At 41.2% G+C, this 72,089-nt stretch overlaps 1 long non-coding RNA gene across 4 annotated transcripts; it reads right to left on the bottom strand.

Annotated features, from left to right (window-relative positions):
- Window positions 1-26,690: 26,690 nt before the first annotated feature.
- Window positions 26,691-51,576, bottom strand: LOC147640344 (uncharacterized). Of its 4 annotated transcripts, none has more exons than XR_015269707.1 (3): window positions 51,405-51,576; window positions 27,262-27,412; window positions 26,691-27,156 (listed from the first exon to the last, which is right to left on the bottom strand). It is a non-coding gene; the product is annotated as an uncharacterized LOC147640344 (long non-coding RNA). The 4 variants fall into 4 exon arrangements; XR_015269710.1 differs by having other exon boundaries at window positions 27,262-27,391; XR_015269703.1 differs by lacking the exon at window positions 51,405-51,576 and adding an exon at window positions 27,535-27,661 and having other exon boundaries at window positions 27,262-27,391.
- Window positions 51,577-72,089: the final 20,513 nt, after the last annotated feature.

Raw genomic sequence — 72,089 nt, 5'->3', positions numbered from 1 at the left:
TTGAGGTCGTCGTGGTAGAAATGTTAACCCCCAACTAGATGAGGAAGAGCTCGATCCAGATGTTCGCAACGCTCTTCATAGATCTCAACCTAGACCTTTCAAAGGTGAAGGGGAGCACTTAGGAGAAACAGTAGAGAAGTGGATCGAAGCTATCGAGGAGCACTTCGATGTCACATGTTATAACAAAAAGAGTAAGGTGGCTTTTGCCAGGCGCTGAAGATCATAGAAACAGCCAGAGTAGCATGGAGGAACCACTGTGAGACAAACCGCTTGGATCGGAACACCCAGACGTGGGATGATCTCAAAGCATACCTCAGAAAGAGATGCTGTCCTCCAGGCTTCTTGGAGACAAAGATGAACGAGTTCCTGGAGCTAACCCAGGGGAGCCGAACTATGGAGGAATATCACCACGCATTCGCTCTCCTCCTCAAATACTTGCCACCGCTAGATGAAGAACAACTGATGGCCAGGTTCATTCAAGGAATGAACGAACCCTTGGATACCTTTATGAAAAATGCTAAGCCAATTTTTATGGCTAAAGCAATGCAAAGGATTTCGCCAAGGAAAGAGATTATCCTCCATCTCTGCGAGATGAGGATATCTCGCGTTTTTTAAGTGGGGTAGGATGTAAGATTCCTCCCTCCAGCTTTTGAGATGTAAAGATATAAGAATCTCCCCTTCAGTCTCTTGTAATCATTCCTCCCCTTTAGAATAGATGTAAGGTTCCTCCTTAGTCCCAAAAAAATGTATAAGTTCTCCTCTCTCAGTCCCCTGTAATCATTCCCTAATTCAGAATGCAAGAAAACACTGTTTTCCTTTGTTTTTGGCCTAGAGAGAGAAAATATTCTAAAGAGAGGTAATACAGTTTTGAGATATTTTTTGATATAAAGTTATCCCTTTTATTTAAGATGATTCCCCTGAAATAGAAGTTAAAAAAGAGTTTTCTAATTTGCATTAGAAATTAATTGAATATGTGCATTAGACACCTTAGCCTAAGGGTCCACATTTTCAGAAAATTATGGATTAAGGTCCAAAGAGTGTTCTAAAGAGCCAGTGGGGTTAATTCAAGTGTTGGAATAAGAAAAATGCAAGAATAAAAGAAAATCCCCCAAAAAGGAGTAAATACTCACTTAAGATGAAGAGTTGACTAGTACAGGACTTAATAGTAAAAAAAATCAAATTTTATTAGTAAAAAAATGGCATTTTCACACCTCAGAAGGGTGAGTGGAGCTCATGAAGGAGGCGCCTAGAACCCTAATGATTACTCTAATTTTTTAATTAAAAAATGAGATTTTTTATCTCTCCTCTCACCTCTTTCAAACTAGATAAAAAAAAGTGGGCCTAACTAGTCTAAAACTTGTCCAAATTGGATCAAAATGAAGCTGGAAACCTCTAGATAATAGTTGGACTTGGTTGGTGGCCTCCCTCACCTATAAATAGACCCCTATTCCTTTGTATTTTCATCTTAGAGTAATTCTATGCTAGTGTAATTTTCAATTTAGTGTGTTTTTCTCTTCCCTCTTCATTGGCCCTCCATTGTGAAGCTTTGGGGCTTCAATTAACCTCTTCTTCTCTTGAAGATTCCTTTCCCCTTGGTGGCCCAGCCTTTTCTTTGAGGGCTACACAAATTTTTCAAGGTAAAGAATCAAGCAAACCAAGGGTAAACCTAAACAATGATGTTTATGCTCTCTTTTTAATGTTAATCTTCTTCCTAACCTCCCTCATGCTTGGGAAGCATTTTTATTTTTTGGTTTTCCTCTTAAAACCATGCTTTTCTTGATTTATGATAAATTAATGTTTATTTTTAAGCCTAGGTTTATACATAAACTAATTTTTATATTGAAAGTGTAATTTTGAGCATTTTCAATTCATAGAAAATGCACAAAAAATATGGTAAAATTTTCATCATTACAAAATGAGTTTATGCATAGAATCAATTTTATTCTAAAAGTGTAATTTTAAGCATTTTCATTTCATAGAAAATGGAAACTATGGCAAAATTTTTATCATTAAAAAATTTGATTTTTACATAATTAATTTTTATGCTAAAAGTGTAATTTTAAGCATTCTCATTTCATAGAAAATGCAGGGAAACTATGGAAAAAATTTATCATTAAAAAAGTGAATTTTATGCATAATTAATTTTTATGCTAAAAGTGGAATTATAAGCATTCTCATTTCATAGAAAATATGGAAAAGTTATGGTAAAATTGTTATCATTAGAAAATGAAATTTATGCATAAATAATTTTTATATTAAAAGTGGAATTTTAACTATTATCATTCATAGAAAATGTGGGGAAGCTATGGAAAAATTTATATCATTAAAGAATGAATTTATGCATAATAGATTTTATGCTAAAAGTAGAGTTTTGGGCATTATCCATTTGTTAGAAAAATAAAGAAGTTTTGCACAAATTTTCTAGATTCATTCAAACTATGAGAATTATGGAAATGATTAGGAATATAATTGATTTAGATAAAAATGGATTAGTAGGTGTGCATAAATATTTTATGCTAAAAGAGGGATTTCCATGATATTTTAAATTGGGAAAATAGAGTAAAGAAGGTGAAAATATTCATAGGGGTGCATCGAGAAAACATACATAAATTTTTAATCAAAAAGAGGAACTATGGGTATAATTGATTTTGTAAATCCCATGAGATCGTATGCATAAATCTTTTATTCAAAAAGAAGAATATTGAGCATGTTTTATTTTGAAAAAATTGAGATAAGAATGAGAATATATTCATAAGAATGCATCGAGAAATCATGGATAAAATTTTAATCAGAAAGAGGAATCACAAACATATTTAACTTTTAGAAATGGAAGTATACATCTAGATTCTCAACTAATGGAATCTTGGGTACATTCTAAATGGGAAAAGGGATTTTCCCAGAAAAAAGACCTGAAACACGCTTAGTTGGATGAATGTAAATACTTATGACTGACTTATTCCTAGATTCCATGGGAAAGGAATCTAGAATTCTTGAAAAGACCGAGGGTCCAAAAGAGAACGAAATTTAACTGAATTGAGTCGGGAAAAAAGTTATCTTTAACTGAGCCAAGTAATGGCCGAGACGACTTAGAAAGTTCTGTCAATTTAAAAAGTAGAGTAACTGTACTTTTAACCACGGTGATGTGTGGAAGGATGTGGAATGTGTGAATTGATGTGGAATGTGTGAATTGATGTGGAATGTATAGATTGATGTGGAGTGATGTGGGACTGATGTGGGACGATGTGAATAAATGTGGGAATGATGTGGGGTGATGTGTAGCAATGTGAGGAATGATGTGGAGTGATATGTGGAAGGATGTGGAATGTGTGGATTGATGTGGGTTGATGTGGATTGATGTGAGGAATGATGTGAAGTGATGTGAATTGATGGGAAATGATGTGGGACGATGTGAATGAATGTGGGAATGATGTGATAGAATGTGGAAATGATGTATGATGATGTGAACGAATGTGAAAATGATGTGGGATGATGTGAATGAATGTGGGGATGATGTGGGATAATGTGAATGGATGTGAATTGATGTGGGATGATGTGAATGGATGTAAAATGATGTGGGATGATGTGAATGGATGTGAATTGATGTGGAATGATCTGGAATGATGAGAAATGATGTAGAATGATAAGAAACGATGAGGAATGATGTGAATGATGAGTAATGATATCGAATGATGTGGAAAGATGGGAATTTTGCTTGGAAACTATATTTATATGTGAAACCTATTTTTTAAGGATTGTTTTACGTCAAGAATGCTAGGGGAAGCATTTTGACTATCTTATAGAATAAGGTCGTGGAGGGACCTAAGTGAAAATATTGCAACAGCTAACAGAGAGTGAAAGAAGGACGTCTCGCACGGCAAGGTCGGCCGAGGTCTTGACTAGCCTCGGTTCGATTAAAATGGTGAGCTTCCGGTATGGTGGAGGAAGCGGTCTATGAGCGAAGCGCTAGGTCACCTGCGAAGGAACCTAGAGGGTGCTGACCATACGGTGTTCGAGCTCTGGGTCGCCCCCATGTGTGGTGACGGAGGAAAAAAATGAGTTAGAGTCATTTTTTCTGAAAACGGGCATGGATATGGTTGATTGACCTTACTGGACTGCATGGATAAGTTCATGGCTCTTGTACATGGATCTTGTTAGTTGATCTAGCTGATCTTCAATGGAGAGTCAATATGGATTTTATGAGATTATACTCTTAGTAGGTACTATGAGCTAGTAACTATTGAAAAGACCCTTGAGTGAGCAGGTGGTGAGTGTTCTGGTTACCGATGATGCCATAGGTATGCTGAGAAAGGAATGATTGGAATTTTGATTTTATGGTTGGAAGTGTTAAAACTCATACAAATTGATATTCAGAATGAAGATTCATAAATTGGAAATTGGGTTTTCAGATAGAAGTATCGCATTTGTGTGGAATCCGTGACTTACTTGAGGCCTAGATATGATGGCATTTACCTTATGGCACCAAGGACCGTGACTACCCGTATATACCATGGGTATATCTGTAGCTCTATACTGACAATATATACGAGTGAATCTAGGACCTTGAAGTTATGAGAGAAAATGCTATCCTAGATGATTATTTCGAATGCTGGTTGATATGATTTTAGAATTCTAGTTAAGAATTGATGAATTGAATTGGATGCTGATTGAAGGATGATGATTTTTGAATTTTGGTTAAAAGTAGATGAGTTGAATAAGTCATGATGATGATGAATGGAGAGAAATTCCAATAATGATGTTAGTAATGTGGAAGACAATCTAGACTTTCAGCAAATCACCGTGGGATTAGTGGATCGTGCTGACAGATTGTTCGCAATTTGACCTTTGGCCCACTGGACCCAATTGTGGAATGACAAATTGAGAACCTGTATAATTAAAATTCCCATAGGGGAATGTTCAGATGTTAATTGGGAATCACTGGCCTGATGGACCATTATTGTGTTAAGGATATGAATGATCTATTTTCTGATAATGAGTTATGTATGTTTCTTCTTATAAAAGGGATCCTTATCCCAGGATTCTGAGAGGGCTAACCAAACTTTAAGGAACCCCAGAATCAGTTAGATCTAAAGTTTAACTCCTTTTGGATTTGAATTATAAATAAAGTGGTATTTTCACCTGAGATTCTTGAGTGTCTTGGTTAAGTTGCAAAAAGGGACTTGACAAAGAATTTTGGTATTGATAGGATCATGGATTGAGGTCGTCGTGGTAGAAATGTTAACCCCCAACTAGATGAGGAAGAGCTCGATCCAGATGTTCGCAACGCTCTTCATAGATCTCAACCTAGACCTTTCAAAGGTGAAGGGGAGCACTTAGGAGAAACAGTAGAGAAGTGGATCGAAGCTATGGAGAAGCACTTCGATGTCACATGTTATAACAAAAAGAGTAAGGTGGCTTTTGCCAGGCTGAAGATCATAGAAACAGCCAGAGTAGCATGGAGGAACCACTGTGAGACAAACCGCTTGGATCGGAACACCCAGACGTGGGATGATCTCAAAGCATACCTCAGAAAGAGATGCTGTCCTCCAGGCTTCTTGGAGACAAAGATGAACGAGTTCCTGGAGCTAACCCAGGGGAGCCGAACTATGGAGGAATATCACCACGCATTCGCTCTCCTCCTCAAATACTTGCCACCGCTAGATGAAGAACAATTGATGGCCAGGTTCATTCAAGGAATGAACGAACCCTTGGATACCTTTATGAAAAATGCTAAGCCAATTTTTATGGCTAAAGTAGTGCAAAGGATTTCGCCAAGGAAAGAGATTATCCTCCATCTCTGCGAGATGAGGATATCTCGCGTTTTTTAAGTGGGGTAGGATGTAAGATTCCTCCCTCCAGCTTTTGAGATGTAAAGATATAAGAATCTCCCCTTCAGTCTCTTGTAATCATTCCTCCCCTTTAGAATAGATGTAAGGTTCCTCCTTAGTCCCAAAAAAATGTATAAGTTCTCCTCTCTCAGTCCCCTGTAATCATTCCCTAATTCAGAATGCAAGAAAACACTGTTTTCCTTTGTTTTTGGCCTAGAGAGAGAAAATATTCTAAAGAGAGGTAATACAGTTTTGAGATATTTTTGGATATAAAGTTATCCCTTTTACTTAAGATGATTCCCCTGAAATAGAAGTTAAAAAAGAGTTTTCTAATTTGCATTAGAAATTAATTAAATATGTGCATTAGACACCTTAGCCTAAGGGTCCACATTTTCAGAAAATTATGGATTAAGGTCCAAAGAGTGTTCTAAAGAGCCAGTGGGGTTAATTCAAGTGTTGGAATAAGAAAAATGCAAGAATAAAAGAAAATCCCCCCAAAAAGGAGTAAATTCTCACATAAGATGAAGAGTTGACTAGTACAGGACTTAATAGTAAAAAAAATCAAATTTTATTAGTAAAAAAATGGCATTTTCACACCTCAGAAGGGTGAGTGGAGCTCATGAAGGAGGCGCCTAGAACCCTAATGATTACTCTAATTTTTTAATTAAAAAATGAGATTTTTTATCTCTCCTCTCACCTCTTTCAAACTAGATAAAAAAAAGTGGGCCTAACTAGTCTAAAACTTGTCCAAATTGGATCAAACTGAAGCTGGAAACCTCTAGATAATAGTTGGACTTGGTTGGTGGCCTCCCTCACCTATAAATAGACCCCTATTCCTTTGTATTTTCATCTTAGAGTAATTCTATGCTAGTGTAATTTTCAATTTAGTGTGTTTTTCTCTTCCCTCTTCATTGGCCCTCCATTGTGAAGCTTTGGGGCTTCAATTAACCTCTTCTTCTCTTGAAGATTCCTTTCCCCTTGGTGGCCAAGCCTTTTCTTTGAGGGCTACACAAATTTTTCAAGGTAAAGAATCAAGCAAACCAAGGGTAAACCTAAACAATGATGTTTATGCTCTCTTTTTAATGTTAATCTTCTTCCTAACCTCCCTCATGCTTGGGAAGCATTTTTATTTTTTAGTTTTCCTCTTAAAACCATGCTTTTCTTGATTTATGATGAATTAATGTTTATTTTTAAGCCTAGGTTTATACATAAACTAATTTTTATATTAAAAGTGTAATTTTGAGCATTTTCAATTCATAGAAAATGCGCGAAAACTATGGAAAAAATTTCATCATTAGAGAATGAGTTTATGCATAAAATAAATTTTATTCTAAAAGTGTAATTTTAAGCATTCTAATTTCATAGAAAATGCAAAAAAAAACTATGGTAGAGTTTTTATCATTAAAAAATGAATTTTATGCATAATTAATTTTTATGCTAAAAGTGTAATTTTAAGCATTCTCATTTGATAGAAATACAAGGAAACTATGGCAAAATTTTTATCATTAAAAATTTAATTTTATGCATAATTAATTTTTATGCTAAAAGTGGAATTCTAAGCATTCTCATTTCATAGAAAATATGGGGAAGTTATGGTAATATCCTTATCATTAGAAAATGAAATTTATGCATAAATAATTTTTATATTAAAAGTAGAATTTTAACTATTATCATTCATAGAGAATGTGGGGAAGCTGTGGAAAAATTTATATCATTAGAGAATGAATTTATGTATAATAGATTTTATGCTAAAAGTAGAGTTTTGAGCATTATCCATTTGTCAGAAAAAAAAAGAAGGTTATGCATAATTTTCTAGATTCATTCAAATTATGAGAATTATGGAAATGATTAGGAATATAATTCATTTAGATAAAAATGGATTAGTAGGTGTGCATAAATATTTTATGCTAAAAGAGGGATTTCCATGATATTTTAAATTGGGAAAATAGAGTAAAGAAGGTGAAAATATTCATAGGGGTGCATCGAGAAAACATACATAAATTTTTAATCAGAAAGAGGAACTATGGGTATAATTGATTTTTTAAATCCCATGAGATCGTATGCATAAATCTTTTATTCAAAAAGAAGAATATTGAGCATATTTTATTTTGGAAAAATTGAGATAAGAATGAGAAAATATTCATAGGAATGCATCGAGAAATCATGAATAAAATTTTAATCAGAAAGAGGAATCACAAACATTTTTAACTTCTGGAAATTGAAGTATATGTCTAGATTCTCAAGAAATGGAATCTTGGGTACATTCTGAATGGGAAAAGGGATTTTCCCAGAAAAAAGACCTGAAACACGCTTAGTTGAATGAATGTAAATACTTATGAGACTGACTTATTCCTAGATTCCCCGGGAAAGGAATCTGGAATTCTTGAAAAGACCGAGGGTTTAAAAGAGAACAAAATTTAACTGAATTGAGTCGGGAAAAAAGTTACCTTTAACTGAGCCAAGTAATGGCCAAGACTTAGAAAGTTATGTCAATATAAAAAATGTGTGGATTGATATAGAGTGATGTGGGAATGATGTGGGACGATGTGAATGAATGTGGGAATAATGTGAGGTCATGTGTAGCGATGTGATCAATGATGTGGAGTGATGTGTGAAAGGATATGGAATGTGTGGGTTGATGTGGATTGATGTGAAGTGATGGATTGATAGAAAATGATGTGGATTGATGTGAAGTGATGTGGATTGATGGAAAATGATGTGGGACGATGTGAATAAATGTGGATTGATGGGAAATGATGTGGGACGATGTGAAAATGATGTGGGATGATGTGATTGAATGTGAAAATAAAGTACGATGATGTGAATGAATGTGAAAATGATGTATGATGATGTGAACGAATGTGAAAATGATGTGGGATGATGTGAATGAATGTGGAAATGATGTGTGATGATGTGAATGGATGTGAAATGATGTGGGATGATGTGAATGGATGTGAATTGATGGGGAATGACATGGAATGATGAGAAATGATGTAGAATGATAAGAAACGATGATGAATGATGTGAATGATGAGTAATGATGTCGAATAATGTGGAAAGATGGAAATTTCGCTTGGAAACTGTATTTGTATGTGAAACCTATTTTTTAAGGATTGTTTTACGTCAAAAATGTTGGGAGAAGCATTTTGACTATCTTATGGAATGAGATCGTGGGGACCTAAGTGAAAATGTTGCAAAACAACAGACGGAGAGTCAAAGAGAAGGACGTCTCATGTGGCAAGGTCGGCCGAGGTCTTGACAGCCTCGGCTCGATTAAAATGGTGAGCTTCCGGTATGGTGGATGAGGGACCAAGGAAGTGGCCTATGAGTGAAGCGCTACGTCACCTGCGAAGGAACCTAGAGGGTGCTGACCATATGGTGCTCAGGCTCTGGGTCGCCTACGATACCCATGCGTGCGATGAGGAAGAAAATGAGTTGGAGTTGTTTTCTGAAAACGGGCATGGATCTGGTTGATTGACCCTGCTAGTCTTCAACGGATGAGCTCATGGCTCTTTTACATGGATCTTGTTGGTTTATCTAGTCCATATGGATTTTATGAGCTATACTCTTAGGTACTATGGGCTAGGAACTATTGAAAAGGCCCCTGTGTGAGCAGGTGGTGAGCATTCTGGTTGCCGATGATGCCATAGGTATGCTAAGGAAGGAATGATTGGAATTTTGATTTTATGTGGTTGGAAAGTGGAAAAGTTGGAAATGGGACCCTGGAAATGGAATACTGAGGATTATGGGTGGTGAAGACACTGGTTTTATTGCAATTCTGTTTTGGAGATAGTTGAGTCTAAGAAAAGGTAATTTCATATCGGGTGTGTAAGTGGTGTGTCTATTTAATTTTGCATGAGAGCTGGCTAGGGGGCCTGGGAACTCTTTTCCCTAGTACCCAGGACAAAACATAACCAAATTTTTATAATGGATGATATCAATACAGTGGTTTGGGAGGTTGGCTAACCCATGGGATTGGATGGGGTTAGGTTGGATCGATGGATCCCTATAATAAAATTCAATTATGTTCAAGTTATGATAGTTGAAGTAAGTCACATGATAATCCTTGTTCTATGGAAAAGAATCAATGGGCAGCTATGCCTCTTTTGATGGGAAAAAAAGTGTTGGTCTCTATGAACCAAGTGTTTCCTAGAGGAATCGCCTATGCTTTCTGGGCGAAGGAAGTTTTTCCGGGTTCGGTTTTGGATGAACCGCTAGATTAGTCTCTTGTCCAAACATTCGTGGGTGAGGCCCCGAGTGGGAAGCTCTGCCCTGCACGCAAGGTTGCTACTTCCGCTGCCATCACTCCAAAGTTCCGATGCGCAGAGGGGGCAGGGATCTCACAAGTCTAATCAATTGTTTCTCTAACAATTTTTCAACTTGTCATTGAATCTCTTTTTGCTTAAGTATGTTAACTCAAGAAGGAGCTTTACATGATGGAGAGCTTTGAGGGATTATTTTAATTTTATGGTATTTTGGATGAGATTTGGGTAAGCCAAGAGGTAAGTTATCCATAAAGCAGTTAGAGAACTTAGAAATGAAAGGATCATGAAACACGTTTGGTTTAGAGTTAGGCCGAGCAGTAAGTTGGTGAGGGTGATAAGAATAACAAATGTCTTCTCCTTTTTCCTTATAGCTCTTTCTGCTTGGGTATGAGTTAAAAGTGGACCTAAGTCACCCTTGGTTTGACATTGGAGACAAATTTCTTTGTCACCTTCCATTAACCACATTTCTTTTTCACCTTCCATTTCATTCGTATGACCTAATCAATATGGGGATTATTTTCATATCTCCATGGCATCCTAGATAACATCATCACCTTGCAAAGGAGCAACTAGAAATGTTTTCTTTTCTTTCAGTGAATCCATTTCCAAATCTAGATTCTTAACCTCTTTAGTGCAATTGTACTTAGTTCCTTGAAATGTAGCTTTCACTTTATAACTAGAGTACGATGCGTATAGGTTAAGTGCTTTCAATGCCTTTCTAGAGATGGTCATGTGAGCTACCATCATCGTGCAATATAGAAATTGGTTTATTTTTATTTTCCCTTGAATTCTCAATAAAGCATGAATTGAAATCCTATCTTCATCCGAATAGTCATGATCGAAATTACCCTCTTACTTGAAAGAATCATCGGCATCCTCTTTGATAACGTTGAGCCGAGCCATAGGTGTGGATTTCTTTTTCTTCTTTGGACATTGTGGTGCAAGGTGTCATTCCTTATGACATCTAAAACACTTGATAAAACGATTATCAAGTTGACCATTTGAGGGTTTGTTATTATTGTCTTTCCGAGCAACTCCTTTGACTATATCTTTACCCTTGTGCATCCTGGATTTATCAAAATTACTTGAAGGAAAAGACGATTTAGAAGGCTTTGTAAAAAACTTTTCTTGCATTTTGGAATCTCTAGAAATAGATATTTTGCGTTCAAAATTTAGAGCAATCTCTAGAAATAGATGTTTTGTGTTCAAATTTAAGAGCGAGACTATGAGAATGAAACATTTCGGCTTGAGATTGGCAACAATGAATTCTCTTCTTTTCTCTCTTTCTTTGACTTTCTCAATCACTTGAGTGTGTAATAGAATGTCCTAAAATTTTTTGATGTAGGCGACATTCTCTTTCTTGACCTGGTGTAAAGTATCACATCAGTGATGAGCTTTAGCCTTGCATTGAGAAGGTAGAAAGTGTTTCTTTAAAAGTTTCTGGAACTCCTTCCATGTCATAGGTTGACGTTTACCTTGCTTGATTACATTCTACCATAAAGCAGCACTTTGAATCAAGTGATTGTAAGAACACTTAATCTTGTCCTTTTTTGAGAACTCTTTGCCTAAAAAATAGTCATCCAATTGATTGAGCCATGCAATAAGTACTCGTGCATATGGCTTACTATCATAGTTCTAGAAATTGAACGCCTTTTGGCTAATCTGTGAGTATTTCCTTGAACTTTGATAGTGCGCCTAACATGATTACATTCCTCATGGTCAGAGTCGAAGAGTCACACTTGCACTTAGAATGCTTCACATGACGCTTTAACTTGCGTCGAAGTTCACTCTCACTTGCAATTTGTCTTGAAGTGTAAAAATGTGCTCTTGCATATTGGGTTGTGTAGGTAGATTGGCCATTGCAACTAAATAAATAAAGAAAGTGTAATTTTATGATACTAATTTTTTTTTTTAAAAGAGAAACTTAGCTCTTGAACCGTGTTGAATTTGAGTTTAAAGTTTGTCAAAAGGTTGACCTTAGCACCGTCCTTTTACTCCAATTTTGAATGAATGTTGAGCGTGGTCAAGAAGCTTGAGTTTCAGTCAACTTTGGCAAGATTTTTAAAGCCACTTTATATTCATTGAGTATCCAAAAATCCTATCAAAGCTTGATGTGTTGAAGAAACCTAAATCAAAGAGAACACCTCCAAAAACTTTCGATTTTTGATCCCCTTTGATAATGCCCGAAATTTTGCTTGCAAAAGGCCTTCTAATTTTTTGAAGGAGAAATATAAGCTTTTCTCTAATTTGTTGCAAATTCAGCAAACCTGAATTTTTCCCTTTTGTAAAACTCCCTCTCTTGTGACTATGAAAATTCTTGCAACAAGAAACCTTTTTGTATTCTCATAACAACATCAAATTTTCCATGGAAATTCTTGTGACCTTGGTGGTATGGGACACCAAGGTGAAGAGAACAAATTAACTTTCTTGGCTTTTGATTGTGGTGCATAGTCACTATGTCTGCACAATCTATGTTATTTGATTGACCATTGGTGGTTGTCTACTATATCAAGTAGGATGCTAATCCGGAGTGATCAACATCCTACTTGACATTAGCGGTTTTCTATCATATCAAGTAGGATGCTGATCCGGAGTGATCAGATGGGTCTCTTGACATGGATATTAGATTTTTAAGGTTGGACATGATGGTTCAAAGAAAAATCCAATTTTAGAGCTGATTTGGAGAGATCAGAGGCAAACCGTGGTAGATTTGGTGATAATCTAGAGTGATTACACGTGGATCTTGATCTTGATGCTAGCAGGGAGTGCCCAACAGTTATCTTGATGCTAGCATGGAGTGCCCAACAGTTATCTTGATCATTTGTTATACTTAGGCAAGATATTATTGTATGTGTGCAAACTTTCAACAATCGTCACCTCCGTCGTTAGAAAGCTGTGTTGATCCAAAGAGATTAGCCAAGGTTTCTATGAGAAGAAGAGTGAGCGCTGATCATAAAAATCTCTTGGGTTATGTATTAAGACGGAGTACTGAGGGGTGAACCCTTTAAGCTCACTTGACCTTGTGTCAAATGGGGGTGATAAAACTTATCAGGGGTGTAAAAGTGATAGTATATTTTAACTGATATTGGGTAATGATTTCCAGTGAGCTCAAATTTTATGGAAAGTCACATACCTTACGTGCTTGATATTCTAGATGAATCCCTGACCTTATCAATTTGCATGGCCAAGTTGCCAAGAGTGTTCAGTGTGTATTTTGTGTAGGCATGGAAACCTTTTCACACTATGCTCAGGCATGGGAATTGGACATGAGGTGGATCCACAAATATTTGGGACAAGTTCTTGAAGGGCTTTGCTATTTTTATTCACACTCAAAGTTGAGTCTACTATCATGGCCTAAGAGGACTCAGCTATAGTAGATACTGAACCATCGACTTCAAATATTAACATAGTTGTTGATTATATCTCATTGGATCACCAAGGATTGGGTACTAGAATGCCCTTGAATTTGCGTCGTAGTGCCAAAGGTTTTACTTCAATTTAGGTGAGAACTTCATAGATAGTAAGGGGCTCATCCATCTTGGATCTTTTTGGATATTTTGATGCAGAAGAGTATATCCATGATTACGAAGTTACTAATAGAAATGTATGGTGTTAGTTGACCAATTAAGAGAGAGAGAGAGAGAGAGAGAGAGAGAGAGAGAGATTTGGCATTTTGATAGACATGGTAAAGTGGAAATTGTTCCTCTTTACTTCGCTAGGGAAAAGAAAAAATATATAAAGTGGACATGGTAGTGTATATATACAGAACTGGCTAAGCGATAAAGAATTTCTCATTATTGTTTCATAGTAAATCATTTCCCATGATTGAAATGGTTTATGATATTGTCCTAGTAGAGGTTTTCAGTGAGACCACACTTGTAGAGGTGTGTCTGGATGGTGCTATTAACTTTTGGATGTGACCATAGATAGCCCATAAACTTGTCTGTATACAGACATGGTTGTCCACAGAGACATAGATGTGTATTGCCAAGCGACCAAAGTGGTTGTAAGAGTAGACATGGGGATAGGCATGTATCTACTCGTGGGCTAGGAGTGGTACTCTCATTGGTGCATGGTACTCTTGATTTCCTAGTAGTGTATAGACACTATACAACATCACATAGATGCTGCTTATGTGAAAATAATCACCTTCATTGCAAGATGTGTAAATTGTTCTTAGAAGAACACAAGAACTTTTGAATAAACAAAAGTAGCGCTTCCTTAGACTCTGTGTAAATTGTTCTTGGAAGAACACAATAACTTTTGAAGAGAGGAAAGTGTAGCTTTCCTTAGACTATATGTAAGCTCAATTGAACTTTACCACAATATAAAGCAATTTGCTAAATACTTATAACAGTTGCGCAAATTTATTGAATTAAAGTCCATGTGGTTTCTAAACACAAGAGAAAAACATCTTTGATGTCACAAAATTCTTTGAATGTCAAAGTGCATTCATTATGAAGTTCTTGAGGATTTGATAACTTCTGGTGTATACTAAAGGCATGATGTTATTCGATGCCTTAGTAGCAATTTGTGTTTAATTGACATCTTTCATAGTTGCAAGTGGCAACTATGGTTTGGTGTTCCAAATGAAACACGTAGTACTTAAGGAAAATATTTGATGAGTGTCTTGCTTTGCTTGTCGTAATACTTAGGGACGTGGACGTTAGGCGTAGATGACCATATGGTCTGGTCTACACACAAACACTTTTTTACAACTTTTTGAATTGTTTTTTATGAAAACTCTTATTGAAGGGAAGAGTAAATAGGTTGACAACATTTCTTCCAACTAAAAAGATGTGAAAACATTTGAGCTCGCTAGACTCTTTATCAAACTTCTCTATAAACGATATGGCTTGCCCACAGATATAGTGTTGGATAGAGATAGGAGGTTTGATAGTCACTTTTGAAGGAAAATCTTTAAAATTTGGATATTACTTTGAGTATATGGCCGATAATTTGGACTTAAATGGTCAGATTGAAAAAGTCAACTGAGTTTTAGAGAATATGCTCGTGCATGTGGTAATAAAAGCAATCAAGTTGAGAGTACCTGTCACCTATTATTATTATTTTTTGCTATTCAAACATTTGTCAACTTGATTTATTCCATTCAAATTGTTGCATAGATTCTAGTCTACATCTCCTATAGCCGTAGAGCTATAAAACGAGAATATTCAACTCTTTGTTGGTAGCTTAACCTAGTAACCTAGTAGTCTACAAACTTGAGTTATCGAAGAGCTCTCGAGTATATCTAGTTTTTCATATCAGTGGCATGTTAAAACAATATATCACCAAGGCAACATAGTTTGTCTTAAATTTGTAGTTGAGTCCTTAGAGTTACCTCACTTCCATATAAACCAAGGAGACTTAAAAGTTCAAAGATTGGAATATGAGGTGTACTGTGTACCAATAGGCAATTGTTAAGTGGAAGGATAGGTTAAAAAAGGTCTCAAGTGGGAACAACTAAATGCGCTTACCAAAAGCTTTCCCTAGATTGTTTTCACAGATGAAAAACTCTTTAGAAGGGGTGCTAATTTCACGTAGCCTATAATGGTGCATGGACGCTCGACCGGATGCGGAGCCCAAACGTTGGAGTGCAGATGGTGAGTGCATCTGGGGTCTAGGGGTGAGGGCCCCCAAGTCAAAGCACTTGGGTGACCGGGAAGGCTTATGAGCGGGCATGCCCCTATAAGTGCCTGGGAGTGTGGAATTATCCACATTCCCCTCTATGGCTAGGTGTGTTGACTAGAGCTACATGCCCTTCTTATCTATGGTGGATTCTATGGCGATGTTACACTCCTCCTCTTTTAGATCTCTCTCATTGGTTCTTTAGAAGATTCAAAAAGTTCCTTCAACTCATTTACCTTCAAAGCATATCCTCAAATCTTGTTAAAGTGTATCTAAGGTATTTTCTAACCCTTGCATAGATTGGTTAGAGATGCCTACCATCATCTCATCTTGGATCCAATGTCTGAGTATTGTAAGCTTGATGGCCAAGTCTTAAGCAATAACCTAATAAACCATTCTGACCTTACACCCAAAGATCTATGTGCTTCTTTCCTTCTTCTATTTTGTAACCTCTGTTCTTCAACCTCATCTCACAATACCCATCAGTGAGAGATCCTCCTTTGTAGTATGACATGATATCTACAGTAGTATAAACACAAAAATAGATGAAGATAGAGAGAAACACAGACATATATTATGTAAAGAAAAAAAATGATTAGAAATATTGCGAGATAGAGGGAACATTTACGGGTGCCTTTGCAAGTGCCTGTTGTAATGTATTTGTGTGGAGAGGATTGTTATAGGAAGGACTTGCAAGGTGGGAAAACACCTCAAAAATGGCTAGTATTTTTATGGAGAGGATTGTTATAAGGACTTTCAAGGTGGGAAAACACCTCAAAAACATTGAGAAATGGCTAGAGTATAAACAGGAGCCTCATAACTTGCAACTTGCATTGGGAATGGATGGAGTGAACTCATTTAGCATGAGGTCTACATTTTTGTCCACATGGCCCATTATGGTCATGAATTACAATATTCATATATGGATTCCCATCAAGAAGACACATTTGATGCTTGTGCTCCTTATACTCGGAAGAACAAGTTGAAGAACATGGATGGATACCTTGAGCTTTTTATTGATGAACGCATAAAATTATGGCAAGGCCTAATAGTGCATGATGTTTCCTATCCAAATTTCATAATGGAATATGGTGACAACTTTCTCAAGTACATGGAGTCCCCCCAGGAGGCAAGGAAGCGATATGGCATGAGGCACTGACTCCGGAGAGGCTATGCAGATAAGAAGGGACCGTCCAAGAAAGAACCAAAGGGGTGGTTGGGGGGGATTGCATCACCCTCTTGATAGCACCACTAGTCACCATTAGGAGAGGAAGGTATTCCTTCCTGAGACCAAGAAAGCAAACTGTCACAGGAAATCTTGAGACACGAGCCAAAGGGTTGGATGCTCTGTCAAAGTTGTGTTGCCACCTCACAAAGAAGACTTGGGCCATACGTAGTGTGACATGGCCTAGTGCATGACTCTGTCCAAAGCTTCAAGAAAATCAAGCTCAACCTGATAGTAGCCATGCCCCAAGGGATGAATATCAGTGATCTTTTAGGTGCACCAAGAAGCCTTTCCTGTAATACATTCCTAAGCTATTCGTGCATCAAGCGACTATCCACAATTTTGCATACCAAGGTGGAGGCCTGCAAACATGCGATTGTCGAAAGTGAGAAGCTAGAGGTTGGCTTCTGAAAAAGGGAGGGATGATGGAGCAGCTACCATAGAGTCTTCTTGGGGGTTCAAAGACCATAAGTTTCCGAAACTTGCCGAAATTGAAACTGCCTAAATTCAAAAAACGTGTGGTGAAGAAGCATTGAAGGGTAGGAAGCGACGAGGGGGCACGAGGACTATGAGTCACCCTCTGGAATGATGTTAGGTGTTCCAAGAGTTCGGCTTTGTAGCCAGATACTAGGCATCTGGGCTTAAGAGCATGTAGTTGCATGTATCTCGGTGCATGCCGGTAGCTACCGGCATACTTAGGTAGCACCTAGCATGCATTGGAAGCTCCCAGTGCATGTTGGTAGCTACCGGCATACTTAGCTAGCACCTAGCATGCATTGTGGAAGCTCCCGGTGCATGTCGGGAGTTACTTAGGTAGCACTCGGAATGCATTGGAAGCTCCTGGTGTATGTCGGTAGTTACTGGCATAGTTAGGTAGCACTCGGTATGCATTGGGAGCTCTTAATGTATGTCGATAATTATCAACATGCATTAGAAGCACCCCGCATGCCTAGGTAGCACCCAGCATGCATTGGATGCTCCTGGTGTATGTCGGAAGCTACCAGCATGCCTAGGTAGCACCAGGCATGCTTTGGGTGCTCTCGATGCATGTGGGTAGTAGCTACCGACATGCATTGGAAGCTACCGGCATGCATTGCATGCTTCGACATGCCTATGTAGCACCCGGCATGCACTGCATGCTTCCGGTGCATGTCGGTACTTATCGGCATGCATTAGAAGCACCCGACATGCCTAGGTAGCACCTGGCATGCATTGGGTGCTCTTGATGCATTCCAGTAGCTTTCGGTGCATGCTGATACTAATCGGCATGCATTGGAAGCTACTGACATGCCTAGGTAACACCCGACATACATTGGGAGCTCCTAATGCATGTCAGTAGCTACCGGCATACTTAGATAGCACCTAGCATGCATTGGGAGCTCCCAGTGCATGCCGGTAGCTACTAAGAGCATGCCGGTAGCTAGCGGCATACTTAGGTAGCACTTAGCGTACATTGGGTAGCTACCGCGGCATGTAATGGGAGCTTCTGGTGCATTTTGGTAGCTACCCACATGCCTAGATAGCACTCGGCTAATGTATAAAGCTCATGCATAGGCCTTATGCATACTATGCATAAGGCTTATGCATAGCATTCATAGCTTGCACGAGGCTATGCATAAGGTTATACATTCCTAGCCTGCATAAGGCTATGCATAAACCTCATGTATGGAGCTTATGCATAGGCCTCATGTAAGCAGCTTATGCATGAGGCTTATGCATAAAAACTCATGCATAAAGCTTATGTACCCGGCTTATGCATTATCCATATGCATAAGATTTATACATATGGCTTTTTACATGATGCTTATGCATATGCGTAATGCATAAGCCTCATGCATAAGCTTATGTATAATGCTATCTATAGAGGCTTATCGTCGCTAATGCATTGGGTTTATACAGGAGGCTTATGCATGAGGCTTTATGCACAAGTCTCATGCATAAAACTTAGGTATAAGCCTCATGCATGAGGCTTATGCATTTGGTAATGCATAAGTCTCATGCATGAGGTTTATGCGCTACCCTTATGTATGAGGCTTATGCATATGTCTAACGCATAAGCTTTATGCACTAGCCTCATACACGAGACTAAGGCATATAGCCACCTATTGAGAAGAGATATACTATCTATAGAGGGGAGAAAAAATAACAAGTCCTAAAACTTACAAACCCTATAACATGTAAAAGCATAAGAGAGGAAACATAAAAGGGAGAGATCTCTCACCTTATAAGTCTTGTATGTGTGGATAACCTACAAAATCAAACCAAATTTTAAAAAAAGTATTAGTAACCCTAATATAGAAAGCATATACAAAACCCTAACCACCCGAATAAACAGGTGCTATCCACACAAAACCAAAATTTTATTTGAAAAGGCTTAGAAAAATGGAAAAATGGGTGGTTGCAAGATCAGGGTGCCCAGTTTTGTCCACTCAGGCACCCTGTAAACAGTAAAAAAACAGGCATTTGTTTACCTTTAGTGGCTAATCTCTCCTAGTAAATGAAGGAATTTCGTTTCAAGTTCTTTTGTTGGAACATCATATTCAAAGTTGGAAATATAGTTGTATAATTTGATTAAGCAAAAAGTCCCCATTTTCTTAGGTACAAAGTCAATGTATATACCCTGTCCCAAATTTGAGCTGATTCCATAAAATGCTAATATCTTTTACATATAAATCATCTGAGATTCCCAGTTTGTACCTTAGATCTTCACATAATATGGAGCTTAACTTGATTTTTTGAGAAAATTTTAAGATATTTGTCTATTTTCTTTAAATATTTCAAGGTCTTTAAAGTGTTATAATATACGCCACTTTTTGTACCCACAATAGCTACCACTTAAAATCCTCAATCTTGTAGATCAAAAGAGTGGGTAGATACTGAGACATTAGTAGAATGTGGTGGTTAGTGAAAATTGCAAATCCAATGGTTGGATTTTTAATGATCTCTTTTTCAAAATTCTTCCAGACTATCAGAAGGCCTGCAAATATTAATAATCTAATTAGTAAAATTACATTTTTGATGTGAATAATCTAAAACCTATAGGGACTAGTGTACTTGTAATGGTACATCTATGGAAAAATAAATTGGATCACTCTAAGCATGGAAAGATCATTTGTTTATCATTTCATCATATTTTTAATTAATTTTAATTAATTAGACTAATTTATATTAGTTTAAGTTATATTGGGTTAATTTAAGAGCAAGCATATTTTCTATTATTTGCTTGATCTCATTTTAATTAACTTGCCCCCTAAAATTTGCTCTCCAAGCATTGTCCCAGTCCAGCAGAAACTGGATAAAACTAGACACCCTGATCTTGCAACAACCCAAAAACCAAGAAATTAGACTCTAAGAGACAATGGAGTCAGTCCAAGGTATCGAGGTTCTTTGCTTCATGATTGAGGAGAAAGACATTGGAGAGTGTCATTCACGAAATGGTATGTGAACAAGATTCTTACATATTTGTTGACAATTTTGTATTTGAACTTTAGTAGGTGCAAGATGCATGGGGAACCTTGTGCCAGATGAGAGCTTGTTATGATAGCTTTCCTTAACACGTTGAAATTATGGCAGCAATTCTTATCATCTTGGCCAACATTGTGGATAGATCTAGAGAGGGGTTTTTCAGAGCAAAAGATAACCAAGGATGTGATGTGAACCAATACTCTTGATGATCTAAGAAGAGCATCACGATCAAGTCGAGTCTATATTGACAATGTGTAGATTTGGAATGTGTTTCAACATGTACAAAACAAAATATATACTTCAAATACATATTGAAAGTTCTTGGAAGGATGCTTTTATTTTGAAAAGTGTCAAGGAAGTGCGCTTTTGTTTTGATGTAAACCTGGCATCTAAACTTTACAATCGTGTTAAAAATTAAGCCGATAAATAAATCCAAGGAAAAGATGATATAGTACTACCAAGGTTGCCTTTTGAGGGGCACCCTTATCGTCAAATTTGATGGGAAAGGGATGAGACTTGCAAGATATAATTTTTGATGGTGGCCAAGAATATTTTTTTTGCCAGTTTTTTCCCAGGTCTAAAAACTTGCATGACGCACCCGTTCTGATATAATTTTTCACACCAAAACAAGGAAGGTGAAAAAAAATACAATATAGCGTCACTTCCTTGGGATTCCCTCCACATGGACGAATCCACGTGGCAGTGTTGCGGCTGGTGCACACATGTTTGTGTAGCACAGTACACGAGCAACTCTTCCTTAGGATTCCCTCATCATCCAGCCATGGTCCAGCATTATAAAAATCCATGCCACCACCTGAGCTCTCTCTCTCTCTCTCTCTCTCTCTCTCTCTCTCTCTCTTTCGCCATGCCATGGATTCCACCATTATAAAAAGCCATGCCATGGATTCCACCACCTGATCTCTCTCTCTCTCTCTCTCTCTCTCTCTCTCTTTCTCTCTCTTTCGCCAACCCATGCAAACAGAAAATTAAGCCATCATGGCTTCTCTCGATCGTCGACTAGTATTGAAGTAGTACTGCTGCTCTCCTTGTGATATGGACGTGGCGGCCTTCAACTCCCACCGGCCCCCACACTTAGCACACGTGCCTGAACTGGGCTTTTTCCCTCGTTTCACTAGCCGACTGCAGCTCCAAGGTATTCGTAACAATTTCCAGCTCTCTCTTACCTTATAATAAACATACAAAGAAATGCTTTTAGTAATCCTAGTTTAACTTAAATGGCTTATTAAGTGTAAATACATGTTACTAAATACCATAAAATGTTGGAAAAGAGACTAATTAGTTGTTGCACCAACCTTGATTGTAATAATGCTTTAGAATGTTCATTCAATGCAAAAGTATAAGTGTTGACAAGCTTGGAGATGAGAAGCACAATAAAGAACCTTGATTGCTTGGCAATGGGGTGAGTTCCAAAGGAAACCCACGCAATTTGAGAGTATATTATTGGAACATAGAAGATGCTCATAAACAAATTCTAATGCATATTTTTGGAGAATTAAAATTTATCGACAAAATGCATCGGTTAATATTAATTAAATGATGCATTTCAAAGAGAGAACATGTGAGACATATAACTTGGAGGCTTTTATCTTGAAAAGAACAGCGCCTGAGAACACTCCCCCCTATTTTAAGCCATGATTTTTTTTCTAATGAGCTCAATCAAAGTCTCCAAAAATATGTGCACATTTATGATTAAGAAGGAGCATATTAGAAAAGACATTTACAGAATGTGATATTGTACTCTTTTTCAAGTCAAAAATCATGTCATTTTCAAAACGTAAATGCATTCTCTATTTAAAATCATGACATGCTATCATTAAATTCCTGGTCCATTATGAGCCTTGCTGATTGGTTGAGTGTTGGGATAAGTGAGGTTAGCCCTTCGACCTACAATCAAAACAAGCATTATAAAAACCTTACTTGCCATGCCATGATTCCACCACGTGAGCTCTCTTGCCAACCCAAGCAAATAAAAATTAAGCCATGCCATACCATATTAGGGAGTTTGGGAAAATCCCAATTCCATCAAAAATTGAGGGCATGGTGAATCCTTTTTATGATTTTGTCAAAACCCCCTCATGTGACATATCGTTGGTTGGAGAGCTCTTAAAGAGTAGGTTCTAAATCCACATTCTCTGACAACTTTGGAATTGGTATGCTCAAGATATATCAAAAAGTAGATTGAAAGCAAAATTCTCAAAGTAATGGGATTTTCCCAAATTTCCTAATGTAATGGGATTTTTCCAAATTCCCTAATATGGTCTTAATTATGGCTTCTCGTCAACTAGTAGTCATGTGTTATAGTAGTACTGCTACTCTCCTTATGATGGTGGCCTTGCTTGTTTCAACTCCCACACCCACCTTAGCACACGGGATTTATATGTGTCTAAACTTGCTATTGTATTGCCCTCTTATTATCTCTAACTGTAATGAAGGATACTCAGCTTCATGCGGCTGGGATGGACTTTGTGGCCGTGAGTACTTAAAACATGATTAGAAATATTGAGAGACAGAACGAACATTTAGGGGTGCCCTTGCGAGTGCCTTTTACAATTTATTTGTGTGGAGAGGATTGTTATAGGAAGGACTTGCAAGGTAGGAAAACACCTCAAAACCATTGAGCAATGGCTGTTGAAATATGCAAGTGAATGGGTGTGTGCAGGAACAAGCCCTTGGCTAGAGACTGTAAAAAGGAGTCTGTAATTGAGTGGCTAGCAGTGAAAAGGTGAGAAGAATCTACTGATGAGAGAATCAAGGGTAGCATGAGTGAATATAGGGGTGTGGAAAGATTCTAGGAAAAGGTGTCCTCAGACGTAGGGGAGGTGGCACAAATCAAGGAGAAATCAGTGGGATTAGATGCTTGGCATCTTGTGGATGTAAATCTTAAAAATTGAGGCATTGGCCTAATGAGAAATTGCTAGTTTTTTAGTATCCATGTCTACATTATCCTGTTAGATTAATTGTTTACTAATCTCGTCTTAATTACTTGTGCTAATTATGTTGATTCTTGTGTTTGATCCACCATAGCCTACTCTTGCTTGCATTTCTAACTTGGTATCACAGCCATAGCCTAGGATTCATCTAATTTTTAAGCATAATTATCCTAGTAATCATAATTAAAAGTTAATCCCATTTTTAAATCCCTTTTCAACTATACTTTGCACCCCCAGCTAGTGGAGGGGCTTGATCTCCCTCCAGCCTCAACATTAGGCAAAAATCTTTCAGCGACACATAGCTATCTTCCCCATGCTTCAGCCTATCAAGCCAGTACATCAAACCGCCGGGTGAAGCAGAAATTCATGAAATCACCAACGCTTGTTTTTCTGAGTAAAACTGCAAATTTGCTTTCATGTCTTGGAATTGGGAGCAATGGAGCTAGCCCAAGGGATTTTTGGATACTCTGAACATACTCGTGGCCTCAAAATCTTGAAATTCTTCAAGGAGAAGCTACATCAAGCTCTGCATCAAATCTGAAGTGACTTTGGTAAAATAGAGACTAAGCATTCAATGTTTGGTCAAATCTTTTATTTTTTAGCTGGATCCTCTACTAGACTAACTACTATTGATTTCCTTGAAAGGATTTGAGCTCATTTGAACTCAAGACACCAGATCTAGCCTCCCTGTACACTCTATTTTTTGCACACAAAACAAGAAATTATTTTACTAATTAATGATTAATTAATACTAATCACTATATTTTGATGCAATTGATGTTTCAAACTTACCATTAGCTATCTGATACACATCTCTATCACTTTAGATTGCAATTTGAAGTTGGTTTGATATCCCAAACATCCAGTACAAAAACCAATTATCCTTGGCTTTATGTAATTTTTGGTGTATTCATGCTTGTAAATCTGTTGTAATCATTTAACACCAAAATGGAGTTGTAAAAAGATATACACTGCCCTTGAGTCTTGAATTAATTAGATCAAGAGGTAAGACCCCCTTCACATCATCATGAGCACTGCACAAGAAATAGCTAAATTTAACGGGGAGCAATTCCATACATGACAAAAACAAAGACCATGTATTTGCTCATGAGGAAGAATCTATGGGGGCTAATTAAGGGAAGAGATGAATATCCAGTGGAGTGGAGAGTGGAAAGAATGAGTGGAAGAACAGAAATGACAAAGCAAGTTAGGGCTCATTGCACGTAGCTTAAATGATGAAATAATTCACCACATTTTAGGGATACAACAAGCTCATGCATGAGATGAACTTAACAAATTATTTGGCACTCAAGCAAAAAATTCAAAGATAAATCTGCTAATGCAATTCTACAAACTTGACATGAAGGAAAGTGAACCTCTAACCACACACTTAAACAAATAAAAAAGCATTAAACAACAACTGGCAGCCATTGGGAAGAAAGTAGAAGATGACTAGGCACTAGCAGTGCTTCTAAAGAGTGTGGACAAGGGAGAGTATGAGAACATTGTGGAAACCTTAAAGGATGTACTGGATTTAAAGCTGCATGAGATAGAAGAAGCTCTACTAGAGCAAGAGAACAAGGTCAAAGAGAAGAAAGGAATGGAACCAATAACTGGAGAGGAGAAAGCATTCTACACCCGAGAAGGCCTCGCACGAGGAGAAGGAAGAGGAAGAGGAAGAGGCAGGGGAGAAGGAAGGAACTTCACTTGTATGACTCCAATATTGGACCAAGTTAAAGACTAATTATCTTCGTAATTGGATGCCCATTCTTTGGAATGTGGCTTCAATGATCATTTCATTCGTAAAGTAGACAGCAAGGACATATTGGATTTAACCTAAAGGATATAGGTTGCATGGAAAGCACATGGCCAAGGATAATCAACAACAAGGTGTTTTTACCAAAAACCATGGAGATTTATAATGCAAGATGAAAATAATAGAGAGTAAAATTACCTCTTTTTGTACACCAATCAATGTAATGCATTCAAAATTAAAGATTGTGTTTACTTTATTAAAAACTCTCAAGTATAAATACTTATGCAAAATCCCTAATCGATCAAGCATCTTACTTACACAACCAAGGAGAAGAAACAACAATAACCAAGTGGCAAACAAACCCAACATTGATGAAGGAGAAGCCCACCAATTCGTCATTAATCATAATAGAGAGAAAAAGAAAGAGGTTAGAGAAACCCACCAATTAGGCACTAATCATAATAGACACACACAAAAAAAAAAGAGGTTAGTTCGATCAAAACATATTTATTGTTCTATTTCTCATGCCTTTCTTTGTTAGTTGTGCTGACTTGTCAATTAAAGGTGCTTATTTGTCTCACAAAAATCTTCAAGATTCCTCTCTCTCTCTCTCTCTCTCTCTCTCTCTCTCTCTCACACACACACACACACACACACACACACACTTACGGACCCACCCACTATGCTAGTTAGTAAAGCCATTTACTCGATGTTTACCACCATTTGGGATGCAATAACCACATACCCAAATCTAAAGCATGTACTTTCATCACTTTCAATATATATATATATATATATATTGTTTTGTACATGTTGAATCACATTCAAAATCTACACGTTGTCAATATAGATAGTAAGGTTTAAAAAACTTTTACAGACCTCCGAATCCCTGAGATTCAAATAGAGATTAAAATTAAGATCGTACAAAAAAATCAGGCCATGAAATAAATAATTTCATGAACTTTAAATGTCATTCAACTCATGATTGAAACTCAACACCTAGAAGTGAAATTTCAAAGTCTATATGTCTCCACAATAATGTATGATATAGTTTGGGAAAATTGATTATCAAAAAATATACCGTGCATCAATTTGTGGATTTCCTTCTTCTTTGCTTGACAACGTACACGCTCACACACACACTTTAAAATTCCACTTTTAAAAAATCATAATATTTAGAATATAGCATTTATTGTAACCCTTATATCTTTCAAAAAATCCAAATCACTTAGAACTACTTAAGCTTGGGCTTTGACAAGCACATGGTTTAAGATGTATGGCAAAAACTACTTGCACACACACTCCCAAATATACTTTGAGCCTTTGAAGAGATCTATGATTTTAAGCTGTAACATCTATAACACGTGGATCTAGGGTGGTGTGAAGTTGTGGTGATCAGTCATACATTTTCCCCAAACAATTTCAAGTCCGAACTTTTATTTTCTAAAAGATAGAAAGTGTAATCTCTCCCTTGAACTTAAAAGTTCTAAAGCAAGATCCTAGCTCATGACAACCATTGCAAGAATAGAAAATGTTTGTGTGATTGGCCTTCTAGATTGTTTGTGATTGGCCTTCTACTCCATACCAAGCGAAAATAATTTGAGAACATATAGGGATCTTCTAGGATTGCTCAAACAAAACGTAGCACATTCATAAGAGTTTTAAAAGAGTGGAACCATGGTATTTCCTTCTCCTCCACTCTATGGCATCATAGTGCCTACCAATTGGTTGAGATCTCCCTACCTTTAGAATTGAGAGAGAACATTAGGACATTAGGGCATAGATAGACAGTACAGAATAACTGGCGGCTGGCCATTCCTAGGAAGACAATGAGGAGCTGGCATAGCCATAAACCCTGGCCGTTTCCAGCGTCAAGATTGACAGGAGGAGGTAACACACGATTGACCAGTGTCCCAAAAATGCTTGCTGAAATTCCTTCTCTTCCAACATGTTATTGGACAGCTTCAAATTGCACTTGTGCAAGACCTGTTAATCAACTTCCCATTTGCCACCAATTCTACACTACCCTTATCTGCAAAAACTGCCAAAGGCATACATACCATGACGGGCTAAGATCAAGCAGCCCAGTTTGTAGCCCATACAACACAAATGTAAATAATATTTGAATTTTGTATAGCATGAGAACCTAACACAATCAAACCCGCAAAGACCCATTTTGTAACTGCCCCTGGGCAAGAGTTTGGCACTCTTTTCAGACTCTCCAAAGGTACTCTGAAGCCTGCTTCATAGTGGGTCTCCTGGAACTCCTTGTAAGCCTGCATGATTGTTGCTAAAAACTAATGAGATGATTAATGGAGGCCCTAAGAAAACCAAAAGTGCATGGGGCTAGCCAATCAACAGGGTCCCCCCCCCCAAAAAAAAAAAGAATGACCATAAAGAGTATTACAGAGAGACTAACCCAACGCACAGTAATCCTTTCCTTAATGTCCCTATTATATTCAATGGGCCTTCTGCCCGTTAGAAGCTCCACCATTAGTATACCAAAAGCTCCACCTTTTGTTGTTAACTGGTAGGTTTTCAAGTACTCAGGAGAAGAGGCACCGGAGATACCGGATATAAATCCGACTGCTGCAGATGTGAAAGAGTTTAAAGACTGGAACCAAGGAGCCAGGAAGGTTATGTATTGGCTTTCCATTAGTATACAAGACACCATGATTGGGCACATTCAGGATGCCAAGTCCCCCAAGGAGGCGTGGGACACCTTGGTAAAGCTTTATGAAACAAATACCAAGGCACGCAAGATACAGTTGAAGAATGAACTTCATACTGTGGAGAAAAAGAGCATGTCTGTGAATGACTATGCGCTGAAGATAAAGGGTATTGTGGAATCCCTTGCATCTATTGGTGTGTCAGTAGATGATGATGACAAGGTGGAAGTCTGTCTACGTGGTCTCGGGCCACAATACAAGGCGTTTAAGACGTCTATTCAGACTCGAGAAAACATTCCCAACTTTACAGATTTGGTGTCTATGCTAATTATCGAAGAGAAGAACTTGGGTGAAGACCAACAGTCTTCACAAAGCAAAAACAGTTCAGAGCAACAGGCAAAAACAGTTCAGAGCAACAGACCTTCTACACGAGTTCAGGAAGAGGACGAGGTAGAGGAGGCCGTCGACGCGGTCAAGGAGGTGGCCGAACAGGTAATCAGAATTATGGCCAGCAGCAGCAGCAGCAGCAGCAGCAGCAGCAACAACAACAGTCCCAGAATCAACAACAACAACAACACGCAGGTGGAAGAGGCAAATTCAGAGGCAGGGGGAGTCAAAGAGGCCGTGGAAATTGGCAAAGGCGGCAATATAATGATGCACGTGAATGCTATTATTGTGGTAAGCCTGGACACGTGCAGGCAGAATGTTACAAGAAGCAGGCTGACATGCAAAATGGGAAAATGCAACAAAACAACTATGCATCCTCAAGCAGAAATAATGAGGATAATGAAAGGTTGTTTGTTATGCAGCATGTTGTGAATGCCATGTCTGAAAATGTTGATGCAGCACAAAAAGATAATGTATGGTATGTGGATTCAGGCGCTTTGAACCACATGACGAGTCATGGGGAGTGGTTCAAGGAGATGAAAAACCCGGAAAGACCAGGTTTTGTGGAAACAGGGGATGACACTGCTCATCCAATTGCCCACATTGGAGATGTGCCATTGTCTATGCAGGATGGCAAAGTGAAGTACCTTGCAGATGTACTTCATGTTCCGAACATAACAAAGAATCTGGTTTCAGTTGGCCAGATGATTGAGCAGGGTTTGCAGGTTCGGTTTAACCCTGATGGATGTTATGTTGAAGATTTCAAAGACAAGTGCAAGTTGGTTGCAAAAGGCAACAGAGTGGGCAGAATGTTTACGTTGGATGTAGACATGCCTGAAATGAGTGCTGCGATGTTTGCAAATGGTTCAGGAATTGTTGCAGACACAGACATATAGCATAAAAGAATTGGACATGTGAATGTGCAGAGATTGAAGTCTATGCAGACAAAAGGAATTGTGACAGGGCTGCCAAAATTTAAAGTGGAAGGTATGCATAAAATCTGTGAAGCATGCCAATTTGGGAAGCAAACAAAGCATGTGTTTCCAGGTAACAGATATGTGAGCAGAAATACACTAGATGTTGTGCATTCAGATGTATGGGGTCCTACGAAGACCATATCTATGGGAGGCTGCAGGTACTATGTGACTTTCATTGATGACCACACAAGGAAAGTGTGGGTATATTTCATGAAGGAGAAGAGTGAGGTGTTCACTCACTTTCAGAATTTCAGAGTTTTGGTTGAAAAGCAAACAGGGAAATATGTAAAGTGCCTAAGGTCAGATGGAGGGGGAGAGTACTTCTCCAATGAGTTCTCTGAATATTTGAAGAAGAATGGTATTCGGAGACAGTATACATGCAGATACACTCCGCAGCAAAATGGAGTTGCTGAGCGGAAAAACAGGCACATTGCTGAGATTGCACGAGCATTGATGGAAGAGAAGAATATGCCGCATTGCTATTGGGCTGAGGCTGTTTCTACAGCGGTATACATCATGAACAGGACTCCAACTGCAGCCATACATGATGTAACTCCAGAGGAGAGGTTCACTGGCAGAAAACCAGATTTATCTCATCTAAAAGTCTTTGGATGCATTGCATATGTGCATGTGCCAGATGAGCTGAGAACTAAGCTGGATCCGAAAGCTGAAAAATGTGTGTTTATTGGATATTCCCTTGAGCAAAAGGGATACAGGTGTTATAATCCTGCTACACGTGAGCTGAGGGTAAGCAGGGATGTTGTGTTTGATGAGATGAGCAGGTGGTATGCTGTTGAAAAAGAAACTGTTGGGGCTGATGTGAGTGGAAGTGTGGTTGCACCGAATGCAGGTCAACAATCACAGTCTTTGAGTGGACCAGGAGAGTCCTCATCTAGTGGGTCTGTTGATAGACCATGGAGTGGCAGGCTGCGTCATAATACCAGCCCTGCAAATGTGATTACTACATCACGTAAAGGAAAAGAGAAAGTGGTTGAGCCCCTTGGTATGCCTGACATTTCTGCAGGGCATTCTCATGTTGATGGAGAGTCTAGTGGCTCAGATATGAGCCTTGATGAGGAGCTTGGGATCCCAGCTATGAGAACACCTGGTGTAAAGAAGGCTATGGAAGCCATGAATGAAAAGCTACGAAGATCAGGGAGAGTGAAGAACCCTGTGCAGAGATTTACATATGATGGTTATGTGGCACATCACTATGCATATATGGCAAAGGTTGTGCAGGTTGTAGAGCCCACATGCATTGATGAGGCTGTTGGAAATGTGTGTTGGGAGAAAGCTATGGATGAGGAGATGGATGCACTATATGGAAATGAAACTTGGGACTTAGTGCAATTGCCTGAAGGCAAGAAAGCCATTGGATCCAAGTGGGTGTACAAAGTTAAACATAACAGTGATGGAAGCATAAACAGGTACAAGGCTAGATTGGTAGCCAAAGGATATGCGCAGACATATGGGATTGATTATGAGGAAACTTTCAGCCCAGTTGCCAAGATGGCAACCGTGAGAGTTGTGATAGCAGTGGCTGCGTCAAAGAAATGGTCTTTACATCAGATAGATGTAAAGAATGCATTCTTGCATGGAGATTTGCAAGAAGAGGTGTATATGTTGCAGCCACTTGGTTATGAGGATGAGGGTCACCCCGAGCATGTTTGCAGGTTGAAGAAAGCCTTGTATGGCTTAAAGCAAGCACCAAGAGCATGGTCTAACAAGATTTCTGAATATCTTGTCACTATTGGCTTTCATGTAGCCAATGCAGATTTCTCATTGTATGTGAGACATGGTGATAGAGGAGTTGTACTTGTTGTCATCTATGTAGATGACTTGATCATTACGGGGGACCATGATGCAGAGATCTTTGATGTAAAGATCTTGCTTAGACAGAAGTTTGAGATGAAGGATCTGGGGGAGCTCAGATATTTCTTGGGCATTGAGGTGATTAGGTCACCACATGGTATTGGATTACTGCAGAGACAGTATGGCTTGGATATGTTGTCCAAGTATGGTATGACAGGCTGTAAGCCTATTTCTGTGCCATTGGATCAGAATGGCAAGTTGAGTGCAGATTCAGGAGAGATCTTGGAGGATCCTACTATGTACAGATGCATAGTAGGAAGTTTGATCTACATGACGATCACCAGACCAGATTTGAGCTATGCTGTTGGGTTGGTGAGTCAGTTTATGCAGGTTCCACGGAAACCGCATTTGGATGCAGTGAGACGTATACTGAGGTATGTGAAGTCTACTTTGCATTGTGGACTATTCTATGAGACTGGGACAGAGATATGTGTACATGGGTACACAGATGCTGATTGGGCTGGTAGTATCTCAGATAGAAGATCTACCAGTGGATTCATGTTTTCTTTGGGGAGTGCTGCTGTGACTAAGAGCAGCAAGAAGCAGCCTACGGTTGCTCTATCGAGTACAGAGGCCGAGTACAGAGGAGCTGCGTGACAACATTAGTAGTATACAGTTGGCCAGGAACCCAGTCTTTCATGCTCGTACGAAGCACATAGAGGTCCACTACCACTTCGTCAGAGAGAAGGTCTTGGCAGGAGACCTTGACCTTGTTTATGTCAGCACAAAGGATCAGGTAGCTGACATCTTCACCAAAGCATTGGGTACAGAGAAGCTCCGCAGATTCAGGGCTTCGCTTGGTGTACATGAGATGGAGTTGAGCTCGAGGGGGAGTGTTGAGATATCGAGCTCGTCTAGTGAGGCGGTGACCCGCCTGAGGGATAGGCCCCACACTTACACCACTGGCATGGTTGGTGAGATCATGGGAGATATGCGGCCAGTGGGATGACAGGCTGTGTGACAGCCATTCTAGAGACTGGCATAGTTATAGCGCCAGCTCATTTAGTCGGGTTCACACTATAGAGAACCCGTGTATGTATTGGTTGAGTACCTTTCATATTGTGTGTACTCTTATCTTGTATATGGTGTGTTGAGTGTTGAGTAGAGAAGAAGAAGATTTTCAGCCTCTCACCTTGTGTGTTCTCTATTAGGGTTTTGTGAGTGTGTGTGTGTGCTTGCAAGAGCTCAAGCTCTCTTCCCCCCCTGCATCTTTTCAATGGATGTGGGAGGGCCAGCCTATTACGAGTCTTCAGTGGGACCTGGGAGAGTGGACATGGCAGGATCCAAAGAACAGAGAGGGGTCACCTAGTACCTCCTTCTTTGCTTACAATGCACGGCTGGGCCACAGGATTCAGATGTTAGAGGTGGAGGGCACTCCAACAGCATCTGCAGCAATTGACAGTCCCAGGGCCTCCCACCGCATTTTCTCGCAGATTTCTAGAAGCGGTTGTGGGACAGCTTTCAACCGCGGAAGATCACTCTTTGCATGTGGCAGCTGGCACATAGGAGCGTAGCAGTTGGCACTTGGTTGTCCATTGGGGGCAGACCTACATTATGTCAAAGGTGTGGCCATCCCCAAGAGTCTTAGCATCACTGTCTTGGGATTTCCCAAAGGCCCAGCAGGTCTGGGAAAGGATCCTACGCATTTTCACTATGGATCGGGCCACTGAGGCCACGATCACCATGCTGTATGAGGAGGAAGGTCGGGGACTAGCCCTTCAAGTCTCTCACCTTCATATTTCCACTGAGCCAGTTCCACCTCCGCCTACTGATCGTTGGATCCCAAACCTGCCAGAGATGGGAGATTTGCAATAGAATAGCCGCGTGGTATATATGGACAGCTCGGTGCAACGAACCCATCGAAGGCACCCTCACCCCGCCAACCGAGTCTATCCAGAGCACCCAGCTTGATGCCTTCTCCTCCTAGAGGAGTAACGTGCGGAAGCTTGATGAATAGAATCAGTACTTCAATGGACAGAATTAAGCATTCTTTCATGATGAAGATAACGCACAAGATAGAGAGATACGTGCAAAAATAGAGAGAGAGAGAGAGAGAGAGAGAGAGAGTCGGACATAGTATTGGGTCCCAAATACCCTATGTAGGGCCCCCACCATGGATGGTGTATTTGCTTTATTAGAATGATGCAAATCTGTAGATCTTCTAACTCTTGACCTTTCACCTTCACCTTGGCTTTAGGCTCCCTTTGGCTGTCCTGGCCCTTGGAGTTCTGCAGCCCCTTGTGAATTGTAAGATAACTCAAATGAATCCTAGACAATGCTTATATAGTAACTTCTATGATGGTGTAACACGCGGAAGCTCTGGGGGTCTTCTGTCAGCCCTAAACACTCATGGAAACATGTTGATGCAAAACACAGACATGCAGAGAGAGTAGAGAGAGAGAGAGAGATGCTGTAAATTCAGTATATTCATATAGTACAAAAAGGTACTCCTAATCTACAGCCCTTGGCTGCCCTCTTGGAAAAGGTGAACATCACCAAAATCTGTCCCTAACTGGGACCCTAGAGATCCACTCCATAAAGGGGTGAATGAATCTACACAATGAGCACCTTGGCCTTTCATACCCTCTTGGAATTCTTGGAGTGCTAGCCGATCAGCAGTCGGCTAGCCCACTGGACAAAATAATCATAAAATCTATAAACGCATATGCGCCTGCAGCCGCCTCAGCCGACAGCTCCTGGAGTCTTACCTGGTTCAGCCGATAGCTCTGTCATGCAGCCGACAATGCATCATAGTCCTTCTCCAAGTCCACACTAGCTAATCTGCACTCTGTGCTCATAAATCCTGGTTCTATCTGATTCTCACTCTTTATCTGGCTGCCTCTTTTGGACCAACATCTGAGAATGTCCATGGCATCTTTCATGCACATGACATCCCCCTCTGCTAAACTTGATGACAGGATTCCAACCTATTCTTGGATGACTGTCATCATCCCAATCTTTTCCCGAAGTCCCTCTGTCATCCATCCATCCCTGGCAACCCTTTCCTCTGAAAGCCCGGCCCGGTCTCCAAAACCACTCTGTCTCAGATTAAGATCTATGCTCTGATACCAATGTAACACGCGGAAGCTCTGGGGATCTTCTTTCAGCCCTAAACACTCATGGAAACCTGCTGATGCAAAACACAGACATAAAGAGAGAGTAGAGAGAGAGAGATATGCTAGACATTCAGTATATTCATATAGTACAAAACGGTACTCCTAATCTACAGCCCTTCGCTGCCCTCTTGGGAAAAGGTGAACATCACCAAAATCTATCCCTAACTGGGACCCTAAGGATCCACTCCATAAAGGGGTGAATGAATCTACACAATGAGCACCTTGGCCTTTTATACCCTCTTGGAATTCTTGGAGTGCTGGCCAATCAGCAATCGACCAGCCCACTGGACAAAATAATCATAAAATCTATAAACGCATATGCGCCTGCAATCGCCTCAGCCGACAACTCCTGGAGTCTTACCTGGTTCAGCCGATAGCTCTGTCATGCACCCGACAGTGCATCCTAGTCCTTCTCCAAGTCCACACTAGCTAATCTGCACTCTGTGCTCATAAATCCTGGTTCTATCTGATTCTCACTCTTTATCTGGCTGCCTCTTCTAGACCAGCATCTGAGAATGTCCATGGCATCTTTCATGCACATGACATCCCCCTCTACTAAATTTGATGACAGGATTCCAACCTGTTCTTGGATGACTGTCATCATCCCAATCTTTTCCCAAAGTCCCTCTGTCATCCATCCATCCTTGGCAACCCTTTTCTCTGAAAGCCCGGCCCGGTCTCCAAAACCACTCTGTCTAATATTAAGATCTATGCATCTGTTCCATCTAGTCCACAATCCATTCCTGCCCCAACTCTGAACACTGTCTTGGTCTTCATTCCTGAGAAATGAGTCTGGCACTCACATCACCCCTTGGAGGATAAACCTCCCTTGTGACCGTTGCCCGAGAACCTATCTGGCTCCATCACCAAAATCTGTCCCTAACTGGGACCCTAAGGATCCACTCCATAAAGGGGTGAATGAATCTACACAATGAGCACCTTGGCCTTTTATACCCTCTTGGAATTCTTGGAGTGCTGGCCGATCAGCAGTCCGCCAGCCCATTGGACAAAATAATCATAAAATCTATAAACGCATATGCGCCTGCAGCCGCCTTAGCCGACAACTCCTAGAGTCTTACCTGGTTCAGCCGATATCTCTGTCATGCAGCCGACAGTGCATCCTAGTCCTTCTCTAAGTCCACACTAGCTAATCTGCACTCTGTGCTTATAAATCCTGGTTCTATCTGATTCTCACTCTTTATCTGGCTGCCTCTTCTGGACCAGCATCTGAGAATGTCCATGGCATCTTTCATGCACATGACAGATGGTCGGTGGGGAGACGCAGGGGTCGTCCTGTTTATATGATCTCCCACGACCTGAAAATTGTGCCTTTAATTAGGCGCCTCTATTCACACTTTGTCTGGCTGCCTTGGGCGTTGTCCAGACTGACTGCTGGCAACTACTATGCCCTGGCCACCTACCAGTCTGAACTGGCTGCCCAGTCCATAGGGCTGGCCAACTGGCTGGCCAAACCCGCATGGGCTGTCCACGCCCCCTAGGGCTGGCCAACAGTATCCCCTGGCCGTTGGGCAATGGCCATGGGCCTCCATGGCCCCTCGGTTGGCCCACAAGGGGTACTCCCTTGATGGGCAAGGGCTACACCATTTTTTGGGGTAGCCCATAGGGCTGCCCCCTTCCCCTACATGCAACTACATGCTCTCAAACTCAAATGCCTAGTATCTGGCTACAAGCCAAACACCTAGAACACCTAACATCATTCCAGAGGGTGACTCCCAGTATGGATTGGCACTGCTTCGTGTGCGGGACTTGTACACCTGGCCTTGCTTAGAGTGGAACCCTAGCTGACTCATCCCGGACTGGGGCTCCCATGGGACCAGTTTCCGCGCCAAGTTCTGCACCTGTTGTATAGATGTGTCCACGTGGCTGCTTAACTTGACGGAAGCTGCATAGCCTCCAGATAGTCCAATAAATCCGGATAGTAATCGACAAATCCTTTGTCAAGCCAAATTGCTTCGTGTGTCCCTCAGTCTTGAAACTTCGAAGGAATGGTCTGTGTCTTTGGCTAAAACCGTGCTTGAAGCGGTGCAAAAGGATCCGCTCGAGAACCATCACTTCAGCTTTGTCAATAATGTCTGGTTTTACTTGGTCTTTAATCTTTGAAGGGATTGGACCTACATATGGTTTGAGCCAACTGACATGAAACACATTGTGCATAGTCCAGCTCGGAGATAACTTCAACTTCATCGAGATTCGACACCTTGTTGATCTTTCTAAATGGTCCGAAGCTTCTGAAAGATAACTTTGGGCATCGCTTGCCCACCTGTTTCAACTGGTGCTTCATAATCTGAAGATATACCCAATCTCCTTCCGAGAATTTCACATCTCTTCTGTCTTTGTTGGCTTGTCGAGTGTAGGCGTCCAGCATTTTAGCCAGCTTGTCTTTGGTAAGACTCCGTTAATTTGTTCCCTTCAGGGAAGACAAGGTTTTGGTCAATAGCAACTAGAATGGTCTTCCAAACGTTGCTTCATAAGGAGTCCTGCCAATAGCTGAAGAAAACGGATCATTCAAAACTGCTTGAACTCAGGAAAATAAGATTTTCACTTACCTTGCTAATCGTGGACATAACATTTCAACACATCAAAGGCCAACTGTTGTAAATCTCCATTTGGCCATCTGTCTGCGGGTGAAATGCATTGGAAATGTTCAATTTAGTACCAAAGTTGTCAAACAATGCCCTCTAGAAATGACTCGTAAACTTGGCATCACAATATGACACTATGATCCTAAGAATCCCACCAATCGGGTACCAATGCTGAATGAACAAGTGGGCGACGTCCTCGGCAATCACATTGGCCTTGCATGGAATAAGCACAACAAATTAAATAAATCGATCAACAATGGTCAAACATTGTGCGTTACGCTTACCCGATCTGGGAGGCAAATTTATCACAAAATCCATAGATATATCTTGGAAAGGTCCTTCAGGATTAGGCATTGATTGAAGCAACCCTGCTTTCTTCCCATGAGAAGCTTTCACTTTCTAACAAATCTCAAATTATTGCACATAAGTGAACACATCTCACCTCATTCTTGGCCAATAAAACTACCGCTCTAACTTCTCTAGAGTCGAGTTCATGCCCCTATGACCACTGGTGATGGCATCATGGGCGTCATGGAGAAGAGCTGCTTGGGGTAGACCACGATTGGTTCTGGCCCTTGCCACTTGCAGTAGCTACCTTGGGCAATACTGGAAAATGGGAAAATTGGATGCATGTTCTGGCTCAACTTGTCCTCGAGCCACTCAAGATAATGAGGTAAAAACCGCTTCTTGAGGTCGGTGACGAACTGGTTCCATACATAATCGCAACTCCAAAATGGGAATTAGCATGGGCCCAATGAGTCCACCTAGAAATGGCCTCACCCTCAATGTAGCAACTAGCTTACTACCTTATCCACATCTGACTTTCTACTCGCCGCAACAAAATAAGCTTTAAATTGATGAATCCAAGAATACAAAGTGGTGGTATCGAGTATACCATTATACTTATTGAAGTTCACCTTCTCACGAAGAGGAGTTGAGGAAGTCACCAATATCGCCCTTGCATTCAGAGCTCCAAGTAATCGCTCGTGTTCCTTGTTTCGTCTTTGGTCTTCTTGCTCGGCAGTGTGAGCTGCTGTTTCACAGCTTGCCTTCATCATTCGAAGCTCCATCTCTCACATCTACAACTCAAGTTGAGAAGAAGCCCGCTGCATTAACCCCTCATCGGACTTAGTAGAGGAGGAACTCAGGTAGGAATCTAGGTGATAACTGGTGAGAGGGGGGAACTAGGAATGGGGAAAGAAGAGGCTGGAAGTGGTAATCTCATCTCCAAGGCCTGGATCATAGCTTTTTGCTCAAGCATATGATCTCCATGTTGCTTCATGAGTTGCATGAAACTCTGGAACATCACTGTCATCTGTTCCCACCAAGAGCACCGCTCCCTAATGCCATTGTTGTAGAAGTGACAGTCCCTTCCCGGATCTATTGTTCTCTCTCATCGTCGGAGGTCGCCATAGTGGGAGTGGTCAAGGTTCGTCCTGACCGAAACAAACCATCCACTATGTGTGAGGGAGACTTGTCTCGTCACGTTTCGGAGGCTGAAAACTAACCGTCCTTCAAGGGACAAGAGTCACATTGGAATGGGTAGTGCTTCCGGATTCTTTAAACCAACCACACAAGCGGGGGGAAAAAATGGCTGAATCTCTTCACCAAAAGGCAAGGCTCTAATACCACTGTAACATGCCGAAGTTTACAAACGAGGATTATACTTTGATAAACAGTTTTCAGCACCTTTGTTCTTAACGATGTATAGCACATGGTAATGAGAATAAGAGTGCAAAGAGAGGAGAGACAATGCACAATGTTGGGTCCCAAACACCTTCGGAAGGGCCCCCACCACGTATGGTGTATTTGCTTTATTGAATGAAGAGAATGACTGACTGCTGGCTGTAAATAGGCATGAGTGAACCGACCCTGGAGACCTTCACTCAGCTGAGGTAACTCTCAGCCTGAAGATGACCCTTAATCTTCACCTTCCACCATGCCCTTAGTTCCCACTAGGTTGTCTAGGCCCTTGAACCCTTGGCACTTGCAGAAATATGACATGATCTTAGGCAAGGGACTGAAGGGTGCTTATATATGCATATCCAGAAGCTAGTCGGTTCACAGATGTTGTCGGCCCAATTAATATGCTCACGACTTGTGAAAATAACATAAAAGGCTGTGCTTTTCACACGTGCGATGCTGAGCTGCAAGCACTGCTGGCCGACTGGTGGTCTATGCTCAATAGAGCTGGCCAATGATGGGAGAGAGTTAGGGTTTCATGTGGGAGACATACACAGAGAAGAAGGGAGAGAGAGAGAGATGTGGGGATAAGTCAACTCACAAGTATGAGTGTGTGACTCCCCTATCACACATGTATATTTGCTCTAGTACACATAGTGCACTTAGTACATTAAAAGTACTAAGTATACTATGTACTATAAAACTTATGGGCTTATACACACTACAAGGGTGGGCATAATGCCTTTACCCCAACAACCTCCCACTTAAAGGCAAAGTGCCCTTAAATGAAGGAAAAGAAAAATCAGCATGTACATGATAATATACAAGGCCATATCAAGGCTGAAACTGGCCTCATCCAATGCCCATCAAGTGTCTACAATGAGCAAACCGCTCTGGAGGCAAACTCTTTGTCAACAGATCAGCCGGGTTGTCATCCGTATGAATCTTGACAAGCTGAATCAGCTTGTTCTCTATCACCTCTCTGATGAAGTGATACTTCACATCCACGTGCTTCGTCTTTGCATGAAAGACAGGGTTCTTTGCCAACTGGATGGCACTCTGACTGTCACAATGCAACAATGGAATATCCCCTCTATAACCCAAATCAACCACTAACCGAGATAGCCATAATGCCTCCTTGCAAGCCTCTGTGGCTGCAATATACTCGGCCTCTGTGGTAGATAAGGCAGTGCACTTCTGCATCCTAGATATCCATGACACAGCACCTCCTGTGAATGTAAACACATAACTGGTAGTAGACTTCCGATTATCTGGATGACCGGCATAATCCGAATCCGTGTAACCATGCACTAATGCATCCTGTTTGCCAAAGCAAATGCACATATCCTGTGTGCCCTTCAGGTATCTCATGACACCTTTCACTGCTTCCCAATGCTTCTTGCCAGGGTTGGCCATGTATCTAGAAACCACTCCCACTACAAATGCAATGTCTGGCCTGGTAGCAACCATGGCATACATGAGACTGCCACAAGCTGAAGCATACGGAATCTTGGCCATATCAGCCCTGTCACTATCCGACTGTGGGCTGTCCATAGCACTGAGTTTCACATATGGAGGCAAAGGAGTACTAGTCTTCTTCCCCCCGTCCATATTGAACCTCTGCAAAACTTTGCCAATGTATTCCTTCTGAGACAAATACAACACATGCTGATTTTTGTCCCGAAGTATCCGCATACCCAAAATGTGATTTGCATCACCCAAATCCTTCATATCAAAGGTCTGATGCAACCTCTTCTTCAAGGCATCCATCTCTTTACGAGATTTGCCGGCAATCAACATATCATCAACATACAAGATGAGGATCAATAGACTGCCATCCAAAGCTTTCTTGGTGTATAAGCAGTGATCTATGTCACTCCTCCTGAAATCCTAGGATTTCATGAATGTATCAAATTTATGATACCATTCCCTTGTTGCCTGTTTGAGCCCATAAAGACTCTTTTTCAGCTTGCATACAAGCTTCTCCTTTCCATTCACTGCATAACCCTCTGGCTGTTGCATATATATCTCCTCATGGAGATCACCGTGAAGAAAAGCAGTCTTCACATCCATCTGAATCAAATCCAGATCATCATGAGCAACCAAAGCTAATACAGCTCTAAGTGACTGGAGAGAAGATCTCATCAAAGTCCACACCATATTCCTGCTTGAAGCCCTTAGCCACTAACCTGGCTTTGTATCTTGGCTTTGCATCAGGTGCAACTTTGAGCCTGTAAACCCACTTGCATGGCAAAACCTTCTTGCTTGTAGGCAAATGCACCAACTTCCATGTTCCATTTTTGTGCAGAGAATCCATCTCTGACTTCATAGCACGCTCCCAAAGAGCCTTGTCTGCCCTCTGTAAAGCCTCCTTATAACAAGAGGGCTCCCCACAGTCAGTGAGCATCAAGTAGTCAACCCCTGGAACAAACCTGTCAGGGGTCTGGAGGGTCTTGTGGACCTCCGTACCCAATGATCATCATTTGCAGGTTGCTGTCCAGCCTGCATATCACCTATTGGTGGCTCCTGTTCCATGCCATAAGGTTGAAAGATCATGCCCGGTATCTCCTCTAACTGTGGGATATCCATAGGGATATCTTCTTCCATCTCTGGCTGTCCATTTGGACCATTTTCAGCACCATTTAAGGGCTGGTTTTGTTGCTGTAATGGCTGATTTACAGCCCTTGGTTGTTGTCCATGATGTCCATTATCATCAAAGATGACTCTGCCAGGCTCCCGTTGCCTTGCAGGCTCCTTATACATGCATGTTTCATCAAAAATGACATCATTGCTGCGTATAATCTTTCTATTTACGGGATCCCAAAGTCTATACCCCATTTCACCTCTGTCACCATATCCTAGGAATATACATTTGTGAGACTTAGGATCAAGTTTGGTGCGTATTTCCCTGCGTATGTGCACGTACGCAACACAACCAAACACTCTCAAGTGCTTGTAGGACGGAGGCTTCCCTGTCCATACTTCCTCTGGCACTTTCCCACCAAGCCTCGTATTAGGTGACTTGTTTATAAGATGAACGGCTGTCATAACAGCTTCAGCCCAAAAACCATGAGGTAACGCACCATGTGACAACATAGAACGGACCTTCTCCTGAATGGTCCTGTTCATCCTCTCTGCTGTCCTGTTTTGTGGAGGATCATAAGGAGTAGAGAGCTCCCTCTTGATGCATTTAGCATCACAAAAGTCCTTAAACTGTTTGGACATATACTCTCCACCATTGTCGGAACGCAAAGCCTTCAGTGTTTTGCCAGTTTGATTCTCAACATGAGCAACAAACTTCTCAAACACTGAGAATGTATCACTCTTCAAACGAAGAGGATAAACCCACACCTTGCGTGTGGCATCGTCAATAAAAGAGAGAAAATATTTTGCCCCTCCCAAAGAAAGCTGAGGCATCTCACATACATCTGTATGCACAAGCTCTAACTGAGCATCTTTCTGTCCAAGAGCTTTCTTATGGGGGCACTGGAGTTGCCTGCCATATATACAATGCTCACAAAACTGAAAACTTGAGAACTTTAGAGAAGGCAAGTAACCAAAACGAGACAATTGCTCCATTCCTTTGACACTCATGTGTCCCAACCGGCTATGCCACATAGAGATTTCCGGCAACTCGGTTGCATTTACATTAGCATGGTGACAAACATTAGCATGCATCAAGTAAGGAGTGTCCACCTTAGAGTCTCTGGCAACAACCAGTGAGCCCTTACTAATCTTCCACTTTCCACCACCAAATGTGGTAACATAACCAGCATCATCAAGCTGTCCAGTAGAAAACAGGTTCTTCTTGATCTCAGACACATGCCTGACATCATGGAGCATAAGCTGTGAGCCATCTGAAAACACAAGCCTCACATCACCTCTGCCAAGAATCTGGCATGCATGGTTGTCACCCAAATAAACTACTCCTTCATTGCTAGCAGTATACCTAATAAACAAGTCTCTGTAACCTGTGACATGAAAGGAGGCACCTGAATCAATGATCCACGAGTGCATACCATGACCATCTCCTGCAAGGAGTGAATGGACATCAAGTGAAGACGTGAATAGGACTTCATCCTCACTGTCACCTGCATGTGACACATTGACTTCTTCAATCTTGACTCCACTTTTGCCCTTTGGCTTTGCATCTTTGGCTTCATCTTTGTCTTTGTCTTGTCCTTTGCCCTTTTCCTTTTGATCATTCTTCCATTTGTAGCATTGCTCTTTGATATGTCCCTCTTGCCACAATAATGGCATTCCAAGTCCTTTTTGAAGCGGGACTTGCTCCTTCCCCATTCTTGGCTTTTACCCCTTTGCTGGGATCTTCCACGTGTAATATGCGGAAGCTTCAGAGAAGGATCGGTACTTCAAAACTCAGAAAACAGCACTCTTTTCGCGACGGAATTAACGCACAAACTGAAAGACGATGTGCAGAAAATAGAGAGAGAAGGGGGAGATGGAGAAGGACACAGTATTGGGTCCCAATTACCCTCTGTAGGGCCCCCACCACGGATGGTGTATTTGCTTTATTAGAATGATGTAAATCTGAACAAATACAAAGTACTTGACCTTTTCTTGGCTGGAAAACCTGCCCTTGACCTTCAGTTCTTCACCCCTTAGCTTTAGCAAACCCTTGGCTGTCCTGGCCCTTGAATGCTTGAGGCTCTTGGTGAATTGTGAGATGGATGAAATGAATTATGACTTGGGCTTTTATACCCCTCATATCATGCAGTCGGCCTGCTCATAACAGCCCCACGACTGAGTCTTGTAATAAAATGAGTTCACACTTTAGTAAAGTGTTTTCTCACTGGTTTAGCCCCTGTCCAGCCTGCGCATGACCCTGGGACAGCACCCTGGCTGCTGGGCATTCAACGCAGAGGTGTGGGACTGCCCCCCACACCTGGCCGCCTTCTGTATAGGGCTTAAACCTCTGTCGGCTGCCTGTCCAGAGGCTCTGGAGCTGGCCGACTGCCCCTCCAGCCCTTGCCTTGGCTGGTGGGCAAGGTCTTGGGCCCTCCTGGCCCCTTGGGGGTGGTTCTACACCTCCCCCATGCCCATCTAAGTATGCACATGCAAATACCTACACTGGGGTAGCCCTATGGGCTGGCCCCATCTCTACATGCAAACTACATGCCTACAGAGGCCTGGCATCCAGTTGCAAACCAGATACACAGCACATCTGACATCATTCCAGAGGGAGACTCACAGCACGGACTGGCACTGCTTCATGTGCAGGACAATGCACACCTGACCTTGGACTCATGTGCAGGACAATGCACACCTGACCTCGGACGACTGAGATGGATCCCTGGCTGACTCGTCCCGGACTGGGCTCACATGGGACCAGTTCACCATCCCAGGTCCTGCACCTTCTGTACAGAATGTCTACGTGGCATCCAAGTGCGGGATGCACGTGACATCCCCTTCTGCTTAACTTGACGGAAGCTGCATAGCCTCCAAATAATCCGTCAATAAAGACGGATAATCTTCGAAAAATTCTTTGTCGAGCCATACCGCTTCATGAGTTCCTCGGTCCTGAAACTTTGTGAGGAACTGTCGTAGTCTTCGGCCTGAGCCATGCTTGAAACGGTGCAGAAGGATCTGTTCTGGAACCATTACTTCTGCTTCATCAATGATGTCTGGTTCCGCTTCGTCTTTGACCTCTGAAGGGGGTGGACCTGCATATGGCTTCAACCAACTGACATGAAATACATCGTGCATAGTCCAACTCGGAGGTAGCTTTAACTGCATAGACACCTCATTAATCTTTTTCCGGATGGGGAATGGTCCGAAGCTCCTGAAAGACAACTTTGGGCAGCGCTTGCCCACCTGCTTTAATCTTTGCTTCATAATCCGAAGATATACCCAATCTCCTTCCGAAAACTTCATGTCCCTTCGGTCTTTATTGGCCTGTCGAGTGTAGGCCTCTTGCGCTTTAGCCAATCTGTCTTTGACGGACTCTAGGATCTCCTGGTAAGACTCCGTCACTCTGTTCGCCTCCGGTACTGAAGACGACGTCCTGGTTAACAACGACTGGAAAGGTCTTCCAAACGCTGCCTCATATGGAGTCCTGCCAATAGCTGAAGAAAAAGAGTCATTCAACACAGCTTGAACTAAAGGCAAAAACGATTCCCACTTACCTTGTTGATCGTGGACGTAACACTTCAGCACATCAAAGGCCAACTGGTTGTATATCTCTGTCTGGCCATCTGTCTGTGGGTGGAATGCACTGGAGAAATTCAACTTAGTACCAAAATTATCAAACAATGCCCTCCAAAAATAACTGGTAAACTTGGCATCTCGGTCTGACACTATGGTTCTAGGAATCCCACCAATCGGGTACCAATGCCGAATGAAAAGCTGGGCAACATCCTCGGCGGTCACATTGGCCCTGCAAGGAATAAGCATCACAAATTTGCTGAACCTGTCAACAATAGTCAAACACTGTGTATTACGCTTACTCGGACTGGGAGGCAAATTTGTGACAAAGTCCATCGAAATGTCTTGGAAAGGACCCTCAGGAATTGGCAAAGGCTGTAACAACCCTATCTTCTTTCCACGAGGAGCTTTCACCTTTTGACAAATGTCACAGCGTTGTACATAAGTAAACACATCACGCCTCATCTTTGGCCAATAGTATTGCCGTTCTAATTTCTCCAGAGTCGAATTCATGCCCCGATGACCACCTGTAATGGCGTCATGGGCATCATGGAGAAGAGCTGCCCGGAATGATTTCATGACACACAGTCGACCTTTGTAGTAAAGCCAACCATCGCGTATCAGAAAATGGCATGGTCCTGTGGCATCCAATGCCTGTTCCCACTGTGTACCGAATTCCTCGGAATCCGCGTACGTGTGCTTCATGTCTTCTAGTCCTGTACCAACAAGGTCTAGTCTAGTGGTCTGAATCGCAGCTACTTGTCCCTTCCTGCTCAAAGCATCGGCCACTGGATTGGCCTTTCCTGGAAGGTACTCAATCATACCACCGAACTGCTGGAATATCTGACTCCAGCGGTGCTGTCGATCACTCCACTGTGCACTTGGCATTGTCTGAATCCAGCGCAATGCCTGATGGTCAGTGCGAACCTCAAAGTCACGGCCATACAGGAAATGTTTCCAATGTTTCAAGGCCTGAATGACTGCTAGGAGTTCACGATCGTAGACTGAGTAATTCTTTTCGGCGGGCAGTAACTTACGAGACATGTAAGCTACGGGATGACCATTCTGTTGCAATACACCTCCAATTGCGATGTTACGCGCATCGGTGATCACCTGAAATGGTTCGTCCCACGAGGCAAGGGCTAGACAAGGCGCTTCTGACAAAGCCACCTTGAGGTTCTGGAATGCCTCCAACGCTCGTGGAGTCATTCGAATCTTTTGCCTCCTTGTTTTCACTCCCTTTAGCAGATCGGTGAGGTCTGCCGAGAGATCAGAAAACTTGTCAATGTGGGTGGAATATGCCTGGCATATACCCACAAATGATCTAATGTCATAAGCAGTCTGAGGTACTTCCCAGTTAACAATCTCGGCTACTTTAGCCGGATCAAGTCGAATGCCTTCGGCACTGATTATATATCCCAAGTAATGTACCTGGAACAGATAAAATTCTGACTTCTTTTCATTGATATAGAGCTCGTTGCTTTCCAGCAACTTAAGGACTTTCTCCACATCAATGTCATGCTGCTCAACTGTAGCTGAAAATATGAGTATGTCGTCCAGAAATATGAACACACACACTCCAATTAACTCCTGGAAAATACGCATCATCATGCGGTTAAATGTAGCTGGGGCGTTCGTCAAACCAAATGGCATGACCACAAATTCATAGTGGGCCCGTTCTGTACGGAAAGCTGTCTTGGGGATGTCCCCCTCAACAATCCGAACCTGGTGGTATCCACTCTTTAAATCAAATTTAGAGAACACCTTAGCTCCATTCAGCCTCTCGAGAATATAGTCAATTCGAGGCATCAGGAATCTGCTCTTGATAGTCAGCTTGTTGAGTGCACGATAATCGACACACAACCGAGAAGACCCATCTTTCTTCTTGACAAATAAGATCGGTGCTGCAAACGGCGACACGCTGGGGCGGATGAAGCCAGCTTGCAACAATTCTTGGAGCTGGGGAAGGAGACTGTCCCGAAGAAAAATCTTCTGGAACTTTTCATGGAGAACCGAGTACTTTTCGGAAGCACTGGCCACCGTCTGGGCTGTCTGGATGTAAATCATCGCACACTGTGCGCCTTTCCTGACTGCTCGCTTAGCCTGCAAGTGGCTTATGAGCGGAAAGTTTGGAATACCTGGCTCACACTTAATGGTCACAGGGGTGTTTGACACATTCCGATCAATCTGGAACGTGTGCTTGTCCCACTTGACATCAGGGAGAAACTTGTGAAACCACTGGATCCCCAAAATTATGTCTGCACCTACAAGAGGGGCAACCATAAAATCACGCACAAACTCTATGCCCTGAATGACTAATTTAGCACCTAGAGCTTCATACTTGACGCTCGTAGTCATACCTGTGCTAAATCCCTCAACTTGTTTGTCCACCGGAGTGAGCTCGAAGCGGGCACGCCTAGCGGCCTCTTCTGTGATCACATCCTCCGTGCTGCCGCTGTCAAACAAGACAACGACTCTCTGGCCACCTATGTAGCCAAAGGACTTGAGCAATTTGTTGCGCTCATACTCCTGGTCATGGGCGCCCTTCTGCTTATCTTCGAGTTCCCGGCTAATAATTGCTCCAACTGAAGCACCGGGGGTTGAAGAACTAGGGGTAGCCGCTGGGATCTGTGGCGGAGCTGTGCTCACCACGGAAGCTGTGGAGGCGGCGGCGGCCTTTGGAGGCTTCTTCGGACAATCCCGAGAAGTATGTCCTTTTGTGTGACAAAAGTAACATCTACCCTCCTTCCTGTACTGAGAAAGCTCCTCAGCACTCAACTTGCCACCTGTCTTGCCTGCCTCCGCTTTCTGGTCTGGAGTAAGCTTAGACGCATTGTTCGAGTTCTTGGAGCCAGAGGCTCCCGGGCTCTGTCCTGGGGAAGACCCCGTCTGGTTCTGGCTTTTGCCCCCCGAGGCGTTAGCCTTAGGAGAAGCCGGCTGGGAAGTCTTGGGCTTGCCACCATTGTGTTTCATTTCTGCACTCTGCGCAAGCGAGAGTGCGTCCTCAAAGGTGGCTGACCTAAACATACGCACCTCCCACTGGATTTGCGTGTCCAGGCCATACAAAAACTGCCCTTTCTTGTCCGCATCAGATAAGCCTAATTGTAGACACAAGGTCGAAATTCTATTGGCAAACTGAAGGACTGGTTGCGCATTCTGACACGCACCCCTGAACTCGTCTTCGAGTCGCTCAAGGTAGTGGGGCGGTAAAAACCGCTGCTTAAGGTCACGGACGAACTCGTCCCACCCATAAGCTGCCATACCTGATCTGGTGTGGGCATGAGCCCACTGAGTCCACCAAGGAATGGCCTCACCTTCCAAATACCAACTGGCTAAGATCACTTTGTCAATATCTGATTTCCTAACTGCGGCAAAGTAAGCTTCAAATTGATGTAACCATGAATACAGAGTAGTGGGATCGAGTTTACCATTATACTTACTGAAGTTCATTTTCTCGGGAAAATGATTCGAGGGCGCCGTCGGTGTCAATCTGGCGTCCAAAGCTCGGAGGTAACGCTCGTGTTCCACTCGTCGCATGGCTTCGTCTTCTCGTTGTCGAATCTCCAATGCCCGTATCTACCTCTCAAGCAAGGAGCTTGACTGCGGCTGTGACCCCTCGAGAGGGTCCCTGTGACGAGGATCTGGTATCTGGGGTATGGAAGGAGAGGGAGGAGGAGATGGAAAACGCGACGCTGGAGAGCGAGAACGCTCCTCCAGAGCCAAAATCCGCGCCTTCTGCTCGTCCAACTTGGTTGTTTGGTCTGCGATTGCTCGCATCATCTGCTGGAACATGTCTTGTACACTCAAGCCGGGTGCCCTAGCTGGGCTGCCTGGTGCACTCTGGTCCCATGGTTCTGGTTCTCTCTCGTCGCCAAAGCTCACCATAGCGGGAATATGCAGTTCCTTTCCGGAACGCAATCTGACCATCCACTATCTGTGTGGGAGACTTCCGGAGGCTTCCGGAGGCTAAAAACCAACCGTCCTTCGAGGGACAGGAGTCACTCCGAAAGGGGTAGTCCACCGGCGTCTAAAAACCAACCACACGAGCGAAAAATTTTCTGGTTTTCTTTGCTGAATCTTCGTCCTTGAAGTAGGCTCTGATACCACTGTAATATGCGGAAGCTTCGGAGAAGGATCGGTACTTCAAAACTCAAAAAACAGCACTCTTTTCGCGACGGAATTAACGCACAAACTGAAAGACGATGTGCAGAAAATAGAGAGAGAAGGGGGAGATGGAGAAGGACACAGTATTGGGTCCCAATTACCCTCTGTAGGGCCCCCACCACGGATGGTGTATTTGCTTTATTAGAATGATGTAAATCTGAACAAATACAAAGTACTTGACCTTTTCTTGGCTGGAAAACCTGCCCTTGACCTTCAGTTCTTCACCCCTTAGCTTTAGCAAACCCTTGGCTGTCCTGGCCCTTGAATGCTTGAGGCTCTTGGTGAATTGTGAGATGGATGAAATGAATTATGACTTGGGCTTTTATACCCCTCATATCATGCAGTCGGCCTGCTCATAACAGCCCCACGACTGAGTCTTGTAATAAAATGAGTTCACACTTTAGTAAAGTGTTTTCTCACTGGTTTAGCCCCTGTCCAGCCTGCGCATGACCCTGGGACAGCACCCTGGCTGCTGGGCATTCAACGCAGAGGTGTGGGACTGCCCCCCACACCTGGCCGCCTTCTGTATAGGGCTTAAACCTCTGTCGGCTGCCTGTCCAGAGGCTCTGGAGCTGGCCGACTGCCCCTCCAGCCCTTGCCTTGGCTGGTGGGCAAGGTCTTGGGCCCTCCTGGCCCCTTGGGGGTGGTTCTACACCTCCCCCATGCCCATCTAAGTATGCACATGCAAATACCTACACTGGGGTAGCCCTATGGGCTGGCCCCATCTCTACATGCAAACTACATGCCTACAGAGGCCTGGCATCCAGTTGCAAACCAGATACACAGCACATCTGACATCATTCCAGAGGGAGACTCACAGCACGGACTGGCACTGCTTCATGTGCAGGACAATGCACACCTGACCTTGGACTCATGTGCAGGACAATGCACACCTGACCTCGGACGACTGAGATGGATCCCTGGCTGACTCGTCCCGGACTGGGCTCACATGGGACCAGTTCACCATCCCAGGTCCTGCACCTTCTGTACAGAATGTCTACGTGGCATCCAAGTGCGGGATGCACGTGACACCACGTGCATTCATTGCATTGGACTTTCCAACAGAGTTGTTCTTCCTGTTCATCTCCTCTTGAAGGAGAGCACCCTCCACATCTGCGTATGACAGCATAGCATTTGAATTGCTAGTGGCTGTCGTGAATGTGTCCCAACTCTCTGGCAAAGTGCATAAGAGAAAGGTGGCTTTGAACTTATCGTCCATTGCCAACTTTTGATTGATGACCTGACTGACAACACCATTAAACTCATTTAGATGGGCTGTCATAGACGCCCCTTCCTTCATTTGAAGACCTATGAGTTTCTTCAACCAATACACTTTGCTTGACACACTTTGCTGGGCATAAAGTCCTGCAATCTTTGTCACATTCCCCAGGCTGTCTTCTCTTCACGTATGCTGAAAAGTAAAGTGTCTGACACAGACAACATGATGGTGGATCTTGCCAGCTCATCCATATCTTCCCATTCTTCAACAGTAAGAGAAGCGGGCATTACACCCCTTTCTTTGATGAGCTTGTGCTGCTTCTTCTGGAGCAACACATCATTATAGCACTGGGTTTGCCAAATGTCATAATTATGTGAGCCTTCAAGCTTTTTGATGTGAAGCAATGAAGAGCTCTCACCTGTGGTTGCCATAGCAATATGCAACCTTTGACACAGTCAATGCCTGACTCCCTGCAAGATGTGCAAACACTACACCAATGCACACAAAGTGCTCACAGTTGTTCTCCCAAAGTTTATCTCCCACTGCGGAAGCACGAATGCAACTCTCCTCCCACTGAATGTGATAAAATCACCAAAATCTGGTTGCTGCAGATTTATGACAACAACTTGGATGTCCTCTGTTCCCCTTCCAAAGTACTGTACAACAGTACTAAGTGCTTCACAATTTTGCTTTCTAACTCTTCAAGCTTGCCCATAATCCCGCAATCCTATCTGCAAGTAAGCCGTGGATAACTTTTGTGGGTTGTCTTTGGACAGCCAGGTTTGAGGCTGATTTGGTGCCGATTTAGCAGCCTTATAGGTGCCCAAAAATGCCTAGGTAAGGCACCCATAGATGGAAGCATTTGGAGATGCTAGCCCCGCCCTTGTATGCACATGGAGATGCAGAGGGAGGGTTTGCATGTCTAAATACAAACACCGTATTTCATTGGCTAACCCCACCCCTGCACATGCAGGGAGAAGGTGGGGGGTTGAAGTGTCTTCATACAAACACCTTACTGAATTGGCTCAGCCCACCCTTGCATTCCCAAAGGGACATTCACACTCATTGAAAGCTTGCTTCATTGGCTAACCCCAGGGAAATACAAACACCTTCCTTCATTGGCTAACCCAGCCCTTGCCCGTGCAAGAAGGGGAGGGGGGTTGAAGTGTCTTAATCTTAAAACCTTACTACGGGGGTTGAAGTGTCTTAATGCAAAAATCTCACTTCATTGGCTAACCCTGCCCTTGTGTGCGCAGAAAGAGGAGGAAGACACTTCTTGGCAAAAAATTCAGGCTGCCTTCATGAGAACAAACTGTTATTTTAACTTCCTAATAGTCTTCAGATCATCAATCTCATCATACGCATAGGCATCTACGATATACCATGCCCATCGTAAATGATAAAGGCCACCCAAAAAACACCCTCATGGAGGCCTACCTGCATAAAGGTGAAGGTACGTAAGGGCATGGGAAACATCAACTGCAATATCCAAACCAGTAAATAAGTCCAGCACCACCCCAAGTTTACCTGCAATCAGAAACACACCCGAACAAGAGGTTATACAAGACACCACTCACAATGAAGATGCTGTCGCAGATTTCCATTTGGCACATACTCTTCCACTAGAATTCGCTCGCTGCCCTCTCTCAATATATATATGTATACATGTGTGGGGTGTGTGTTGCTAAATACCCCTCGCTATATATATATATTTATATATGTGTGTCTCTCTCTCTCTCTTTACATATGTGTGTGCGCGCGTGTTTTTTTGCCTTATGAACTTTAGTTGTCTTGTACGGACAGCTGGGTTTGTAACATCCTTTTATGTTTCCTTGCCAATTGGAGGTTTCCCACTTGTAATATACGTGTTTTTTTTTTAAAGTGTATGTGTGTTTTGCTAAAGACTTTTCTTTCATGTTTTTTCAAGACATATGTATGTGTGTGTTGCTGAATACCTTTCTCCCACATTTGATAGCCATTGTACTACCATCTCTAAGCAAACATTGCAATATCCAAACAAGTAAATACCACCCCAAGTTCACCTGCAATTAGAAACACACCAGAACAAGAGGTTAGGATAGGTTATGCCACCAGCAAGTCATACAAGATGCTGCCCCGCAGTTTCCATTTGGCACATACTCTTCCACTAGAATTCGCTCATTACTCTCTTCTAGGTACCCAATTAGCTTCTACTTTCGTCAACATATTGACTTCGCTTTGAAACTGAGCTGTCAAACAAGTCCTATCACATTGAGATTGTTAACCGTTAGTGGTTTAACTTTGGCTAGTTTACCAATTCAAAAAACACATCTAGCCTTGCAAGAGTGGCTATTGCACCATGTTCCCCCACCTCGAGAAAGGAGTTCAAAACATGATACATTACCCTATCTCAATATATATATATATATATATGTATACATGTGTGGGGGTGTGTGTTGCTAAATACCTCTCTCTCTCTCTCTTTATATATGTGTGTGTGCGTGTGTGTGTTTTGTCTTATGAACTTTAGCTGTCTTGTACCTGCACAGTTGGTTTTGTAACTTCCCTTATGTTTCCTGTATTTTGATTGTGGGTTTACCAATTCAATAAACACATGTAACTATTAGAGGGCCCTTGCAAGGGTGGCTATTGCACGATGTTCCCCCACCTAGGGAAAGGAGTTCAAAACCTGATACCGCATGATACATTACCTTATCTCAATATATATATATATGTGTGTGTGTGTGTATACATGTGTGGGGTGTGTGTGTTGCTAAGTACCTCTCTCTCTCTCTCTCTCTCTCTCTCTCTCTCTCTCTCTCTCTCTCTCTATATATATATATATATATATATATATATATATATATATATGGGTGTGTGTGTGTGTGTGTGTGTGTGTGTGTGTGTGTGTGTGTGTGTGTGTTTTGCCTTATGAACTTTAGGATTATGGGTTTTTCCCTCCACTTGGAGGTTTCCCACTTGTAATATATCATGTTACCCCAAAAAAATGTGTGTGTGTTTTGCTAAAGACCTTTTTTCCATGTTTTTTCAAGACATTTGTATAGATGTGTGTTTGTGTGTGTGTTGTTGAATACCTTTCTCCCACGTTTGATAGCCACTGTATTGCGATCTCTAAGCTTTCCCACGTTTGATAGCCACTGTATTGCGATCTCTAAGCTTTCCCATGTAGACAATACCAAAGCCTCCTTGGCCAATTTTATAAGATGTGGAGAAGTTTGACATTGCCTTGTTAAGTTCCGCCATTGTGAAGATGATAGCTCCAACATTCGACCGCCGGCCAACGCTTCTGATGTAGAGAGGGATGTGCGGATGAATGCATTAGTGGTGGCATATATAGACGACTCAAAGAAAAATTAAAGACAAAGTTGTCTTTCAGAAAAAAACAAAGGAACTTAAACACTTCATCAAGCTTTTTCTCCCTATAGTAGTACCCTACTCACATGAAGTGTCCCTATTTCCATCAGGTTCCTTCTTCATATTCAAGCATGGTAAAAGACGTGAAAAAAATCCATCAAATGACTGCTTTTCTTCCATCTATTGATTTTTTTCCCAAAACAATCTCTACTTCTAAACCTCTAGACTATTGTAATCTCCTCCAAGAAACATGCCTACAACTGACGTATACACATCTTCCAAGCTCCTTTAGCAAATGAGTCAATTTATCATCTAATAAAAAAGAAAAACCAAACACATGCTTTAAGCAATCCATGATTTACAGAAACAACTAAACTACCATCTTCACTTCTTGCTGCACTAAAGACATAAATTTGTATTTATTTATAATAACATGAATACAAGTGTAAATATGTGTGTATACATGTATGTGTATACATTTGTAACATGTATAAATAGATACATGCATCCCATACACACACACACACTTTTTTTTCCTTTTTTTTGTAAAACCATTGTTCTATTACTTTACTGTACAAAGAGAAGCACCCTCATAAGTGTTTCTCATTAACTCACAAAACTAAAAACAGTGGAAAACAAATCTAGATGTATCTGATCTAGCTATTGGAGTTGATGACAGCCATATAAGGATTGGCACAATGATTGATGAAGGTACTAATACTTGTCAATCGGGGGTGACCGGAAAGCCAGTCAATTGCATGCAATCCAAAGTGACCAGAGAGCCTAAAATCTTATCCATTCAAAAAATGGAGCCATTTCTCCTAGTCTTCTCTCATATCTACCGAAGATCGAGAAGTTCCCAGAGAAATGTGTACCAAGAAATCTGGTAGTCATCATAAACACCTTGGGCATTAAATGTAATCTTTCTTTTTGCCAAAGAAATGTGTACCAATAAATCTGGTAGTTAGCATATGAACACCTTGGGCATTGAGCAATAGTAGTCTTTCTTTTTGCCATGGTTTTACCAGCAAGGAATACTCCTACAGTGAACCTACAACCCCTCTCCTTGTCCTCTTTTCTGTACCCCCACCTCCTCTTTCCCCTTCCGCCTGCAGTCACCCTCTCCCTCCCTCCCCTTCTCCTGTGCGTTGCCGCCCCCCCTCCTGGAGCGTTTCTTTCTACCTCTAGCCCACCAATCTTCTAGTGTGCCCCCACCTTCAGCCTTTTTCCCATCTCTAGAGTCACTATTTTTTCTGTTTTCTGCCCTGCTGCCCCTGTTCTTGTGCACCCTTCCCTCCATTTCGTCCCACCTCCTCTTTCAAGTCCCTCTTGCAATTATTCCTCTCCGCCTTCTCCCACCTCTATGTCGCCTCCTTTTCCCTCGTGTGAGCTCTCCATATCGTCTCACCTCCTCTTTTGAGTCCCTCTTGCAATCCTTCCTCTCCGTCTTCTCTTGCCTCTGTGCTGCCTCATTTTTCCTTGTGTGAGCTCCCCCTTTGCCTCAACTTGCTCCTCGTGTCCCCTCCTTGTTGCCTCCCTTTCACCACAAGTTTTTTGTATTCCGATAGTTTCAATTTCAGCAAGCTTTGACAACTTCTGGTCTTTGAACCCCCAAGAAGACTCTATGGCAGCCGCTCCATTGTCCCTTGCCTCTCTTTTTCAAAATCCAACATTTAGCTCCCCGCTTACAGTCGCGTCTTTAGAGGTCTCTTTTTCAGAATCCAACCTCTAGCTCCTCGCTTACAGTCGCGTCTTTAGAGGCCTCCACCTTGGTATGCAAGATTATGGGTCGCTACTTGACGCACGAACAGCTTAGGGATCTGTTTTACAGGCAAGGCTTCTTGGTGCACCTAAAATATCACTGATATTCATCCCTTGGGGCATGGCTACTATCAGGTTGATTTCGATTCGCCTACAGCTTTGGACAGAGTCATGTCATTGGCCACATTGCACTGCATATGGCCCAGGCCTTCTTTGTGAGGTGGCAACACAACTTCGACCCAGTGTCCAACCCTTTGGCTCGTGTCTCAGGCTTTCTTGTGAGTGACAGACTACTTTCTTGGTCTTAGGAAGGAATACCTTCCTCTCCTAGACGGTGACTAGTGGTGCTATCGAGAGGGTGATGCACCCCCCCCAAACTACCGCTTCGGATCTTGCTTGGACAGTCCCTTCGTATCTACATATCCTCTTCGGAGTCAGTGCCTCATGCCATATCACTTCCTTGCCTCCAGGGGGGGACCTTATTTTGCAAAGAGTTAATTACTCTTGCCTTCCAAGCCAATGTTTTATTTGCTAACAAATGGGACACTTCACTAAAGCTTGTCCTCACCACCATCAGTCCAAGAGGGTGTCTCCCATGGTTCCCCTCAATTCCCAATTCAGATCCTGATCAGGGGGACGGGAGGGATACCAACCCCCAGGGGGACGGGAGGGATACCAACCCCCAGGCATCAGAGCACCAAGATACTAACCTCAGTCAATCCTGATGCAGGAGAATGGCAGACCATTGGCCCGAGGTGGTGCTGCCTAGTAAACTTCCAAAGTAGAGCAATGCTGCCAGGTGTGCCAAGTTGGTAGGACACAAGAGGATACGGTTGTGTCAAAGAACTGTTACCAGTTCATTTATCTGAACAGCCCCCTGATGGTGATGGGCAAACTTCCCCTCCCCCCTTTAAGGAACCTGCCTTCGACCCCCCCTTCAAGGAACCTGCCTTCGATCCCCCCTATCTAAAGAGCGTTGCTTTGTTAAGACCCCTCTCCAAGCATTCTGATTCTAGTGAGGTTCTCTAACCCTTTTCTATCCCTTTAGCTGTAGCATTTATGTTGACGCAGGCTAATAATGGGTAGGGACACTTTTTCCTCTTTAGGAGGTTTTTTCCTCATGCCACCAAGAGAGAATGTCACATGTACCCTACACTGAGGTGCTATGTGATACTCACTCATCATTCAGTGTAACATTGTACATCATTAATACACTTTTAGGAACATTTATCGTATGTCATGGCCCCATTGTGAGCCCTAATCTAGGACATGTAGGCACGAGCTACGTAGGCTAGTCTCCCAGTTTAGGTGTCAGGGTCAATCCCTTAACCCACTTGGAGAATAGACACTCATTTAGGTCATCCTTGCATTAGCTAGCTTATAAAGCATTTAGAAACATTGTTGGTAGAAGGCTTAGGCTTGTTTATGGCCAAGTGTAAGCCCTTAGGCTGTCACTTTTATGTGAATGGACCCGAATGAATTGGTAGTTATATGAATCTAGAATACCAAATATTTCACACTATTGTGACGGGATTTAACAAAATAAAAATGTGCATGTGAGTGAGTGAGTGAGTGTGTATGTGTGTGTGTGTGTGTTTATGGGGGAGAGAGAGAGAAAGAGATAAAAAGGTATCCAATTTCATGTGAGTTTTTTAATAGATGTGAAGCATGTGTGTGTGTGTGTGTGTGTGTGCCCACCCATTCCCAGGGACCATACTCATACATGTTTGAGGCAGTAGGCCCCATGAGTATGCGCCTATTGCCTCAAAAGATTGATAAGTAAAGAAGGACTGAATCTAGCTCCACTCCAATCATTGCTAGCTAGACTCTCAGTGATTACATTAAGTACATCTTTCTTCCTAAATCCATTGTTATAGAATTTATTGATTAGTTTGGATATCTCCTCAAAAGCAACAAACGGGTTAGTTGAAGAATAAATAACGAGGTGAAAGGGTCCAAGAATCGTTTTTAGGCTTTGGACAAAAGGACGGCTACTTTTTCTTTTCACAAACTTAGAAGGTACAATAGGGAGTTTTTCACATTTCCAGATATACCTCGTTATTACAAAGTTACCCATATAAGGGCTTATGAGGGAAAATTCAATATTCAAGTAGTTATTTTTAGTGATAAAAAGAGTATCATCAATATTTATCCCATGAATCCATGTTGGTTCTATTGAGATAAAGTTAGTTGGATAAACTTCTTTGAGCAAAGAAGCAAACATAGGATAGTTAAGATTGAGTATATCATCCATGTATCAAAAGGAATGTGTGATGACTTCTAGCATGGATCTATGAGCAGTATCCACATGAGATGTGACAAAGAAATATTCAAAATAAGCAAAGTATATATTACACATTACTGGGGAACATGAGAACCCCCTAGGAATGCCTTTGGTTTGTTTAAAAACCTCTAAGCCCAGTTGAATAAAATTGTGGTTAAAGAACCAAAAGAGCAAATGTTGATGAAAAACAGGTAGAGGGAGAGGAGACACACCCACAGGAGTAAACCCTAATGTATTAGTCAAACCCTAATGATAGAGGGAAGCCATGTCCCTTCTCACACAATGCATAAAGCCATAATCCATAAGCTACAACACACTACTTGTGTTGTGTCCACACACAGCTAACCCTAGCTACTGTCCACACACTATGACCAGCTCTACGCAGCCATTTATGTCTCACATGTTACTACCTAACATGGCAGCACATAGTGCAACTGGCACAAGCTGACATCGAGCTTGAATCTCAATAGCCCCTCTCAAGCTCATGATGTACTGCCATAGATGAAGATGTAGACGAGCTTGGGCTATCAAAGCTCTCAACACTCCCCCTCAAGCTCATCCCATGTACTCCCAACATAGTACGGACGTACTCAAACTTCTCCCTGCTAAGTGGCTTTGTAAAGATGTCGGCCACCTGCTCTTTAGTCTTCACATACTACAAATCCACTGTACCATCCAACACTTTCTCTCTGACAAAATGATAGTGGACCTCTATATATTTGGTCCTCGCATGAAAAACTGGATTCTTGGCCAACTATATGCTGCTCATGTTGTCACAATGAATGACAACCTTGCCATCAATAGGCTCACCCAAATCAGCCAAGAGACTCTTTAACCATACTCCTTCACATGTAGCAATGGCTGCACCCCTGTATTCAGCCTCTATACTAGATAAAGCAACAGTAGGTTGCTTTTTTCTGCTCCAACTCACCACTGCACTTCCAAATGTAAAGGCATAACCAGTAGTAGACCTCCTGTCATACGAGCTACCTGCCCAATCTGCGTCTGTGTAGCCGTGTACATCCAAGCCTTTACCATGCTCATAAAGAAGACCATGATGTGCAGTGGTCTTTACATAGTGCATAATGCGTCTCACTGCATCTAAATGAGGTTTTCTGGATCTTTGCAAAAATTGGCTTACTAGCCCCATAGCATAACTGAGATCCGATCGTGTGATAGTCATGTAAATAAGACTGCCAACCATCTTTCTATACATAGATGGATCATCCAACTCTTCACAAAATCAGCCCGTAGCTTCACATTCTACTCCAAAGGTGTACTCATTGGCTTACACCCTGTCATCCCATATTTTGCCAACATATCCAATGCATACTGGCATTGCACTAACCATGTCCCTGCATGGTCTTTGATCACTTCAATCCCAAGAAAATAAACCCAACTCATCATTTGGTACACCGAGTTCTTTTACTTCTTTTCTCTCCCCCTCTTCTAGCTATAGCTCGACCAGAAATAGATCAAAATCTTTTACTTCAAAGGGTCACGGGCGTGGTTTTCCCGTCCCAAATCTGCAAGACATGTAATTTTGGATTTTGTGCCCACGGATTTCAAAAAGCCACACCGGGAGAAGGATTCTCTGTACCAAAGATGATATGCAAAAAGATAACTTCTCTCATTGCCTTTTTACTAACAAAGTATTGGAATGTGCCTCTCTAAAAGAAGTATTAATTGCAGCTTTTGACTTAGTTTTAGGAAATCATGATGCTCTGTTAAATGTCAAAATTGGCTGGAGATATACTGCTTATCTCAAGAAGATTTTTTACAAACATGAGTTCTTAAGATATGATGCTAAGCCCCAATGTTTTTGTGATGAGTTCACTACATATGCTAAAGAATTTCCTAATTTTGGTTCACATGTGTGCACGACAAATCTGAACATTATTCTAGATAAGAATATTATATGTTTACTTTTCAAAGGGTTAAATCACATTCCCACTGAACCCCTAAATCCACATTTGGCCATTAGTGCCATACTAAATTGTATGGCAAACATTACCAGTAAACTCCAACTGGAGTCTTCACAACTTAATGTAATTGCAGATGTTGTGCCTCACTTATTTATGGAAAAAATTAAATGGATCCCCAAAAAATGGCCGTCAAAAGATAGCTCTTGGATTAATCCTAAATTTTTACACTCAGTAGTAAGAACAATACTTGACAAATTCATGGTGATTGGGTTGGATAAAGCACCCAACAATGTATCCATCATTTGTAAAAAACTTGCCTACATGGTAGGTAGAAGGCGTTTATCTGGAGTACAAACTCATTGATAATCCATTCAAGATTGCCAAAAATTTACAAGAAGAACTACGAAATATAAATATTGATACGATCAATGTTAGGTTACCAGTGTTGGTCCCTACGTTCAAAATACACAAAAATAAATTTAGATGGATTTCTAATGCGGCTAAGTGCAATTAATATTATAGTTATCATTACCAAAGTACTTAACCTGGTACTTAATGACTTTCATAAAATCTATGGAATAAAGCAACAACAACTTAAAACCTTTCTTACTAATCCCTTTTGGATTATTAGAAACTCTATCGAGGTGATATTGAATCTTCCAAATTCTATCTTTCACATTTACATTGCACATCTCACACAATGCTATGAGAATATCCCACTAATAGGGGAAACGGGACTCATGAACATATTATACAAGGTGTGCAACATGATATTTGAGAAAAGAAGAAAGGATTCCCTGGTGCTCTCTATTAGGGTTTATGAGTGAGTGAGAGAAGAGGGAGAAGAAGCTGTGAAGAAAAGCTATGGAGCTTGCCATTGGAGCTGTGAAGCTTGGAGCACACCAATTTTCACCAAATTTGAGAGCTTGGCCTACTGGGTAAGGAATACTAAACATCCTTGAGCGGATTGCAGGTGCAAAAACACAAACAACATCAGATTTGAGTTGCCCAAAGCAAAGAAAAATTTTCTGTTTTGTAAGCTCTCCATTGAAGCTTGAGTGTGGTGAATGTATGAGGAAAATAGTTGCAAATCTGACAAACAATCATGTATCTGGCAAATGGTAATGTGTTGGCAACTCATGTGCAAGCCCTAGAGTGAATTTGGAGCAAGTTTGATGCATTGAAGTGATTCAAAATTTACTGTTTTGAAGCCCTCACAAAAATAGAGAATAGAGGCCCATTGTTGATGCAATTGAAGCCGGTCTTTTGTAAAAATCAATATATTCGTGGCTTGGGTGCATGCCTAGGAGTGTTGGGAATACACATGTACCTTCAATAGCCATAACAAACTTGAAAAATCCCTCCTACAGCAGGTGGCGCAACCTGAAGGCCAGAAACAGGGCAGTTTTTTTGCTCATCTTCAAAAGTGGAGGTCAAATACAAGCCTTGTGATTGATTAATATTAAAATCTTCTTAGCAATTTTGTGATACACATAGATGAGAAGGTTGCTATGTGGTTGGTTGGAGAAATTATGCATTTTGGAGCTAATTATGAGCTGATTAAACAAGCTGTAAATAGTGATTAGTAAAACAAAGGGTCATTAATTGGCTAATTACTCTCTCAACTTTTATAATTGGTCTAATTCCTTTTACATGGAGTTAGTAGAAATCATTGCTAAGCTAATGAATGCCTGGTCTCTCAATTTAGACAAGAATTGAAGGAATTATAGCACTTTTCCTACTGGTTTTTCTCAAAAACAGAGAAGGGGATTTGATATTTTTGGTATGTATGCACCTTCATTGGTGTTAATATGCAACATTGAGCTTGTTTAGGTGTCAATGCAAGTTATCCACACTTGATGGAACCACTATATTGCAATTCGAAGCCTTGGAAAGTGCACTAAAACAAGGTACTTTGGACTACGTATGCCAGTTCAATTTGAATGTAATCAGAGTGATTTTCTACATCAATAGTGAAGTTCGTTGAGTACTTTGGAGTATCTGGAATACTTATTAGAGTGTGGTTGAGCTAAGGAAGGATCGTTTACAGAATTGGACATGTATAGAAGGTGCATTTGCATTGAGCAAATATATCAGACAACCTAGTACAGATTGTGGGTGAGAAGTTGGATAGAAAGAACTTCCAGGCATGGAAGTATAGGATTAAAAGCTTTCTGAAAGGAAAAGGATTTTGGAACCTTGTTACAAGTGCGGAGCTAGAGCTGGATCTACCCCGACGAGCTACACAACAACAAGTTGTAGCTCATAAACAGTGGTCAGAGAGAGCATACAAAGTTGAGACAAGAGTCTCAATTGAGACAAGAGATTCATAATGTGATGCGAAAAGGAAGGAGTATTCATGATTATGTACAAGAGATAAAGAAGTATGCAGATGCATTGGCAACTATAAATGCCCCCTTGCCTGATAATGATTTGGTAGACATTGCCTTGTGTGGTCTTGGCAAGGAGTACAAGTCTTTTGATACATCTATCTTTGTTCGGAGTATAGGTTTACCAGATTTTGATGAGTTGGTTTCACTCTTGCTTGTTGAGGAAATCAAACTCAGTGACTCTTTCATGATGCATCTACTAGCCCATGATGATAGTGGTAGGAATCATGCTTTCTATTCACAAAGGGGATTTAGAGGCAAGGGGAGATTTGCATCACGAGGTTATGGTAATGGTCGTGGTAATGGCAGGATAGGTCACCAAAACAGAATTTTCAGCCTACATATGGTGCTAGAGGTGGTCGTGGATATACACCTCAGAGAGGCAGAGGTAATCCTCATGGAAGAGGATGTTGGCACAAGGCCAACAAGCATCTATGTAAAATGTGGAATGCCATTACTGTGGGAAGTTTGGTCATATGGCACGTGATTGTTATCACAAACAAGATGATTTGAGAGGGGGTAGAGCACAACATGGTGGACATTTTGCACAACATGGTGGAAATTATGCAAATGGTGGAAATTTTGCATCAAGCAGTCATGATGGCTGTGCAAATCACTTGTTTGCCCCCATGAAACATGTCGTGGGATCTATGATGAAAAATGGTGATAGTGATGACACTTGGTATATGGACTCTGGAGCATCAAACCATATAACTTGTCATGGCGAATGGTTTGAACATATGAAGCCAATGGATGTGAAAGGCTATGTGGAGACAGATGATGATTCCTAACATGCTATCACTCATGTTGGAAGTGTACCATTGGTGATGCACAATGGTGATGTAAGATTCCTCCCCAGCCCCTCAAGATGTCTAGTTTCTTCCCCTGTAATCAATCCCCTCTTCAGAATAATATTTAAAAGATCTTGTTTTTACCTGTTTGGCCTAGAGAGACAAAATATTCTAGAGAGAGGTAATTCAATTTTTAGATATTTTTGGATGGAAAAATATCCCTTCTTATTAAAATAAATTCCCTCGAAACAGATGTTCAAAAAGAATTTCCTAAGGTGTATTAGAAATAAATTATAATCTGCCCAAAAGACATTAGCCTAAGGGTCCAGATTTTCTAAAAATTTTGGATTAAGGTTCCTATGGACCAATAAGATTAATCCAAATGTGGGGAGGAGATAAATTAAAAAATAAAAGAAAAACCCCCCAAAAATGAGTAAATGTTCACATAAGATGAAGAGCGGACTAAGGACCAAGGAAAATAGTTAAAAAAACTGATTTTTGACACCTCAAAGTGGGGATTCCCCCTCATGAAGTAGGTGCCTTTTTCCAATCATTACTTTCTAATTTTAAATCAATAAAATTAGATATTTTATCTCTCCTCTCTCCTATTTCAAAATTGGATCCAAAAAGTAAGCTCAACAACTGACCCAAAAATGGTCAAAAATTTGACCAAACTGATCTGGAAAATTCTAGAATCAGTTTGCTTAGTTAGAGGCTCACTTTTTCCTATAAATAGAAGCCTCCCCCTTTTGTAAAAGCTCAATAAAGTTTATGCACTGTTACTCTACTCCTACCCAGAGTCAATTGAATTTTCTTGATAATTCAATTGTTTTTGGCCTAATCCTCTCCAAGAGAATTTGGCGGGCCACTCTTATTGCAAACAAGAGTAGAACCCTCAATCCCTCAAGCCAAAGGAAAGCTTACAAACTCCATGTAAGCTGAAATTTCTACTTTTTAATTTCAAATCTATGATTTTTTGATTTTCTTGTTTTTTTATAGTTGATTAAATTAAATTTTGATGCTATGCCTTGATGAAAAGGCCATCCCCTTCTCTTCTTTACAATTCAGCCTTTCTTTATCCTAGAATGATTAACAAATTGATTGATTAAACTTTTCTTATTATTTATCTCTTAGAAATTAAAAATTATGTAGATTAGAGTCCTTTATATCTAATTGGGGTTAATTTAAATTGAAAATAGAATGAAAAAATTTGAGAAATGGTCAGCCATACAAAGGAGGTTATGGCAAAATTTTCTTGAATTTTGTGGAAAAGGAAGTTTATTTTTATGTTATTCTAAAAGAGTAATTCCCACCGTTTGTGCATTTTAAAAGAAATATTCTAATTTACTCCATGTACATATTCACCTATGAATATGCATGGATATCATTGATATTAATTATTAAAATTAATTTCTATGCATAGAAAGATGCATAATGGAAATTTTTTATTATAAAAGTGTTATTTTCATTGAATTTAAACTCTATGCATAGAAAGATGCATAATGGAAATTTTTTTATTATAAAAGTGCTATTTTCATTGAATTTAATTTCTATGCATAGAAAGATGCATAATGAAATTTTTTATTATTATAAAAGTGTTATTTTCATTGAATTTAATTTCTATACATAGAAAGATGCATAATGGAATTTTTTTATTATTAAAGTGTTATTTTCATTGAATTTAATTTCTATGCATAGAAAAATGCATAATGGAAATTTTTTAATTATAAAAGTGTTATTTTCATTGAATTTAAACTCTATGCATAGAAAGATGCATAATGGAATTTTTTTAAATAAAAGTGTTACTTTCATCAGAATTGATTTTTATGCATAAAAAGATGCATAAAGAAAATTTTTTATTATAAAAGTGTTACTTTCATCAGAATTGATTTTTATGCATAAAAAGATGCGTAAAGGAATTTTTTATTATAAAAGTGTTATTTTTATCAAAATTGATTTTTGCATAGAAAGATGCATAAAGGAATTTTTATTATAAAAGAGTTATTCCCATTAAAATTGATTTTATGCATAAATAGATGCATAAAAGTATTTTTTTTATAGAAAAGCGTTATTCCCATTGAAGTTGATTTTTATGCATAAATAGATGCATAAAGAATTTTTAAATCAAAATCTGAATTCTCTTAATGTCGATGTTTAAATTCTATGAGTATTGAGTAAATGAATAATTAAATACTTTAGGAGAGAAAATTCTTTCGTTTTATATTCACACGGTTTGTAAATGGAAAATTCAAGAAATTTATCGAGATCAAAATATTCAGGTAATTGATCATTTTATTCTTCATTGGAATTTGTAACTAATTTAGAAATCAGTTAAGTGTATATTTAAAGAAAGAAATTTGGTAAAATGGTAACTGAAATACCAAACCTTTTCGAGAAAGTTAAGTTTAGGAAAAATCTTATCAGACTCGAATCGTGAATCGGACTATGACCAAGACCAAACTCTTTCACGAGTTACGAGGAAAGAAGGCATGACCAGTTTAGAAAAATACTCTCAAAACCTCCCACCTAATGTAAAACTAAGTTTGAGACCCTTCGAATTAATCTATAGATCAAGGTTACAGAATTCAAGGAATTCTGGTATGGAATTTAGAATTCCGTTCAAAAAGTTTTGGGGATACTAATTCGAGATATACTCATTGTACATTTAAAAGAAAATCAAACTAAAAACTTGCATAGATACCCTGTTTTCTTAAAGGATTGTCTTACGCCAGAATGCTGGAGGGAGCATTTGGTATATGTGTTTTTCTAAGGGAAGTTCGATTGCAACAACTGGCGGGGAGTGTTCAAAGGACGGCTCACGCGGCAAAAACCTGCCCAGGTCTTGACGAGCCTTAGTATGGCTGAAAAAATGGTGTGCTTCCGGACGATGGGCGAGGGCCGACGAAGCGGTCCCTGAGTAAAGTGCCAGGACACCTAAGGAGGATCCTGGAGGGTTCTAACCAAGCAATGCACGGGCTCGTGGTGCTTAGGACACCCATGCATATATCGTGGAAGATATGTATGATTACGAAATAATTATTGTAATCTTATTATTTACTGGATCTCGTTGCTGACTAGTGGGTCCTAACGAAGAGTCTAGAGTGATATAGTTTTTTTTTTAGAAACAAAGGATTGGATGGAAATTTTGAGTTATGATATCTGTAATCAATAACTGTTTGTCAATGGATTATTTAATATGTTAAAGTTTTAAAGAGGAGTGTGTGCGTATCTGTATTCTAAAGCTAAAGTTAAGAAAGGCATTGAATTATGGGTGGGTGAGTAATTGTTTGGTTCTACCGATTCTAGTTGTGGCAGGGTGGTGGCTAACCCATGGGCCAGATGGGGTTAGGTTGGAATCAGTGGAGTTTTAATAATTAAATTGAAATAATAAGATTACGCTTAGAATTTGAGTAGTTAAATAAAACCCTGAAGAATTTCTCAAATGAGTAGATCAACAGTTGTGCGCCTGATCTTGGTTAGGAAAAAAAGCGTTGATTTCCTCAATTGATCAAATTAAGTCAGTGATAGTTTTCCTTCTATCTGGTTTATTCAGATGAAAGATAGTTTAGTCTCTTGACCCCGTTAGAAAATTTGTTGAGAAAATCAAAAAGGTGGAATCGTCCCCATTTTTTGGGCATGGGAAATTTTCTCAATTTCGGTTTTCGGAATGATCACCAGATTAGTCTCGTGTCCAGACACAACTCGAGGGCGAGTCGCCGAGTGGGAAACCCTGCCCCATGCAAGAGGGAGCTACTTCCGCTACTAGCAGCCGGGAATCCGCCGGTGCGGGGAGGGGGTAGAGGGCTCTCATAGCTGGTACCAGAGCGCTGTTGTAAACTTACGAAACAGCGGCAGAAATTGCTTAAAATTTTAAAGTAAATCGGGGAAATAATGTTTTCACTTGTTAAGATTATGTTGAAATGAACTTCAAAAAAAATTGAAAACTCATAAATTAAACTGGATTTTTTTAGATGGATACCCCAAATCTGTCTAGCATTCCTGGACTCTCCCAGAGTCAGGACATGATCGCCTTTGCATTCGAAAATCTCATCAGCTCTGCTACAACAACCCGAGAAAGCAGAGTGAGACTCGCTCGTCATTTTGAGGACCTATACTTTCCTGATCCAGTAGAGTGACGTCGATGTATGTGGTTCTCTGGAGGGAGATGTATTAACGTTAATACAAATCAATGTCAGAGACTCAGATAGAATATCTCACTAGCCATGATCTTGATAAGGCTAGGAGTTGTTCATTATGTACAACTCTATAATCATTCACCCCGGAATTCGAGAATTTCTTGCCATATTTTTAGACTTCTTAGCCGCTTTATTCCTAGGAGTAGAATTACAACACCATTATCAGTGATGAATCGTGTATATCATGGTATGTCTCCATCAGAGTTTTGCCTTTTTATGCGTATGCGATTGAGGCAGTGACTTTTGGAGCCGAGATGCTCTATGTATATATCAAAAACTTTTGATAATAAATGATGTTTTGCAAAAGATTCCAAATTGTTTTCGTGGTTGTGAATATTGGTTAATAAAATTATCAGAGTAAATCTTGTTTCAAGAAGTATGATGGAATATTTATTTGTTTAAAGAATAAATCTCAAAAATTAAATAATCATAAATTTGTTGTGAATATTGGTTAATAAAATTATCGGAGTAAATCTTGTTTCAAGAAGTATGATGAAATATTTATTTGTTTAAAGAATAAATCTCAAAAATTAAATAATCATAAATCTGTTGACAAAGTTAAGTTGACAAAAATCTCGTTTTGTCAGAATCATGAGGCACGTGGCATGTGCTACCGATGATGAAGAGTTAGATCCGGACGTTCGTAAAGCCCTGCATAGATCCCAACCTGGTCCCTTCAAGGGTGAAGGGGAACAATTAGGTGAAGTAGTGGAAAAATGGATTGAGGCAATGGAAGAGTACTTTGATGTAACCGACTATAATGAGAGAAGCAAGATGGCCAGATTAAAAATTGTGGCCAGTGTTGTATGGAGGAACCATTGCGAGACAAACCGTCTCGACCGAAATACCCAAATCTGGTCAGATCTTAAAGTTTACCTCAGAAAGAGGTTTTGCCCTCCGGCTTCCTGGAAACCAAAATGAATGAGTTCTTGGAACTAAAGCAGGATAGCTGGACGATTGAAGAATACCATCAGGTATTTGCCCTTCTCCTCAAATATTCTCCACAATTGGATGAAGAGCAACTGATGGCCAGATTCATTCGAGGAATGAACGAGCCGTTGGACACTTTAGTGAAGAATGCCAAGCCAATCTCAATGGCTGAAGCTGTCAAAATGGCTAAGGACTTTGCCGAAGCATTTGTTGTCAAGGTCCCGCGTCGAAGCCTACACCCTCAAACTTTAAAAGATTCCAAACCCTAGGAAGTGCTTCAAACTTTCCACCCCCAAAGAGGCAGCAAGGCCTTATTCAGAATCAAGATACTGGGAGATTCAGAAGTGAAGGAAGACCCTTCCCTCAGAACACTTTCTCAGGAGCCCCACCTCTTTCAAGGATTTAGAGGGAAGAGCTCAGAAGTGAGAACCGGTGTTTTGGATGTCAGGGTTTCGATCACCAGCTTAAAGACTGCTCGACTCCTGCCATGTCAAGGGGACATGGAAGTCAAGGACCCAGAGTGCAGAGACCAGCCCCTTCGTATCAGTCAAATCAGGGTCTATCTCACCAAAATCAGGCAATCCCACGAGGACTCCAGCAGCTCAACCATCTGCCTCTTTTCAAAGTAGTCTCAGAACTCCTTCCCAAAATTGGGGTAACCAAAGAGAAAGAGTTCCGCCCCAATCTGCAGTAGACAGAGCAGTTACAATAGCAGAAGTAGTGGAAGAGGAAAAAGGTCAAATTTATGCCGCAATTGAGAACCAAGGGCTGAATCGTCAATTCTCTGTCATCCATACTCTAGCTAAGTATAAGGGTAAGCCATTTAAGCTTTTGATTGATTCAAGCAGTACTCATTCATTTATTTCCCCAGGATGCTTGCGTAAGCTAGTCTTAGAACAAAAATCAGGGAAACCTATGCAAGTTGAATTGGCGAGTGGGAAGATTCTTTTCACTCACCATGAGACAAATCGTATTCAGTTCAATCTAGATGGGAATGTAACTGATTGTTCAGAGTCTTACCTTTGGGAGTTTTCGACGGAATCCTTGGAATGGATTGGCTGCACAAAAATCAAGTTGACATTCACTGTCACAATGGAACCATTTCCTTCCGTGACCTTCACGGGAACAAAGTTCAAGGAACTAGAATTTTCAGATCCCCAGATCTGTAATTAGTAAAAGCTTCTAGGTTACTGAAAGGACTTAGAAAGAAGCAGCTCATTTATGTTGTCAAAATGAATCCGGTAGACACAAAGTTAAAGTTTAAAGAACCAGAATGGTTAAGTGAATATGATGATTTATTCGCAGCAGAGCTAACTGAGATGCCTCCAATTCAGGAGGTAGATCATGTGATAGAATTAACCCCCGGAGCTCAGCCCCAGTAGCCCAGCGCACATACAAAATGCCAGTCCCTGAAGTTATCAAACTCAAGGAACAGCTTAGGTAGCTGTTAGAACAAGGGTTTGGGGAACGCCAGTTCTCTTTCAAAAAAAGAAGGATGGAACGTTAAGACTCTGTGTGGATTACAGAGGTCTCAATCAATTGACAGTTAAGAATAAGTATCCTATCCCTAGAATTTATGAGCTTCTGGACAGGCTATATGGAGCCCAGATCTTCACAAAGATAGATCTCAAATCAGGGTATTACCAGACTAGGATTAATGATCAAGATATCCCGAAGACAGCCATCAATACTCGCTATGGGCACTATGAATTTACTGTGATGCCGTTTGGATTGACAAATGCCCCAGCTACATTCAATTGCCTAATGCAGGACATTCTCAGAGAATACTTGGATGATTTTGTTCTTGTTTTCTTTGATGATATTCTGATTTACTCAAAGAATACAGTTGACCATGAAGCTCACGTCTGTAAAGTTCTTGAGATTCTAAGGAAGCACCAACTCTTTGCAAAAAAGAGCAAATGCACTTTCTCTGTCGACCATGTTGAATACTTGGGTTTTCTGGTATCCAAAGATGGAATTTCTCCAAATTTCGAAAAGTACAGGCAGTCATAGATTTGCCTGAACCAAAGATAGTGAAAGAAGTCAGAGGATTCTTAGGATTAACTGGTTGTTGGTATAGAATTTTTATACCTAAGTATGCTCTCATAGCTTCCTCCCTGTGACTTATCTTCTCAAGAAGAATACCCCATTTCAATGGTCTGCCAGGTGGTGTCAGAGCGCTTTTGATAAGCTAAAGACTGCCTTGGTAACCAATCCCGTTCTGAAGTTGCCAAATTTCTCTCTACCCTTTGAGGTAGTAACTGATGCCAGTGGTTTTGCCCCTGGAGGTGCGCTTATGCAAGAAGGTCATGCAGTGGCCTATGAATCCCGAACACTCAGAACGCATGAGAGGAATTATGCTGTCCACGACCTGGAGCTACTTTTAGTAGTCTATGCCCTGAAGTTGTGGAGACATTACCTACTGGGTCAAAGATTCACTTTGATGACAGATCATCAGAGCTTAAAGTGGATCTTCACTCAGAAGGATCTCAACATGCGCCAAAGAAGGTGGATGCAGACCCTACAGGAATGTGATTTTGAAATCAAGTATCGCCCAGGCAAAGAAAATGTGGTAGCAAATGCCCTCAGCAAAAAAGCCTCCTTGCTTGCAATTACAGTGGTGTCAAATCCTTTGATTAATGAAGCAAGAGAGAAGATCATGCAGGATAGATTCCTTGGCCTTATTGCTACACTACTTATGCAGGAAAGCAAAACTCCTCATCAGGAGTTGAACCGAGTTCAAGGGTACAGCATGGATGAAGGAATTATGTATTATAATAGCAGGCTATGCATTCCCAATGATGAGGGAACTAAGAGTCAAATTCTGAATGAATCCCATGATAGCCTTATAGCAAGACATCCATGGTTCATCAAGACCTACATGTCTGTAAAGAAAAGCTTCTTTTGGCCTGGTCTAAAAAAGGATGTACTTAATCATGTACGTCAATGTCTGATATGTCAGAAAGTCAAAGCCGAGAGAGTAAAAATGCTTGGGAAGTTACATCCATTAGACATCCCCTAGATGAAGTGGAAATGTATCAGTATGGATTTTATTACTAGATTACCTTCAATGCAATCAGGTTACAATTCCATCTTCGTGGTAGTTGAAAGACTAACCAAAGTCGCCCATCTAATTCCACTAAAAGAAACCTACACTGCAGTGGATGTGGCCAGAGTGTTCCTCAAAGAAATCTTCAGATTGCATCGCCTACCCCAGGAGAATAGTAAGTGATCGAGATCCCAAATTCATGTCAAGATTCTGGATTGCATTCTTCGAAGCAGTAGGAACTTTCTTGGATCTCAGCACAGCTTACCACCTTGAGACCGATGGTCAAACAGAAAGGGTCAAACAGAAAGGGTAAACCACGTAATCGAAGATATAATTCGGTCATGCTGTGGTGGCAGGGAACCCAAGAAGTGGCTAAGCTATCTGCACCTAGTCGAGTTCACCTGCAATGCTTCTTATCACCGAAGTATCGGGATGAGCCTACTTAATAAGTATGTACCGAGCCCAAATCATGTGCTTAATGATGAAATCTTAACTTCTTCAACCTAAGGGCAGATGGAACTCCAACCTGAAGAAATCCTTGATGTTCGAGAGAAGGTTCTTAAGAACAGAATTCTGAGAGAATTATTGGTCAAATGGAAGTTCTATCCTTTTGAAGATGCCACCTGGGAGGAGAAAGAAGCCGAGCTGTTGCGGGATTACCCCCAGTTTGCGACATGAGGACATCTCGCGTTTTGCAAGTGGGAGAGAATGTAAGATTCCTCCCCAGCCCCTCAAGATGTCCAGTTTCTTCCCCTGTAATCAATCCCCTCTTCAGAATAATAAAAGATCATGTTTCTACCTGTTTTGGCCTAGAGAGAGAAAATGTTCTCTAGAGAGAGGCAAATCATTTTTTAGATATTTTTCGATGGAAAAATTGAAAAGATGCAGGGGGAAAGAGAGCTTGAGCTCTTGCAAGCACACACACACACTCACAAAACCCTAATAGAGAACACACAAGGTGAGAGGCTGAAAATCTTCTTCTTCTTCACTCAACACTCAACACACCATATACAAGAATAAGAGTACACACAATATGAAAGGTACTCAACCAAATACATACACGGGTTCTCTATAGTGTGAACCCGACTAAATGAGCTGGCGCTATAACTATGCCAGTCTCTAGAATGGCTGTCACACAGCCTGTCATCCCACTGGCTGCATATAACCCAAGATCTCACCAACCATGCCAGTGGTGTAAGTGTGGGGCCTATCCCCCAGGCGGGTCATCAGTGGCCACCGCCTCACTAGACGCGAGCTTGATATCTCAACACTCCCCCTCGAGCTCAACTCCATCTCATGTACACCAAGCGAAGCCCTGAATCTGTGGAGCTTCTCTGTACCCAATGCTTTGGTGAAGATGTTAGCTACTTGATCCTCTGTGCTGACATAAACAAGGTCAAGGTCTCCTGCTAAGACCTTCTCTCTGACGAAGTGGTAGTGGA

This window comes from Cibotium barometz, chromosome 3, assembly GCF_041138505.1.
Source record: "Cibotium barometz isolate CiBa-2024 chromosome 3, ASM4113850v1, whole genome shotgun sequence".
In the NCBI taxonomy this organism is placed as follows: domain Eukaryota; kingdom Viridiplantae; phylum Streptophyta; class Polypodiopsida; order Cyatheales; family Cibotiaceae; genus Cibotium; species Cibotium barometz.
This window is presented reverse-complemented; position numbering and strand designations above follow the sequence as displayed.